At 40.2% G+C, this 56,597-nt stretch overlaps 2 protein-coding genes across 4 annotated transcripts; one reads left to right on the top strand and one right to left on the bottom strand.

The window, feature by feature from the left end:
* Nucleotides 1–1,784: 1,784 nt before the first annotated feature.
* LOC148360318 (regulator of G protein signaling 14-like) lies at nt 1,785–24,225 on the bottom strand. Of its 3 annotated transcripts, none has more exons than XM_088343897.1 (15): nt 24,085–24,225; nt 16,805–16,826; nt 16,535–16,686; nt 16,352–16,444; nt 15,003–15,146; nt 12,738–12,914; nt 12,548–12,623; nt 12,366–12,463; nt 10,202–10,450; nt 8,021–8,094; nt 7,698–7,824; nt 6,344–6,425; nt 5,691–5,743; nt 2,766–2,856; nt 1,785–2,592 (listed from the first exon to the last, which is right to left on the bottom strand). In XM_088343897.1, exons 1-15 carry the CDS (start codon nt 24,202–24,204, stop codon nt 2,345–2,347), a joined length of 1,806 nt encoding a protein of 601 aa, XP_088200023.1. In that variant the 5' UTR covers nt 24,205–24,225; the 3' UTR covers nt 1,785–2,344. The 3 variants fall into 3 exon arrangements, with proteins under 3 accessions (XP_088200023.1, XP_088200024.1, XP_088200025.1); XM_088343898.1 differs by having other exon boundaries at nt 2,787–2,856; XM_088343899.1 differs by having other exon boundaries at nt 10,232–10,450.
* Nucleotides 24,226–35,231: 11,006 nt separating this feature from the next.
* On the top strand, nt 35,232–54,191 carry arl3l1 (ADP ribosylation factor like GTPase 3, like 1). The gene is made up of 6 exons (XM_088343896.1): nt 35,232–35,725; nt 45,326–45,469; nt 47,324–47,440; nt 48,407–48,457; nt 51,626–51,811; nt 53,896–54,191. Exons 1-6 carry the CDS (start codon nt 35,684–35,686, stop codon nt 53,941–53,943), a joined length of 588 nt encoding a protein of 195 aa, XP_088200022.1. The 5' UTR covers nt 35,232–35,683; the 3' UTR covers nt 53,944–54,191.
* Nucleotides 54,192–56,597: the final 2,406 nt, after the last annotated feature.

The raw sequence follows: 56,597 nt of genomic DNA, 5'->3' as shown, positions 1-56,597 counted from the left end.
AGTTCAAATGAATGACAATAAGGTTTATTAAGTAAGCAAAGAAAACACAATTCCAATGCTTTCCATTTCAGGGCATCCCAATTGCATGGGTGGAGAAGCACCTTTTCTGTTACTGGCTCCATCTAGTGTTAAAACTGAGAAGTGCAACAGAGTTGAGCTAAAGCACCATGTCAAGTCAAGTCATTTTTATTTGTATAGCCCTTAATGACAAAGAGTCTCAAAGGGCTGCACAGGTTATTACATAGACTATTTTTCCAGACTATTATTAATTCATCCCCTGATCTGGAACCAACATGAGGGCAAGGAAAAACTCAAAAACCTCAACATGAGGAAAATGAAGAAACCTTGAGAAGGGACCGCACATGTGGCATCCCCCTTTCAGGATCACCAGACAGCAAAGGATGTTGCAATCACAAATAATACAGAGATATTGTCCACGAAAAGTATAGGTTGTGCGGGCCATATTCAACTATATTTTCAGAATTTGCTGCGGGCCAATAAAAACTGACCCGTAGGTTGGACACAGCACAGTGACATTCAGTTTTTCGATGCACTAACACTCTTGATTTTGTAAAAAGGCGAGTTAAGGACTAAACATTTGTCCTCGTCTCAAAACGCGAGGCTGCAGCAAGTCGCGAAGATGGATTGGCAAAAACAGCTCCGTTACTCACTCAGCGTAGTTAGCAATGCAAAATTATCAAGAAAAATTAAGCGCTTACTTGCTTTTTGTCCTCTTCGCGGTGCAAACGTCCAGCCTAGGAGATGCTTCCGGTGATACTGCTGCTACGGAGTGTGTGAGAATGCACACATCTCTCGCTGTGCCCATTCAGAGCTCCACCGACGCACCATTCAGGCATGGAATGATGGATTGGATGGAGACGCACACAGAAGGGGGGGGAAGAGAGAAAATGCCAAACACCTGCTATGCCAAACAAGATCCTGTCTGCTAATGTGTGCATCTTGGCAAAAGGAAAGCAGATACAAAGTAGATTAATGGAATCCTTTCTTTGAAATTGATTGGTAAAAGCTGGAGGCTGCAGTCGGTCTAATGAGAAGGGCAATAGGGTGCTTCCAAGCAATGTATGTAGGTTTTCGTAATTGTCGTTTCGTTAATGGATTGTGTATTATACAGTCGCTTATAGGATGTGGCTGCACTGCTATGAAACAGTAACTCTATGTTTGAATATCTAGAAAAGACGTAACTGCTGAAGGATTTTATACATTTGACTATAAAGGATATTATAAAACGAAAGAACATATACTCAGTTTGATGCAGTAGAGAGATTCACTGACTGTTTTTCTTCAAGGTACATTGGAAGGTTAGGCTGTCTGGAATGCATCAGACGTATTTTGATAACAGAATTCCTGCGAGTGCTGACGGGAGAAGGCCAGACGCACAAGGACAAACATCGTGACGCCTTTCGGCGAGGTGATGAAGCTGGCACCTGGCGCGCCCATGGGAGGAGTCGGCACGCCAGCTTGTGAAAAGATCAAAGTAGATCGAGGGAGAACAAGAGACTAATTCGATGGAGTTCACTTAGTTAAAGTATTTAAGAAACTAAATCTGCCCCCGTGTGGAAATGCCAGTCTCTTGACCGACTTTTCACAAAAAGAAACAAGCATGCATTGTTAGGTGAACGAAGGTTATGTTTGGTAAATGGAGTCAGATAACTAATTCGAAAAATTTGGTAAACGATACATTTGTAATATTTCCCAACACTGCATATTAACCAACAGCTTTAAATCGAGAAGGTATGTCATAAGCATAAGTAAATCAAGGTAGGGAAGGGTTTATATGACAAGATTTAATTGTTTGGATATTACCACTGAGCTGTTTATCCTTCTTAATGGACTCCTTGAATGATGATAATCCTGAGATTTACACGTGAGAGGTGGCAGCATAACAGGGCTTTTCAAAGTGACATCACAGCAAACAAATACTCTAAGAAAAATGGCAAACATTAGCAAAACAAGCACAAAAGTCACTTCAAATTAAAAAAAAAAAAAGCATCCTCTTAAATCCAAACAGCATGCTCTTTATAAACTGCAGTCCTGCCTCGCATGAGTTCAGCATTGATCACTCATATAAATACATGTCATGCAAAGTAAAATCTCATTCAAACTGCAATACTTTTTTTTGCAAAACTAAAATAAAACACTATCCTTATGAAGTGTAGTGTTAGTTCATTTCATACTCGTGTTTTTTTACAGCCCTAAAACGTCATGCTTTAGAAGCCAAAGCACAATGCTGCCTAAAAGCTCATTTTTCCCAACATTGACTAAAAAGTGCAACACAAAGTGTTAAAAAAAGTTCTCATATTTTGTTCCACTATCCCAAAGTCTTTCAGACGGATGTTTCCCGCAAATCTTTGTGTTTCGGTTCAGCTGAACTGGTTTGTGAGGAGTTCTCTGTCACCTTGCCTGTATGTTTAGTAGAACAAGTAGAAGGGTCCAAATCTTCGGATTGCGGCTCCTTCTTGTCGTCTTGAGGCAGCTGCAGGAACAGAGGAAGTTCTAGCTGTTCCTTGGTGAGAAGGCCTCGCTGGTCCTCAACTCTGCAGCACTGGGCTCTCGACAGCATGTCCAGGAGCCCTGATGTTAAGATCACGCATAACTTGGAATTCACTCTAACAGTAGCTGCAGCAACGACATTATCTAGGGTAAATTCAACTCATCAGAGCACTACACTAAAAAGTAGCAGATCTTACTACGAAACACTCAAAACAGGGGCACACCATGCCCTTCCTACTTCTATGGACTCCTACCATCCATGTCGGGGTTCTTACTGGGCTTTGGTGAAGTCTTTGCTTTGTCCGTCTCTGAAGACAACCGAGGATCCGAACCACCTGGTCCTGCCTAGACCCAGGAGAGAGGATAACAGGTTGTTTAACTAGAAAAATAAACTATATCAGTTTTTGTAGCAAGAAGTACGGGTACTCAACTCCGACAAAAGTGAATATAATTGTGATTTATTTTCTTCCTGTCTTAAAATTTATCTATCTACCTTGGTAATATCCCTCAAGAGGGGTGACCAACAGCAAGACAAACACATATAATAACAAAGAAAATAAAAAAGGGAAAAAAATAGCAAAAACCACCCACATTTTTGGACCATGGCCAACCCAAATGCCCAAACACCCAAACAAGTTAGGCACCTAAGTCGGTCATGCTTTCGTCCCTCCAGATGAAACGGGACACCAGAAAGCGGCCATGTCAGGGTGACACAACACACTCTTCTGTTCAACAGCAGGGCCCAACAGCTTTTGCTGGTTTACCCCTGCCGATCTTCGGGGTGCCCAGCCCATCCCCTTCTAAACATCCCACTATCCTTTCACAACACCTCTCCACTCCTTTCTATCACCAACAAGAGCTCTAGCTTCCGTTATATTTAGACCTCTTTCCTGCAGTGCACTCATAACACCATCCATCCACGTCAATCGCGGCCTTCCTCTTGGTCTCCTTCCCTTTATTTCTGCTCTGTAGATCCTCTTCAACATTCGCTCCTCATCCATCCTGTCCATGTGTCCAAACCAACAGAGTACTTGTATCCACACACTTGCTCAGTTCCACGACTATTCCAGTTCTGTCTCTCACAATTTCATTTCTCAATCTATCCAATCGTGTCACTCCCAACATACTCCTCAAACACTTCATCTCAAAAACATTTAATTTTCATCCGTATTCAGGCTCCAAGTCTCTGCACCATGCAACACAGTCGGCACAATCACATTCTCATACAGCCCCCTCTTAACATCCATACTCATAATCTTCTTGCTCATCACTCTCCTCAGAGAACCCAAAACCTTGCTTCCTTGATTCACTCTGTGCAATACCTCGCACTCCATTCCACCAACTGCAGGCACATCACAACCAAAGTACCTAAAGCTTTCAACTTCTTCCAGCACCGTTCCATGCAACCTTATTTCAATTAGTATTGCAAATAAAGATAATGATGGCAGAAACCATCCTTGTGTACAGTGATAAGAATTTCTACCCTGAAGTGATGCCACAAAACTAGGTGGCATGGTGATGCAACTTTACCACATGTACGTTCTGTGTAGCTAAAATAAAAATTGCTAAAAAAATATATGAATACAAATATTTTCAAATAATAGTGGAATGTCACTGCCGAATAATCATAACAGTTTATAGGGTTGGTGGATATAGCAAGAAACGAACCCTGTCCCGCAGGGTCATTTTGGTGATTACGGAAAAGCGCCTTTCAGAACACCTGACGTATCAAACAACAATAAAATAAGCAAGTAATAATAGCAAATAAAACAAAGTAAAGAGGAAAAGGCAGTAATATTTTGAATGCCCTTGAAAATCAAATTTAAGACCAAGTCAACAAAAAACAAAAACCCACAACTGAAACCAAAACAAACACCACATGAATTAAACACAATTTTAAACAAATGTTTTTCTTATTTGATTCTTTAAATATGATTTTAGTCCAGTTGAAGACGTACCATTAGATATCCAAAACAATACTTAAAAAGGAGGTTTGAAGTTCTTCATGAAACCGGCAGACTACTACTAATACCAAAGAACTCTTCTGCTACATTCATAAAGTGTTTTTATCATGATGCGTCTTTATTGTTATTAATATCAACATTGTTAACCTATACTTTATGTTTATAATATGTGTATTATTTGCCCTCATGTGGGTTTTAGATGAGGGGATGGTGTCATAATAGCCTGTAGTTTGCAATAGTCTGGGGTCTGTGCAGCCCTTTGAGACTATTTGTGATTAAGGGCGTCACAAATAAACATAACTTGACTTGCGTGAAAAATGACTTTTTGGTTCAGTGTAAAACACAGCTATAATCACTACCATTTTTTTCAGTGTATCATAAAAAAAATCCTTTAAAAAAAAACATACTTCCTGGATGTGGACAATTGATAAATATGTGCTCACAAGAGTTTAAAAAATTTGATTTAAGATAGCACGGTAGCGCAGTGGTTAGCGTGTATGCGGCACAGTTCTGAGGTAATGAGATCGAACCTCCTGTGTGGAGTTTGCATGTTCTCCCCGGGCTTGCTTAGGTTTCCGCCGGACACTCCGGTTTCCTCCCGCATGTCAGGTTAATTGGCCGGTCCAAATGGTCCCTAAGTGTGAATGAGCGAATGAATTTTGTCCCTGTGTGCCCTGCAACTGGCTGGCAACCAATTCAGGGTGTCCCCTGCCCACTGCCCAAAGATGGCTGGGATGGGCTCCAGCACCCCCGCAACCCTACTGAGGATAAGCGGTGCAGATAATGGATGGATGGATCAGGATTTTTGCTTAATATTCATGTCAATGTTTTTTTACTGAATGAAAGGTTTCTGTACCACTAGAAGGCACTAAACATTACACTGTCCCTTTAACATTAAAATAAACTCTGGACTTTATCAATTAATTTAAACCTTACGAGTAAAATGGTTTGAATATGTGTCAAAACACTTTCCATCTTTCGTTGCAACTTAAGTATTTGAGCTGTCTCTTAAACTGAAAAATCCAGCTGATCTTATTTCTAAATCTACTGTACTTGAAAGCTAACACGATTTAAGATATTTTAAAGCCAATTAAGGTCATATTTTGAGATTCATGAATCCAATGCCTCGTGGTGTATCCATCAGCAATTAGAAACCATTTAGTGGTGGCATTTTGAGTCAATTCCCTGTAAATGTTGCAAATCAGCTCGTCTCACCTGCGTGGCAGCAGCGGTTCCACACACTCTAACCATGTTGCTTTGGTCTTCTCCTGCTCAAACAGAAAATACAAGTCATTTTTCTGCTGGAATACAATAGAAGGATCACTTAATCACAAGGCAAAACAGGTCCAGTGGTTGAGGACACTAATTTGGAATGCTTTGAAAGCAATGTGTGAACACTGTTGTAAATTTGAGTAGTGGAGATCGGAATAAATGCTCATAAAGGTCCCTTAATGCCTCCTCTTGCGCTACTGCCATATTCAGTCTACTCTTTCTAGAGCCCGTGTGAGAAGATGAGACGAAGGCCACTGATCAGAAGTGAAGTCGGGTCTGGTGCATCGGCAGGGGGTCGAGTGAGGGTGTGAACTTGACATGACATAGTCAACACACCAAATGAATTTTGACATTGTGGAGAAAAGCATGGAGAGATGCACGGATCAAGAATACCGGTCTAAGAGAACAATGACTCGTCTGATTTCCATACAGGAAAAAAAAAAGTAGGACAGTGAAGTACATAGTGAGAAGACTCAAGAAGCCATTACATTCAATGAACTGAAGGCAGAGGGGAAAATGATGCATATATTTATCAATAGCATTCGATAGTGTTAGGAAAAGTTCCATTAGTACAGTACACAAGTTGGCATTTATACCTTTAGCTCGGTCAAGCCTTAGCATCTTGTTGGCCAGTTTGAACACAGATGTGTTCATGCTTACGGTCTCACCACTGCCAACCTAAAAAATAAAAAAAAAACAAGTCCAATGCATACATTTTCTGGATGAAAATAACAATTACTGTATCAAAAAAGGCTGTAAAATGCAACAAACGCGCACATGCACACCGCTAATTCTAATTTAACCTCAAAGTTCCTGTAAAATTGCCTAAAATCCCAGTCCAAGACGGAGTCAAAGTCAATTGAATGCTGTTCTTTGACAAGTATGGACAGTTTTGGTCTCTTGTAAGGTAAGACTGAAGTTTGAACCTAAACTGAAATCACTGCAAGTGCTACGAAGATTGAGTAATGGAAAATGGGAACACACAGGATGAGAGTTTATATTCTCAGCAGTTTTTTTTTTTAATGCAATCAGATACCTGCAGAAGTGTGTAGCATAGGCATTTTAGCTGGAAAAAAAGCTGGGACACTAGCATGAAGCCTGGTCCTGGGTCAAATTTGATGAATCTGAACAACTAAACATTGCATTTAACACATTATTCTTAAGGTATGTCAAGGCATTTCCAAAAATGGCCATTTTGAGACAACCAATTTATAGCCCAAAAACCTTTGCAACCTTGTATTTCACTTTGGCCAATTTTTAGACATTGTGAAGGAGTTGTAAATGTTAGACTTCTTTCCAGAAATCAATCCATGATTGTACACACTTGCATGTAATAAACACGTGTGGGCTGAATTTACGCATGTTTATTTTCGGCTCTGATTTTAATCCATCCCCTAAATTTGCACAAAATTACGTTGGGAATTTCATTGGCTGACCAATGTGTCAGTCACTATTCGCCAAAGATTTTTGAAGCCAAATACAGGTTCTTAAAAATTGTCACAGACTAAGGAGCGTGAAAAAAATCTTAGCATGGGAGTGGTGTCAGTCAAAATGATAGAGGCCAACAGCCATATTGGAAATCATCTGATGAGTGCGTTGATTTTTAATGGGGAATTATGGAGCAAAACTGATTACAACAAGGATCGTCAAACGAAGGAGGAATGCTTTTAGGCGGACTTTTCTGTAGGCATTATTGTGTGTAAATTTACACGGTTGGATTTACTGGACTCTCTTGAATGTAACCAGACCATGTTTGTGTATAAATGTTTAATGAGTGGAATGTCACAGCACTTTTGGATGCCTCTGCTTTATAGTTTACGGTATTTTGTTTCGGATGGGAATATAATATATCCCGAGAGTTTAAGCTTTTTTCAGTGACTGGTGACATTGTAAAGATACAACTGCTCATCAACCGTCATTAAGAGGATTAATATTCATAGGAATACTTACAACTGTAATTTGAGCCTCTTGAGGATTTAGATTATGTTTCTGTAAGAGTGTGGACAAGGCATCCTGCAGTGTTTTACTTGACTTTGCAATAATCCCGCCAGTCTTTCCAGTAAATGCATTTTCCAATCTGAAACATTATAAAGTGACATTTTAGACAATAAAATTAGCCAGTTAGCCAAATAATCCGCCATAAACTACAGAAATCCCAAATTCAAGTTTGCTGCAAATCAAAATAGAAATTGTAACCAAGTGTCGATATGGACTTTCCCCTCCAAAATGGGACAAACATTACACACAGAAATCAGTCGAGAACATTCACTCACATAAATGTCACCCGGAGCTCAAGAAAAACCTGCTGATCTCTCAGTACCGCACAGTCCTGGTCCAGTGATAACGGCTTTGAGGGAACAGAGACCAGTAAGACTTCGTATGAAACAGTACTGAAGCAAAGGTAAAGGGAATAAGGACAGAAAATGGTTGGTTCTTTCAGCAGGGTTTGTACACATTTTTTCATGGTCAAATCCAAACACTTTCAAGTCCTATTTTTCAGTACCTTCAAAGGAAGAAATCTAGCGCCCATCAAAATAACTTTTTGCTGGCTTTGCTAAAATTGAAAAAATATCTGGCTGCTAACCCATACTTTGTGCCTGAAGGATTTTATACAGTTGACTATAAAGGATTTTGTACGATCAAATACAAATGACATTTAAATGCAAAAGATATTCACTGGCTGAGCTGTGGGGCGAGGTCAATGCAACCTCGTTGAGAATGATGTTTACAGGAATAGCGGTGAACTGGGACAAAGGGCTGATAAGATAATCAGCACTTTGATACAGAAACGCTCGGGGATGTTTTGACCATTTCAGACATCGAGGCGAGGAGGCTTTCCTGGCACGCACATGGGAGGAACCGACACACCAGCTTGCGGAAAAAAAAACGTGGGCCGGGAAAAAAAAAAAGGAAGATCGAGAGAGAAGGCATGACAGAGACTCGAGCGATACCAATTTGGCTAATATTCAATGGAATTCACTTAACTAAATTGTTTAAAGAATTAAATCTGCCCCAGTGTGGAAATGCCGATCTTTTGACCATCTTTTCCCATCAAGAAACGAGTGCGCATTGTTAGTAGAATGCAGGTTGTCTTTGGTTAATGGAGTCAGATAACTCATTCGAACTATTTGGTAAACGGTACATTTTAATATTTAATTCCTAAAATGCTATTTTGAGCTGTTCCTAGCTATTATCTACTGTATTTTTGTGTCAATGGGCTGCTATAAACTGACATGAATTCTGCCATTCTGCCTCAACAATGCAGGTGCAGCAAGGCTACGTCACACTTGTTTACGAACACGGAAAAGGCTATTTAGGTGTTAGGTAATAATGCACTTCAATACGGAGGACAAAATAAGAAAAAGTACTGTATTTATAAAACACAAAAACAGGCCAAATTTGGCCTCAATTTAATGATTATTAATTGCTCCAAAGCTGAGTGCATTCAATCTTCATCTGCAGATGTTTTGTTTGCTTTTAGTTTGCTGATTTTAATTATACATTTTGTGTGTTTTTCAGAGAACAGTGTCTAAATTTATATTCTCTAGCTTATGAATGACCTATTTTCCTGTTGACAATATCTGTGTCTTATTTGTGACTTCAACATCCATTCCAGCCTGGTCATCCTGGAAGGGGGATGACCTCATTTGCGGTCCCTTCTCAAGGTTTATTCATTTACCTCACGTTGAGGTTTTGAGTTTTTCCTTGCCCTCATATAGGTTTTAGATCAGGGGATGGTGTCATAAATAGTCTGGTTTGGAATAATATGTGATTAAGGGCCAAACAAATAAACAGGACTTGACTATTAAATTGGTGAAAAGAGAATTGTAAATAGTTGTTTTGCATTTGATCATGTATTTATAACACTGAAGAGTGAACATTTTACATTTTTTTTGTTATTGTTTTGCGTTGTTCTTCGACTTTAAATCTGTTCAGTGTGTACGAAGCTAAAATTGATTAGCATCTAACAATTTTTTTGTAGATGTCGTGAATATTTAAATTTATATTTCATGTTTTTAGGCCCCCTGCAAAACAAATGAAATTACTTATTACAAAATAACCATATATATATATATATATATATATATATACCATTAAAAAACATCTAAGGAGCCGTTTGGGACCCGAAAGAGCTCAAGAAGCTCGGCTCTTCTCAGTGAGCTGAGCCGAACGAGCCCGTTTTCTAATAGAGCTGTCCTCTTTGGTGCAACCAGTAGGGGGTGATGACGCTTCACATGTCAATGACAAGCCACCCGAGCAGCCACGTAAGCATCATTTTCATGCACTTTTTTATTTTTCTTAATTAATTGCGTGGTCTATAGTCAGACTGCCAAGAAACATAGTAATGGCAACAATGTCAAGTATTTTAAAGCACTTCACCCAAAATGCAAGCACTTTGAAAGGGGAACATTATAATTCAAGCATTTTCAAGGATTTCAAGCTCCCGTACGAACCCCGTCTGAATGACTTCCTCTGAGCCGCACCTTGTCCTTGCCTTGAAGGTAGATAATGACGTCTTTTAGCAAGAATCCTCTCCTCTCACATAAACCAGTTAGCATGTCTCTGATGGGCAGGCCGTGAGGGGTCGGAGCCAAGGACGCGCTACCGTCAGGCAGGTAGACGCAGCAGTAGCCGCCCTCCATCCCGGGACGTCCTCCTGGGACACCGGCTTGATCCGGAGAGGTAGGACACGATTGGCAGTTCTGAGGACAGTTAATTTTTAGTAGGCAATCAAAATAAGGAGAGAAGGCATCAAAGGATTTTGAACTTACAAAGAGACCAGGGAAAGAATGGTAAATGGTCTGCATTTATATAGCGCTTTTCAAGTCAATGACCTCCCAAAGCGCTTTACAATGTGCTTCACACTTACCCATTTGCACACACACTTACGCACCAATAGCTGCCATGCAAGGCACCGACCTGCTTATTTGGGCATTAGGGAAAGAAGCCTTCAGGTAAGAGAATTCCATTCCCGGTTGTGAAACCATCCCCTAATCTCCCTCCGTTATTAAATCTTTAAAGGGACTGTGTTTAATATTTGACCTATAGTTGTCGATGTATTGTGTAGTGTAACAAAAAACGAGTGCTAAGAAGCACGAGACAAAAAAAAAAAAAACACGAGACTCAAAGTGACGAAAATGCAGTTTTTCCTTCTTTCTTTTGCCCAGCCTTTCGTGAGTGATTTATAAATAAAAGCTATAGAAAAAGAAAAACAAAAGCAAAAAGAGGAAAAAGAGAAAGAAAAGAGGAAATGTAAGAAAAAAAAAGAACAAAATACAAAATTAAACAAAAGACTAAAACAGCAAAAAGAAAACATTTCCCTAACATTTATCTCTGGTAAAGTGAATAAAAAGTGTCATAGTGGGATAAAATATATTAGGTGTTTAACGGATAAATACAGTACTCCTCTTTGCACAAATACTGGTTTTAATTCAAACGCACTACCTCAAATGCCCAATTAATTCTGGGAAATGTGACAATAACCCTTTCCCCACCCAAAACATCTCCTTCACTGATCTATACTATTCACGTAGGTCACCCTTTTTAACTTCAAAACGGTAAACTAAAAGACTTTCATGCCTGGAAATGGTCAATTTGAAGAAATCCTTAGATCAATATTACACATCAGGTAAAACTGGATTTAAATCAGGCAGCATTTTACAATTATTGGAATGGATCATCTCAATCAAATGAGTCTACAGAAGGTAGCTACGTTCTATTTTTAGCTTCAGTATTTGCGATTTTAGAAAAGAAAATGAAGGTTCTTTTAATGAGTATTTAAAAACATGTGCTAAAAATGTCTGTCTGGTCAAATACTTTTTTATGCGTGTACAAATTAGAGATTGACCAATTATCGGCACTGATATTTGGGAATTCGACGGATATGGGTATCGGCATTTTTATTTGTTCGACAGGCTGATTATTTAGGAACAGATGCAGCAGAGCCTCTCTCCCCCCTCTTACCTCCCTCTGTTTAGGACGCTACCCACCCCGCGACTTCTGACTGGATAACTGACTGGGAGCGTAGACACTGAAGCGTGAAGAATAATGTTAGAGTGAAGTTAACAGTGCGGCTCTGCTAACTCCTGAGTCACTATATGCCTGTGAATCAGGACAGCTGATATTGAGATCTTTAAAAGTCTGGGATTAAGATCGCGTAAAAGTGCAGCTAACTTGTTTTAGGGATAGGTGGATATGGATTAATTCGTCAATCAAGCGTGTGTTTGTGATTGAGAGCATAAAAGGCGTGCTAAAGGTGGAAGGCTGAGTTATTAGCTCTTACCATAACACGAGTTCATAAAACTCTCTAAAACTGGAGTGCTTACACTTTTCGCGAGCTGTGTTGAAATTTTTATGCACTTTTTATGTTTAAGTTATTTTAAGACATGTTGGTTGCATTCACATTTCTATTTATTGTAAAAATAATCAGGTGGCTATTGAAGTTTTTACGTACCTTTATACAAGTTGCTGCCAAGCTTAATTTGAGTTTTTGGTTTCAGTAAAAGATTAGTCATGTTAGTTGTGAGGAAATTCAAAGTTATTTACTGTAAAAAGGGGAATTTATTTAACTAATCCCACCTGATTCAACCAATCCAGTGATGAAAAAGCTTAACTTACTTCCATTGACCTGTAGAGGGAGTAAAGCTCCACATTACTGGAGGACTTGACAGCTTTATGCTCTCTGTGATAAAGTGAAACAGTGCTGTGGGATGAGTCTAAGATCAGAAGAGAATATAGTGAGATAGAGCGGAACGATTCTCATTTAAGTCTAATTATGAGCAAAAAGTAAAAGACGCCACCTCCCCAGGATCCTCTTTTCTGCCGCTGTTTGTTGCTCTTGGCCGCAGGGAAAGCCATTTCGTTTGGCTTCTTGCTCTGTTTGAGATAATAATGACCTCATTACAAGGCCATTACGACCTAGATTCCGGATCGGTTCTGCAAAGCAACCCACTGACTTTTGATTAATGTTCCTTCCCTGCCCGGCGCTACCTTTTTCTCGCTTAGGTTCGGGCTTCGATTGGCCACGTCCTCCCAGGACATTGTCCGAAACGGTTCCGAGGAAAGCTGTGGTAAACGTTTGCCTTCGACGCTGGCCAAAGTGCAGCTTTGGTAGAGGGGAGAGCGCACAAAGCGTCTGTAGCTGTCCATCTTCATCAACTTAAATATCTGCCAAACAATGTGGAAAAAATATATGATTAGTAATATTTCAGGTCTGAAAAACTTGTGCAGTAGAACCTTGGGATAGGACAATATGTTCTGAGGTGGGATTGACATATAGGGCTGGTAGGAACCACAACTGAGCGAGAGTAGTGAGGGATTTTATATTTTATACATTTTACTATAAAGGATTTTATACAAGTTACATTTATTGAATGCAATGAAGATTTTTCACAGAGAAGGCTTAAGTTCGATGACAGGTCGCGCAGTTCCAAGTGCGGAGTGTTTTGGATGGGGAATTTTGATAACAGGGCGCTTACGAAGGACGTAGGCCTTGTTTTGATAAACGCTTGGTGTTGTTTTGAGTTTCTTCAGACATCGAGGCGACGAGGTGGAGTCCACGTGGGGAGTCTCTGGCCTGCCCATGGGAGGAGTCGGCACACCCATGGGAGGAAAAAGGCGTGGTCCGGGAGAACTTCAAAAAAATCGTTCGCGAGGGACAATAGAGAAAGGAGGCTCGAAGAAGCCTTGAACGACACCAATTCGACACTAAATACTTTAAGAAAATAAATCTTCCCAGGTGTGAAATCGTTGGCTATTCTTGTTCATTCTTCCATAAAGAAACGAACATGCATTGTTGGGCGATAAGTTGTGTTTGGTTGATGGAGTCAGATAACTAATTCGAACAATTTGGTAAACGATACATTTTTTAATAGTTTAATTCCTAACAGTAGCAATTCCTGTACTTTCTTCATATTTGTCAGCAATTGCAAGTTTTGTTCCCATGGTTGTCTGGAACCCATAGCGAATAAACATAGTACCAAAAAAAAAAAAAAAAAAAAAAAAAAATCAATTTTCTGATACTGACTTAGTTTTCATTAAACAAGAGATTCTTAGTATGAAAAATGCATTGTGGGAGGTAGTTTCGCCAATAGCTTATCAGCATTTTCATGGCGCAAAGTAACAGACAAGCATCTTGTGTGATGTCGAGCAATACTAGACAAGCATCTTAGAGACGTAACTTTAGAGTAATTTGATCATTTTGGGTCATGTAAAATTATTTGTAGTTGATGTCGTAAAGACAGGGCAAAAAGATATCTAATTCCACACCTCTAAGTTCAAACATCGCAAGGCGGGGTTGCCATAACTCTTAGTTCAACCAGTGTGGCTGGGAAACTATAATGCCGTGAGACCTCGTCTAGTGTGCCGCAGGGAATTGCCTCATTTCATCATTACAAAAACAACCACACCTTTATTCGTTATCTTTGCTTCCTTTAATTGGTCAGGCGACTGTAATAGTCATCCATATCAGTAGGTGGCAGCACTTTTAAAAAAATTTTTATAGACTAATTATCTGCACGTAACTATGTATCTACCCTGGTCATATCCCTCGAGAGGGGTGACGGACAGCAAGACAAACACATACAAAAATAAATAATATAAAATAGATCAAATAAATTAAAATAAAATGCATGTAACTAAGCCAGTATATTTAATATCTTATTTTGTTTAACAAAGCTGTTTAAGAGTCCACTGGAAAAAGTAACAAATTGAACAGAGTAAAGCACATGATTTCTCTTATTTTAGGTATTCAATTATATACATTAATTATTTGCTAATGAGGTAGTACAGTAAAATATTTTTCAAAACCCTTTTGTTTGATGAAGCTGTTAAAGATTGCTCTGAAACAATGTGTCACAGTAAAAATATTGCACACAATTTTGCTGATTACAATGATTTTCTTAGTTCCTCCCACAACAAAAAAAGATTGTTTCACTGACTGATTAATTTCGCAAAATTTTAGGTATTTGAGTTTTTCTAAAGAAAAACGAGATAAAACTACCGTGAAACAGGTTAAAAAAATACAGTAAAACGGAATGACCTGTATGATTTCCTGAACCAGAGTGACCACAGATAATTAAAAAAAACGTACTGTCAATTTAAGCAACACGATAATTTAAGCAATACAAAACATGAAACTGAGAATTCAATTTCAAACATTTTCGATGGACAGTGTGATTTTGTGATGAATAAAAGTGTGCCTTGACTTAAAAAAGATTGAAAAACACTAGTCTACTGGTTATCTTTTTGACCGACCTGCGATTGAGCTTTGTTAAAGATATCAGGAGTGGGTTGCTCCAAATCCTTTTGACTTTTTCTGGCTGTATCATCGATGTTGATGGAGTAAGGAGCATTTTCTGACAAGTACGTTTCATAGATGGAGACAGCGCTCGTCTTCAGCTACAAACAACAGATCCAGAAACAAATACATCAAGAAAACCAGGATTTTTACTTTGGTTTAATCTGTGTGTCATAGAACAGGGTTCATACACTCGTGGCAAAATTTAAGCACTTATCGAAAAAAATTCCAATACCGCCACAGGAAGAAATCCAGCACGATCGAGAAAGTTTTTGTTGTTGATTTTGACGACTAAAATAAAGTGGGTACCTTGCTGCTACCACATACTTTGTGCTATTTTGAGCTGTCCCTTTCCATCACCGCCGATCATTTTCTGTCAATTGGTTGCTATAAACTGACATGAATTCTGCCATTATGCATCAACAATGCATGCGCAGCTTCAATCTGTCACATATGTTTACAAACACGGAGAGGCTTCTATAGGTGCTGGGTGATAATGAAGCATAATAAAGACAAAAAAAAAAAGTTCTGTGTGAACAAAAAGCAGAAAAGAGGCAAATTCGGACTCATTTTAATATGGATTGCTCCAAAGCAAAGTGCATTCAAACAACTGCTGAGGCTTTGCTTTTTGTTTTACTTATTTATGTTTTTGCGTGTTATTCAGACGATTTGTGTCTAAATTGGTTAAACTAGAATTATAAATATTTATTTTGTTTTTGCATTTAATCATTTATTTTATCGTTTTGCATTTTTCAGGGATTTTGTGTTTGGCTTTAAATCTGTTGACTGTGGAAAAATATATAATTGTCTTGTGTTTTACAATTTTATTTTGTAGATCTGTGAATATATTAATCTATTTTACATTATTTCAGTGATCCCTGCAAAAAATGAACTTACACATTACTAAATAATTTGGTGCAAAATGTTTTAGCATTAATATGTCAAAAAAAAAATATCTGAGGAACCATTTGGGAGCCAAGAGACCCACCTCTTCTCAGTGAGCCAAGCCAAAAGAGCCACTTCTAGAAAGAGACGTAATTCCTGTGACTAGTCTGATAAACCTGCCCTCTTGGAGGCAGTAACGCTTCACATGACTTCTCTATAACAAGGGCTGGAGCCACCATTGGCGTCATTTTTACACCCTTTTTCATTTTTTAAATTTAAAAGTGCAGTCTATCAATTCAGACTGGCAGAAAACAAGACAGTGAAAATAATTAAGCATTTTCCTGACCTTGAAAACACATTACAATTCAAGCATTACAGTCACCCGTGTGAACCCAGATAAAGGGAGGGAGAGTAGTCATACCTCATCCAATGATGTGGCAGGGATCTTCTTGAACTGTTCACACGCTTGCCAGAACAATATATTCTCCGCACTTACCTCAGATTTCAAAAAAGCCTTTAAGAAAAATGCCAGGGACAATTTAGAACACCAGTACACCTACCTTGTAAGGAAAAAAACAACATGTGCTTATATGTTTCATCTCACTGTAAAGTAGTTGATGCCGGCGGGGTCTTCAAGCAACTTCTCAAAGGAGACCGCCCAGCTTAGCACGTTGTCAGGGAGGCAGGCCTCTCTGCCGGGGGTCCCGGGTAGGCTGAAGTTGCTGCCTGTACTCATCCGTGCAGACATATTCAGCTCTGCACACACCCATTTGCAAGACCAGAGAAGCGCAACAGAAAAATGAGGTTGAATCGGATTTGTTGCGTCGTGCATCGACTTGTTCCGCTCTGCGATCGGCAGGTACTTTATGCTCACCTCCGTCTGACACGGCAAGGCTCTATTAAGAGAAAGTGAAAAGATAATTTAGGTCGGAATCAAGCTGGTTAGGAAAACAAGAAGGGGGACATTGAACGTTGACGATGCAGTTTTAGAAAACAAAATAGATATTGGAGGATGTCTTTGTTACCCTGCATTACAGCTTTTTATTTGACTTTCATGTGAGATTCTACTCTAAAGAAATATCATGAAGGATTTTTTATTTTATTTATTTGACTATAAGGGGATTTAATAGAATACAAATTACATTTGTTGAATGCAGTGGGGATTTTTCACAGGGAAGGCTTGGGGTCAGTGTGGCCTAGACAAGATTGATTTTTACAGAAAAACAACAAGAACGGGGACATGGGCTGACGCGGGAAAATGAGACAAGTGTTCTGATGAGCTTTGTTGGTGTGAGTCCTTTAGACATGGCGGCGCCTTTCGGCGAGGAGGAGGTGAAGCTGGCACCTGGCCCGCCCATGGGGGAGGAGCAATGCCAAAGCGTGTGAAAAAGACGGAAGACAGAAGACAGAAAAAGAGAGAGAGCAGAGATGGGAGAGCAGATCGGAGAATGAGAGCGAGGCTCGACGAAGACTACACTAATTCGACTAAATTCAATGGAATTCACTTAAAATGCTTTAAGAAAATAAATCTGCCCCCGTGTGAAAATGACGGCTATCTTTGTTCATTTTCCCATTAAGAAACGAGCATGCATTGTTAGAATAAAGTTTGTGTTTGGTTAATGGAGTCAGATAACTAATTCGAATAATTTGGTAAATGCTACATTTGTAATAGTTTTTTCCCCTAACAATCATAATAATGTGCGTTTACATGCTGGCAGTAATTCGATTGGGAATTGAAACATGCCACTTTCACGATGATGTAAAGCCATGCAAACGCACGCAATCATCTGATTAAGGTAGGGCTCAGAGTTTTCCGATTCCGAAGGTATGGTTAGCCCTTTCATTTTCAGATTACATGCCAATGTTTACAAATTCCAGTAATCCCAGTGCTTGTGCAGACTCGCAGTTTCCCCCATCTGGGATATTTTTATGCCACAAGGCACTGTGTGATTTGGTGTAAAGAATAATGTACACACAAACTCTGGTTTACTTGCTAAAAAGCCCGACGTGTATTGGTTGATTTCTCTGGGACATTTCCTTTTTTTTCTCTCTCCATGGCAAAAATGAAACAGTTGTATCCATCCATATATCGTGTCAATGTTTTTGGCAAGCCATGTTTGAGCACATCTTGCAAATTAAAGTGCAAAAAATGGAGCTCGCTTCTACAGCAGGGAGGTAACGAAGACAGTACTTTGTTGGATTTGGCAAGTAGCATCAATAAAATTTTAATGTAAAAAGTTAAAGGCGGAAACGACGCTCATTTACGGAATGGCGCGGCTCCCTCTTTGACATTGTGATCGAAATACGCAACCATTTTTGGAAGTCGATGTTTCATTTGAGTTATTAAGCATTAGACGGGACATTTTGGGAAGAAAAAAATGTAAAATATATATCACAAAAGTATGTTTTTTTAAATTGTTGTGTCATTTTATTGCAAAACTATACAACTCCAAAATTTTAGGTGTAAAAAAACACATGCTATGCTAAATTGGTGTTTAACTATTAATACTATAACTGCCTTTGAGTGAAACATTTTAACTGACAACAGAGCAAATGGAAGGGATAATGCTAGATAATTTTAGTTAGCCTTCTAAATGTTTCAGTGTTTCCCCATATCATTTTGTGAAACCCTGTTGGGTGGACAGTCTATGGGGATATCCGGGGCATACTGCCCTGGAAATGTTTTTGGTGCACTTTTAAAGCAAAATCAAGAAGCTGGATCGAAGATGATTGAATCAATAACACTAGTTATGGAAGGCAAAAACACAGCTTAACAAGTCACACCCAAAGTAAGGTAAATGAAACAACAGTATTATGAAAAAAACCTGCTTGTCATCCAATTACCCTAAAAATAACTGGTGTTTTACCAATACTATACTATTTTAAGATCAAGTATCAGACCTAATCAAGAGTTTTACGTTTAATTAAATGTAAGACTCATATCGGTGATTTGGTAAATTACAGTATTAAATATAAGTAAAGCTGCTTTTTTGATTGCTGCTATGACAGGATGCTGGTTCCTCTTCAATGGTTTACAGGATGTTATTGCATACTCATCAACCTCAGCACAATTGCTCCCCTTATGATTGCAATTCCCTTTTTAATTGATAATAAACCTTACAAACGCAACAAGTCACCAATTGACTCACAGCAAGACAGACTATGTAGCAAAATAATACATATATTTTTTTTTTACACAAAGTACTGCATACGTCATTTGAAATTTTCAAAAAAACATGGGGAAAATGTAAAGTTGACAGGTATCTTACTGTAATGCGCAACTTATTAGAGATGAGAATTCCAGTATTTTTTACAAAAACTCGCTACATCTCCGCTATTTAGACTCTTCAGATTTTTTGGTTGCTTTAAAAGACATATTGCCAATAATAATGTAACCATTTGCATGAAATGAATAAAAAGTGTATTATAATAGCCTTGATATACATTATTAATAAACATTATAAAAAGGAGAAAACTATTTAATAGGTCCAGTGAATTCAAAATGCAGAATTAGCACATGAGACTAAGTTTAGAAGTGCAAAACCAAGATTAGTGTTACAGGAGCAACAATGGAGCTGTGCAGGAAGTGGTTGAGACACTAATGGTTGGCTCTCATTCAGCTTTTGGAGCCAAAGACGCCTTCATGCTGTGTGAACAAACCCAACATTACTTGCTTCACAGCGGCGGCTTCATTAAGTGGTGAAAACGGATAATGAAACCGACTGAAAATATCAGTTTCCAATAGATTGATTTTAAATAAAGCAATAAAATGTCATCGGCGTACACGAGAAACAAAAAAACGGAAGAAATAAAATACTGAACCCTTTTGAGTGTTTTCTATTATAAATTTACCAGCAGGCTTGATCACACACAGCCTACACATTACAGATTGGCAAGTAGACAAGTGTGATTTCTCGCTGTCCATTTTTAGCAGCAATACACTTTTAAACAATGCATTCACAGTTCACATACACACATTTTGAATTTCCCTACGGGGATGAATAAAGTAGCTATCTATTTTGTCAGTTGAATAATATCCAGACTTGAGGTATACAGATTATTGGGGAATTTGACAGATATCTGTATTTTTATTTATTCAATGGGAGGATTATTCAGGTTCAGATGCAGCCAAGCCTCTCTCGCCCTCTCTTCAACACGCCCCCACCCCGTATCCGACCCTGCCCACCACGCGCCTTCTGATTCGATAAGCGACTGGGGTCAGAGCCACTGAACCAGGAAGAATAACGTTGGAGCAGAGTAAAACTACTACTTAATCCCAAGTCTTGACATACCTGTGAATAAAATCTGCTGACTTTAAAAAGTCTGTGGTAGAAAAGCGTGTATGTAATTAAGGGATAGTGTAAAAACTGTAGTTAACTTGTTTTAGGGAAACAGACACTGATACATTAGTTATTATAATAACAATAGTTCTTCAGTCAAGCGTGTGCGTTTGTGATTGAGAGCATAATTAGCGCGCTTAGGTGAGAGGCTGAGTGATTAGCTGTTACCATAACATTAGTTTGTCACCAACTCTAAAATAGGAGTGTCAACACTTTTTAATTTGCTAGAGTTGTTTGAATTTCGATTTACTTTTGGTTTTAAGTGAATTCAGGTCATGTTTGTTGTATTGTGGTTATATTTTTATTGTGAAAAAATAAATAGGGAGCCATTTAAATTTGTATGTAGCTTCCCAGCCCAATTTTATTTCCTGCACAGTTAGCTTTTGGTTTAAGTGAAAGATTTCTCAAGTTACTTGTGCTGAAATCTTAATCCATTTACTGTAAAAATTTTCAGAGAGCCTTTAAAGTTGAATCTATAACTAATTCTTTGTTTCTTTTGCATTATTGAAAATTTCTTACGCCAATATTTAAGCTTTTACAGCAAATGTATACCGGCTCCAAATATCTTATCAAATTCCTCCTGACACTCATAATAAATAAAATAAATAAAACTCATATCGGTCGATCCTTGACCCAAACCAATCTACGAAGAAACCAAGTTTTTACTGCGACACGATCAACCGACTAAAACGATCTGTTCAGTAATATCACAAACTTACCATGTGGCCAGCAGGAAGCCCTCGAGAGTTACAATTTTTTGCCATGATAACCAAGACCCCAAGTCATATACGAAGGTCGCCCTACTGAGAGAGACACTGATGGTCTCCACTGAAACACCAAAAACCTTTTCACTTGGGTTCCTCTAGCCACTTCCTGAATGGAAGTCTTACCATAGCAACATGCCACAAAAGAGGAAGGAAGATTACTATGATCACATCACACTGTTCTCAAGCAAACTCTTGAGAAACAAAGAAAAATCAAAATGGTGGACCCTTATAATGCAAAATTTAAAAACAAAAAAAAAACACTAGGAATCGTACAAGACGTGTACTTTTGAATACCTTGCAGCGCATTATAGTTTGCATTTTCTTTCCTGAAATTAAATATACCATAAACCCTTGCTGTAACGCAGTTCACTTTTCACAGTCTCGCTATTTTAAGGATTTGCATCTAGTATCGTTTTCTGCATTCTGATTGGCTTAACAGTTTTCTCTGCTTCCGTTTGAATTGATGTTTAAACATTATTTGAAACTACAGTAGTTTGTTTCAAAACAAACTTTATACAGTACTATACCAGTCAACCTCCACGGCTCCATGCCCTTACAAAATGTTGTATTTTCCCTTGCAAAATACAAAATAATCTTACAACATATTTTTTACAAATGTGTTTATGTAGTTTAACATCTTATATTGTACATGTGTTCCGCTATATCATATATATTGTTCATTAACATTTTGTTGTGAGATACCGAGTTGCTCGACATGAATGAGGTTTATCATAAAAAAAAGTTCAAAAATGAAGTCGCTTGGACTTTTACCGTTGAATGAAAAAATACATGCAAATCGAATTAAGCAGAATTTTCTTATTCAAATTATGAATTTATTTTCTGCATTCAATTATTGTTGATAATATACTGATTAAAGGGATAACCACAAACCTGTCTTTTGTAAAACTGGAGTGTCATGCCCAATTTCGTTGTCACAATATGTTAACCCATTTTGTAACAATGACAATAAAAGGTATATTCTATCTATTCTATCTATCTTCTATCTTTTCATTTTCTCCTTTTACACTCCTTTTCTTAACTTCTTTATACAAAATAATAAGTCGTAAGATAATGCATCAAAGCAAATGAGCCGTCGGAGAGCCGGCTCTCGAATGAGTGGAGCCGAAAAAGCCGCTTCTCTCAAAAGAGACTGACTTCTTTTAAAAGAGACTGACTTCTTTTCACTACACAATTACCACGGAATGATGCATGATGGGAAATCCCCAGGCAGCAGACGCATGCGCACAGTAGCATCAAACCGCTCGCAAGGTTTGCAGGGAAAAAAACGATACCGAGATAGAGGCTACCGCGGCGAACTGGTTTGACGTTTTGTGATAGTCAGTGTATATCGGATGGTACCCATAATTGACAAATTGGCGTTTTTCCTTACAGATTTTCTTGTACGTCGTACACGTCTTAAAAAGCATCATAAATGTACTTTGTACAGCAAAAACGTGCAGCTTGAGAGGTATGCAGTACTGTTATTTGTTAAACAAGTGCTTGAGCCTGTAAAGGTTCTGTTCTCGTTTTAATGGATAATGACATATATAATTCTATAATATTTTTAAATAAAATAAGATCTTTTAAACTTTAGTAGACAATCAAAATAAGGAGAGAAGGATCAAAGGATTTTCAACTTGCAAAGGCTTTATTGTAAAACAAGTTGCTGAATTCAATTTAATTGCTAGCTTGAAATGGTTTGAACGTTTATCATTTTTCTCTATACATTTTTTTTTTTTATGCAAAAGCCAAATACCGTTTTGGTGACATTTAAATTGATTGATAGGGTTTTTTCTATATCTATAATATATAAAAAAAAAAAAATCAAAAACGAAACCCAAGGCATTAAAGCAATAAAACTGATTGTAAATGGATTGCAATGTATGCTTTAACCTTTTCTCATTTGAACGACGTCATCATTTTTTGCTGGCACAATAGTTGTGATGGATGACAATTACTGCTAAAATTAGCTATATTTGAGGTTGCTTACGTGAAAAAAAGATCTTTAACATCAAACATTGTTAAATAACTACTATATTGTACTGTACCCCTCATTTATCACAGGGATTGCGTTCCTAAAACTATCCATAATAGGCGTAATTCATGAAGTAAAAGTTTTTTTTTTTTTTTAATTATCATGCAATTAATGTATACAATTGGACATTAAAACCAAAGCGAAAAGCCTTTTCACAGGCAAGGGCATATATTAGAATAGAATATTCCTTCTTATCTTATTGTTACAAAATGGGTTGAACATATTGTGACAACGACATTGCAAGTGGCACTCCAGCTACACATTTAACTGTAAGGAAAAAAAAAAATAATAATTTACACAAGAAAGTGTGGGCATGTAGAGGCAGAAGATAGAGATCGGGTGTTTACTTACAGTTTGGGGTCGTAATAGTGCAAAATAGGCAACATTGAGCAAAGTCAGCATAGGCATGAATACGATTTTACATTTCTATGAGGTAGTATGTTTGCAGTGGTATTCCTCTTTAAAGAGCATTATTAAGTAGGTATAAAGGTTTTTTAACAACTACTGTACTGCCAAATAATCATTTTCAGCATAAACAGAAAGCAAAACACAAAGCACGATGCAAATCCGTGAAATGGCAAGACCGTAAAGACTGAACCGCACTATAGCGAGGGTTCACTGAATAAATGTATCTACACAGTCCTCGGTAGAAGGATATTGTAAATCATTTATATATTTATCTAGCTTATAACTTTTATATTAGAAACAAAAAAATAAAGGATAGAGAATTATTAAGAACCACATAATTACGAGTCATAGTTTTTAATGAATCGAATGCTAAAATACTGTAGAGGAGTCGGGACGGTTTCTAGATAATTTCGTTGATTTATTTTTTTGCCAATTAATTGACATTTTGAAAAACATTCATTAGAATAATATTCGACCAAAACCCCAATTTATAAAAGTGACAAACGTTTTTCGCGTGGATATCAAATTTACATAAACCGAAACGGTGACATTTTCCACTTTCACCCGGGAGCTCCACACCTCACTGAAACAATAGTTTTCTCACCTTTTCACTGTCCTTTCCTGGATCTTCAGCTCGCCACTTGTCATATTTTCCTATCTGCTTGTTCGCCATAACTTTGGCCAGATGAGAAAAACGACGATAAACGCACTTAAATGCAACCATTTTCTCGTATTGAAGGAAAAAAACGAGAATGTGTAAGCAGGAAGTAATAGATGGAATGGACACTTCTGATTGGCGGAAATCACTTTGGACATGCGCCCTAGGGTGTTTCAGCAGGTGAGCGGGATAGTTTAATTAGCTAGCTAAACACCGGCTAATTGATAGCTAATCGCTAGCTAACTGCTAGATTTAGCACTATCATACTTTAAAGTGTTGTTATTACGTTTTCTGAAGTCTAAAATATTATACAAGGATATTGTTTTCTCTTGATTCTCGATGCTCTTTTTTTCCAGTTAGTTAGTAAGTATTCTAGCATTGTGTTGGCTACTTTCTTGTTTTGTTCTGTTGGCGTAAGTGTCCCAGCATGTCCTGCATCGTCCTCTTTTTGTGTTATTTTCAGTTAGAGCTAGTTAGATTCCCAACATGTTTTGCTTTGTCTTGTTTTTGTTCATGTAGATTGGTTTAATATCCTTATGCCGTCTTCCTTTCATGTTGTGTTTAGTTAGAGCTAGTTGGTGTCCCAACTTGTTTTGCATCTTCTTGCTTTTTCTGGTTTTGTTCAGTTAGAGTCGGTTAGTGTTAAACATACTCTCATTTCTTTCATGCTTTAGTTCTGTTAGACCTGATTAGTGCTGGAACATTATGTTTTTTTTATCCTCGTGTGAGTATGTTGTTGTGTATTTGTTCTTTCATGTTTTGTTCTGTCAGAACCAGTTAGTATTCCAACGTATTCTGCGTCTTCTTCCTTTCATGTTTGGTTTGTTTTAACTAGTGTTTCACCATTATGTAGCATGTGTGATTATGTTCCATGTGTTCTTTTCAGGTTATGTTTGGTTAGAACTAGTTGGTATCCCAACAAGTTTTGCATCTTCTTGCGTTTTTTGGTTTTGTTCAGTTAGAGTTGGTTACTGTTCAACATACCTCTTATTTAGTTCATGTTTTAGTTCTGTTAGACCTGATTGGTGTTGGAATATTATAGTTTTTGTTATCCACGCGTGAGTCTGTTACTAAATCTTTGTCCTTTCGTGTTTTGTTCAGTTAGAACCAGCTGGTACTCCATCATATCGTCCATCTCCATTTTTTGTGTGTGTTCTGTTCATTTGTTCAACATCATGTTGCATGTGTGAGTATGTTTCCCGCACCTTTTCTTGTCTTGTTCAGTTAGAACCATTTGGTATTCCAATATATCCTGTGTCTTCTCATTTTATGTTTTGTTCATTTAGATCCAGTGTTTTTGCATTATTTGGGGTGTGTGAGTAGGTTCTCTGCATCTACTTCCTCTAATGTTTTGTCAGGTTGAACCAGTCGGTATTCCAACATATATTGCAGTTTTCTTTAATGTTTGGTTTGTATGTTCCCTGTGTCCTTCCTTTCATGTGTTGTTAGGGTGGAACTAGTTAATAATCCAACATACTGTGTGTCTATATGAGTGCCACTTTAAAATGTCCTTGTAAATCAGTGTCCCACGCCAAGATTAATGACTCGCACAACATTTATTTTATATCCGACAGAGCTGCCATTTTACCCCAGTCCGAATATACAACATGGATATACATTGAAATTGTATAACTGACCAATTTATCTTCCACTATTCTTGTTCATCAACAAACTAAAAAAATGACTGTGAGCAACATGTGGAAAAGCCTGTCGAGACATCCATGACTTCAACTATTCTTCATCAACAATAAACTACCATCAAAATCAAGTGATATGAACAGCTACCGTACCATTCATCAATAAAATCTTATTTTAGAAACTATCAAAACTTGAAACACACACACACCTTTAATATATTCGCCATCAGTAAATAGTTTTCCATGCTTTGCCATGAAGTGAGCAATGTGATAGCTTGCTTCAGTGGTGGCGTTTGTAGCAGTGACAAATGTTTTCAGGGTCTGTGTTTGTTTGCCTTACCTGGACACAACGCGTTTTAATGTCTCCGCCTTTCCAGACTCGTCCTTGAATTCATGTTCATGTTTAGACTCGTAATGACGCTTAACACTTGACGTGCGGGGTACAACGCTCTCGAGGCATCATGCACAAACAGCACGGTCATTTTTTTGCACAAAGCCTCAGTCATCTGTCCACGCTGGCTGAAACGAACGAGATTTTTTTTCGCTGGAGGAGCTGTTGTAATTCTTTTATTTAATGCGCGCCGGTGTTTCTGTGGCTGGGTTAAAACACAGATCTTTACTCATCTGCGAGGCGCGGAGCAGACACGATCACACACGGAGCAGAGGAGGAGGTGTCATGATTGCCCATTCAGAGCACCTGTGACTGCTCAATTGGCGCCAAGAGCCCTGGGAGCTGATTGGCTGATGAACTCCTTTTAAACCCCCGGCTTTCAAGGGATCCCTGTCAGATCGTTATGCGAACCGTTGCTCCCAGCTTGGCAAGCTCTCACGTTCAGACTCTGTTCCTGCCCTGTTTTCTCTGCCTGATCCTCGTTGCCAACCTGTTTCCGGACCTGACTCAACCCCGTTCTGCCTTCCCGTTATTCGATTTGTTTTGCCCCGCTACCTGCCTGACTCCCGTTGCCGACCTCGTTTCCAAACTTGACACCGCCCTTGCTCTCCAGTCCCGGCTAACGACTTGTATTTCCTGCCGATCTTTGACCATCCTCGCTCGACACGGAAGTGCCACTTCCGTGTTTCCAACCACCTGCTACCCTTTTCTGTCGATCATCGGAGCGTGGACGCAAGCATTGCTCTCTCTCTTTATTAATAAAACGAACGCGACTGGGTCCTGTCTCCGTTTCTGGTACGTGACAGGAGGGGCGCTATCGTAAAGCCTTTAAATAACATAGCGCACAACTGAAAATGTCTGAATTTCACCTAAAAATGCGCATGGAAATTTTTTTTTTTTGCCGTGCACTCACGTGCCACTGCTGGCATGCGTGCCATAGGTTGCCGACCCCTGGTCTATATGTGTTCATGTTCTGTTAATTTATATTTATTAAGTGTTTCGACGTTACGTAGCTGGGATGCATAGCCAATTCCATACCTGTCAAGCTGTACGTTTTTGCCGTACAAAGTATGTTTATGATGCATTTTAATACTAGTACGACGTACAAGAAAATCTGTACGGAAATTTGTCAATAATGGGTACCATCCGGTATACACTGACTATCACCAAATCAATCAAGTAAAATGAGTTCGCCGCGGTAGCCTCTATCTCGATATCGTTTATTTTTCCTTGCAAACGAAGCGAGCGGTTTTGATGTAGTGAAAGGAAGTCCGTCTCTTTTTAGAGAACTGGCTTTTTCGGCTCGACTCATTAAAGAGAGCCATTAAAGAGCTCTCAAACGGCTCATTTTCTTTGATGCATTACATTACGAATGATGATGTTGTATAAAGAAGTGAAGAAAAAAAGGAAGTATAAAAATAAGAAAATGAAAAAAGACAGGTTTGTGGTTATCCCTTGAATCAGTATATTACCAACAATAATTGAATGCAGAAAATGAATGTATAATTTGAATTAGAAAATGTATTATTCTACTTCATTCTATTTGCATGTATTTTTTCAGACATGTAACTTTGTCGTTTTGTCTCTGAACATTATCCAATACTCATTCCTTTTCTAAACTATTATCTTGTGTTTACATCTATGGGATCCGCTTCTCCGGCCATGGAGGATCATGACACTTTGTGAATGTCTTTCAGATTAACAGGCCTTTTTTTCCCAGTGTTTTTTTCATCGGCTCAAGCGAAGAAAGCAAAGCACTACAGTGCATCAGCCGCCTCACCTTTCCAACATAGGTAATCTATTATTAAATCGTTTGTGTCTGTGCATGCTGAGAGGAAGTCACGGGGATAGTCAATATATCATTAAAAATAATGTTATTCAATAACAATGCATGGTGGACATGTATTCTGGCATTTGTGGGCCACTTGGTGTCACTGTTTCAGCGTTTATTTTACTTGTGAAAAGTGATGGGTGGACTCGCATGCTCAAAAACCTATGGGTCCCAACAGAGATCTATGGCTCCCCAAAATTTGGTCTTATCCAGGTTGAAATTGTAAATCGGAAAATAATATATAATGTAAATCTATATATTCATTCAGTTTTAATCATCACAGTTTATTGGTAATACAAATCAGTTATCACTTCAAGATTTTTCAGTTCGCCACAATATTGTACATTATACAAAATATTATTGCTGAAATCATTATATTAATCTATATTTTCATTCAGTTTTAATCATCATAGTTAATTGCTAATACAAATCAAGTTATCACTTCAGATTTTTCTGTTCATATATTTTCCGTGGTTCGCTGTCCCGCCACAGTTGTAATGCTTTCTCAGGGTCCAATCCATTATCATCCTCCTCGTAGCGTCACCAGGAATTTAATTGAGTCCATTTTGGCAGAAAAGTCCTTTACTTGCTAGTTTTCTTTTGTTTATTTTCTTTTGTCGAATCGTTGGCTTCAACACACGTGTTTTCCTTGCCTTCGCGATCTTCCGAAGAATTTCTCCGCCGTTTTTTCGTGCCCAAATTATTGCCATTGTTATCACTTTCGGCATTAAGTTTTGACTTATTACTGACACTGAAGAAATGACCAATTTTGTGTTGATTTTCACCTAATACTAACGGAGGCATACTTAATCTTCGCTCAATGACAAGCACCACAACAATGATGTCATCTCGAAGCAACGAGATCTCGTTTGCCGAGATCGGCGTGCGGACGAAAACTCGAACCGCCAGCCCAAAACAAAAATGGCGGATCTGCCTGACGAAAAGCGGGTAATAATGACAATTTTGTGTCAAAAAAGTTGCGTCCCGGGGACGGACGTTGATTTTTAGACTATGCGTCCCCGGCAAAAATCATGCGTCTAGGACGGAGGGACGCCGGCAAACCAGAACACTGCTGTTAGCAGCGATTTAAGAAATAGCTGGCTTTACCTTGGAAGAGTAAAAATGAATAAATCAAGAAAGAAAAACCTTCGGACCGAAAGCTATATACAGTACAGTACATCATTATATCAACGCCTACGTGCTCCAAGGAGATTTGAAATCAAGGTTAACGTAAAGCTATAAAGAAACAATTCAAGTCATATCATTCCATGTGATTATGTCTTTTTTTGGCAGATAAATCTGCTCCTTTTAATTATTTCCTTTTTCTTATTCTGAGATTTATTTTAAATAAATCTAATTAAATTAATTAATTCAATCTAAATAAATAAAAATATATAATATAGATAAGTGGGCAGCACGGCGGCACAGTTCATGTCTTGGGAACCTCCTGCGTGGTTTCAAATCCAGCTCCAGACTTCCTGTGCGGAGTTTGTATGTTCTCCCCGTGCTTGCGAGGGTTTCCTCCCACATTCCAAAAACATGCATTTCAGGTGAATTGGCCGGTCCAAATTGTCCCTAGGTGTGACTGAGCGAGCAAGTTGTCTGTCCCCGTGTGCCCTGCGATTGGCTGGCAACCAGTTCAGGGTGTCCCCTGCCCACTGCCCGGAGATGGCTGGAATGGGCTCCAGCACGCCTGCGACCCTACTGAGGATAAGCGGTGCAGCTAATGAGATGAGATGAATATAGATCAGTATTCATCATCTACTAGAGAAGTTTAAAATGAATGACAGCTCAAATGTCATTACATTTAAGAAAAATTGGCGTGAAAAATCATTGAGAGTGATCAGTGTCTTTAATGACATGATCATTTTTCTCAAGACAATTTTTAAAACTTGCTTATAGTGCAGCGTTTAGTACATTCACCTAACACGCGAAAGGTTCCGGGTTTGAGACCAGAAACTGTTGTGTCCCGCTCATTTTGCGCCAACCGCCGCTGGTTCTGATTGGCTCCCTGTCACTACTTGAACCCAGTCCTGTCTGTCCCCTGTTGTCAGTCCGTCTGCGAACCTCAGTGTATACTAGGCAAGCCTTTTTCGACCCCGACTCCCACCTGTCTCGTTTTTGCTCCCGCCTCTCTCCGGCTACGACTTGTTTTGCTCCTGACCACGTCTGCTCTCCCGTCCCGGCTTACGACCTCTTTTTGTCCCCGACTACGTTTACTCTCCCGTTCTGGCTTACGACTTGTTTCCGACCCCGACCACGCCTTGCTCTCCAAGTCCCGGCTACCGACCCGTCTTTCCGTCCCTGACACCGCCATCGCTCGCTACGGAAGATCCACTTTCGTGTCCGGCTCACAATCCTAGTACGGGAGCGACTTGCTTCCCGCATCCCGCGAACACGGGATCGTGGGCGCAGCCCTTTCTCTTTTTTTCAATAAAACTTGTGGTAAACGTCACGCAATTGGGTCCTGTTTCCGTTCTAGTCCTGAGAGAAACATTTGTTGACCTGGAGAGGGATGGGCGCCACCAGGCTGTACTTGCCAAAGACACACCACAGGATATGGTGTGCCTATAACCATGATTTAAAGATGTAAATCAGTCAGTGCATTGTACATACAAATGTTTCAGTGGTTGAGTCTACTTCTAATCATTAAAAACCTGGTAATACCACAATGTTTACATGGTAATAACATGCTTATTAAACATACATCATGGGTGCCATCGCTAGCTGCAGCCTTTCCAGCAGCTCAGTGTTATTTCAATCTTTTTGTGATTTATTGTTTTATTGTTTGCTTCTATCTTCGGTGTTTTCGTCCCGTTTGACAACTACACTTTGGATGACTTTCTATCCTATGGTTATGGGTTTTAACGCACAAAAATGCGTTTATTCGAGGAATCAACTCCTTGCCCTGAAGAATTTGAGGTGAGGGGCCCCTATTGTGGCTGCAGAGCCGGAGTTAAGGGTAAGTGGCTAGCGGCATTATAAGTCCTCGGTACCGTCCGTAATCATGGAAAATGTGAACTCTCTACCAAATAAGACCGAGGAACTGGCTGTGCTGATAAAAAACATCAAAGCGTACGGGGAGTGCAGTTTGCTGAGTTTTTCGGAAACGTGGCTCACGTCTAGCATCCCGGACACTAACGTGGAGCTACCCGGCTTCGGCGCTATTGGGACAGGCGGAGACACAAAAGCCTGCGGGAAGCGGAGAGGAGGCGGACTCGCTATCTACGTGGACACAAGGCGGTGTAACCCTGGGCACAAAGATTTCCAACTGCTGCAGGGACGTCCAACTTTTGGCCTAGCGTGTGACGTCATCCACTCCGCTGTTGCTAAACTACAACACAGCACCCCGAGGCCATCCTGTTAATCTCCGGGGACTTCAATCACGTGACTCTGGATACAACACCGCCTGCTTGCTTTATTATTTTATTTTTCAACACAAGGATAGTGAAGTGTGAATTTCCCTACAGGGATGAATAGAGTATCTATCTATCCATCTATCTATCTAGACCACAGGTGTCAAACAGGCGGCCCATGGGCCAGATCAGGCCCGCTAAGGGATTGAATCCGGCCCCTGAGACAACACTCAGAGAAGCGCAAGAGAAAAACAAGCTGCAGCTTGAAATGTGTCCACTTGATGTTGCCAAAGCCAGGTGCCTCCAACAAAGACACTGTACTTGTATTTCTTTTTCTCTCTCTCTCTTTCTTTTCCACCCTTTTTCTCCCACTCTCTTCTTTCACTCTCTGTCTCTCTTTTTCTCTCCCTTTGTTGCTCCTTGTTTATTTCTCTCAGTGTCTTTTTAACTTCTTTTGCTCTCACTTCCTTTTTTTCCTTTTCTCTCTTTTCTCTTTTCTTTCCTTCTGTCTTTCTATTTCTCTTTGGATTTCTTTCTTCCTCTCCCTTTCTTTTCCCCCTCTCTCACCACTTTTTATCTTTTGTTTTTCACGTTCTCTCCCTCTCTCTCTTTTTCTTTCTTTGTCCCGCCCTATCTCCTTTTCCCTCCCTCTTTCTCTTATTTCTTTATCTCTCTTTTTCTTTAATCCACTAGTTTGGCCCCCGACAGAATGTTTGTTCTATCGTGTGGCCCCCCGAGTTCAAATGAGTTTGACACCCCTGATCTATTTATCTATCTATCTATCTATCTAAACCAGTGTCAAAAATAAGTAGCTCTCAGCTTCAAAATGTTCCGTGACTCCTGATATAATTTATTTAAAAAGTAAAGAATTCCCTTTTTGTATCTCGGTAAAATCCATTGTAGGTTACAAAATGAGGAAAATCAATGTTGGTTACGGGCATGCTGCCATCTGTCTCCTTTGTGTAAAGCAAATCTCGCCAGCATCTGGCTTCCAATTGATAATTGAGCTAACATGGACACAGAGACGACTAATCACGTTAAGTAAATGTGACCCTCGTCTGGCAAAGGCTAAGCAAACAATGAAAGCTAGCGACCAAGCTAGTTCCTCCCCTTTTTTGGGATGAGGTGCTATTCATCGAGAAGAGCGTGTCATGATTACCGAAGGCACACAAGTCTGCTCCGTTAGTGCTAACTGCCTCGTACGCTGATTGGCTGCTCATCTCTTTTTAAACCCCAGTCTTCCTGTTACCTGTTGTCAGTCCGTCTGCAAACCTCAGCTACGCTAGGCAAGCCTTCCGACCCTGACTCTCTCCTGTTCTGATTCCTGTTGGATTCCAGGCTCTGACCCATTTTCTGAACTCGACTAGGTTTTTGCCCCCTGTCTCGGCCACTGATCTGTTTTTCCCCGCTCTCGACACTGCCATCGCTTGCCACGAAAATACCACTTGAGCAACCTACTCCCCGCGACCAGCGATCTCCGGATCGTGTATACTATTCTTTCCCTCCTTCTTAATAAAACTAAGAGAAACGCACCCAAGTGGGTCCTGTCTTTGTTCTGGTCCCGACGGAGCAAATATTTATTTATTTATTTTATTTTTAATATAGAATAACAAAAGTAATACTTGCAACTTTTTAAACAAGACCCAGCCATTTTTTCCAATTGACTACAATTAGCGGCAGTAGCTCAGGAGGTAGAGCGCTCATCTTGGGATCAAGGGATCCCAGTTCGAATCCCGGCTCGTCCGTGTTACATGTGGAAGTGTCCTTGGGTAAGACACTGAACCCCCAATAAGCAGGTTAGCGCCTTACATGGCTGCACAGATCACGGCCGCTATTGGGAAATGTGAAGCACAATGTAAAGCGCTTTGGGAAGTCGTTGACTTGAAATGCAGATCGATTCATTTTTATTTTAGGGCGGCAGTAGCTCAGGAGGTAGAGCGCTCGTCTTGGGATCGAGGGATCCCAGTTCGAATCCCGGCTTGTCCGTGTTATATGTGGAAGTGTCCTTGGGTAAGACACTGAACCCCTAATACCCCCAATAAGCAGGTTAGCGCCTTATATGGCTGCAAGGCCGCTATTGGGGAAATGTGGAGCACATTGTAAAGCGCTTTGGGAAGTCATTGACTTGAAAAGCGCTAGAGAAATGCAGATCATTTCATTTCATTTCATTTACAATTTTGAAATATCAGCTATATTGAAAAATTTGTATCATTTTATTAAAAAAAACATTTTGAATCTTGTCTTTTAAATGTTGCTTCACACGGTGGCTGGGTGGTAAGTCCAGCTACCTTAGCCTCTGTCAGGACCAGAACGGAAACAGGACCCAATTGCGTGACGTTTCTCACAAGTTTTTTCAAAGGAAAGAGGAAGGGCTGCTCCCACCATCCGGTGTTCGCAGGGCGCGGGAGGGAAGTCGCTGTCGAACTCGGATTGTGATCTAAACACGGAAGTGGATCTTCCGTAGTGAGCGATGTCGGTGTCATGGACAGAAAAACAGGTCGAAAAGCTTTTATTTTACGGGAAATGGGGCAGTCCTGCACGTTTACACAAAACGCCAGTGATTCGGTGATCGCTGGGCGAAAGAGGAAAGACGTCTGGCGTGGAACAACAGAAAGCAAGAGACCAACGAGATCGATACCAATTACACAAACTGATACTGGACAGATGATGTTGATACCGGACAGAATTGAAAGGATTGATACTGGAGACAAATATCAGACGACAAGAATGACAGCCACGATACCAGACACTGGAGACCGGAGACTGTAATCAAAACTGGACCCTAACCCTAACGAGTTACAAATTAACTTGCTATGAAATTAACCTGTTTTTCATTTTGTTTCTGTCGCATTTGATATTTGTTTTGCCGGAGATCTCAAAGAGATCAAAGCCAGGAGAGAAAGCTTACCACGTGTTGTGAGTCATCATTTGATTCCTATTGAGTTTCTTTTGTCTTTTATGAGCATATTTGGCATTGGAGTCATCCAAAAGTAATTGAAAGTAATCCAATTAAAGTAACCCTACCCAACCCTGTATGTAATGTAATGCGCATGCGTAACTTTTCAATAAATGCAGCTACTAAAACCGGAAGTGGTTAAGAGGGATTCGGTCGAGCTAGAGATCGGATCGCTCTGCCTACTGTAGTAGCTTCTTTAAACTTCAATTCCTGCCTCTGCCTGAATTCTTTGGTCAGCCGTGGGTTTATTTCTTTTAAACTATGACACATTAAACTCAATAAATGTAACTTGTATTCAATCATATAAAATCCTTTATAGTCAAATGTATAAAATCCTTCACTATCTAAATATCTCGAGCTAGCGTGCCCCCACACTGTCTCAATAACTAGCTAGCTTTGTTGTTACTGAATGTTTGGAGTGGCAGCACGGCGATGCAGTGGTTGGCGCGTGTGTGGCACAGTTCTGAGGCTGTGAGATCAAACCCCCCGTGTGGAGTTTGCATGTTCTCCCGTGCTTGCGTGGGTGTCCTCCCACATTCCAAAAACATGCTTGTCAGGTGAATTGGCCGGTCTAAATTGTCCCTGGGAATGAATGAGTTGTCTGTCCCTGTGTGCCCTGCAATTGGCTGGTAACCAGTTCAGGATGTCCCCTGCCCACTGCCCGATGATTGCTGGGATGGTCTCCGGCACCCCCGCGACCCTACTGACGATAAGCGGTGCAGCTAATGAGATGAGATGTTTGGAGTACCTTTTTGTAAGGCATCACAGGCCACGCCCGCAGAGCATCATTGAGCAAAAGAGCCTCAAAGTGTTTTAATCCAAACTGACTAATCCTGCAGCCCAACAGCCTCAGTTTTAAAGAGGCAGCGTGGAAAAAAATACACGAAATGACGGATGCCTGAATAGGGGACATCAATTCCGTGACATAATCTAAAGTGTTTGTGTGCGTCAATCCTCATCTTTGCTTTTTCTGCATTAGCAACATTCGCCATATGGTTAGCGCGCTAACGTGCCTGTTTACGCGCTCGCTCTTGTAGCAGGTGGCTAAGGAGATAATCCAGGTAAAGCCACTGGCAGCCAAGTGGAGAGACGGATTGAGATACAGGGCGGGGCTCTCCGGGCCCCGTGGCCTTTTGTAAGGACTCCCGCGGCTAATTCCGTCTTCCTAATCCCGCTGCCGTTAGCCCTTCCCCGTTTCCTGCTACTTTGCCGCGATCCAGGTAAAGTCACGCATTGGCAACTTCTATTTCCACCGCTTCTTCGAGTCGGATAAAAAGGAGAAAATCGAGGCTAGCGTCGCGGCTAGCTCACCTGTGAGCTTCTTTGGAGAATGTAGCATCGGTTAGTCGAGCTAGCTAAAGGATACGTGCCGCTATGGGAGAAGCTCAGAAGGTTAGTGGAGCGGTCCAGCCACAGGTAAGCTAACTTTTTTATTACCTTATTAATTCATGTATAATGTGCAGGCCATGTTTCTTTAAAAAAGAATCACTACTTTTTTGAACTTTTGGCCTAGCGTGTGACGTCATACACTCCGCTATTGCTAAACTACAACACAGCACCCCGAGGCCATCCTGTTAATAAACAACAAAAGGATACTGCTGGAAGTTTGAATTTCCCTACGGGGATGAATAAAGTATCTATCTATCTATCTAACTATCTATCCAGACATCTATTTATCCATCCATCCACCTAGACATCTATCTATCTATCTATCTAGACACCTATCTAGACATATATCTATCGATCTAGACATCTATCTAGACACATCTATCTATCTATCTATCTAGACATAACTCATCCATCTATCTATCTGGACATCTATCTATCTGTCTAGACAACTATCTATCTATCTATCGATCTAGACATCTATCTATCTATCCATCTATCTAGACATCCATCTATCTAGACATTTATCTATCGATCTAGACATCTATCTAGACACCTATCTATCTATCCATCTATCTAGACATCTATCTAGACACCTATCTATCTATCTGTCTAGACACCTATCTATCTATCTATCGATCTAGACATCTATCTAGACACCTATCTATCTATCCATCTATCTAGACATCCATCTATCTAGACATTTATCTATCGATCTAGACATCTATCTAGACACCTATCTATCTATCCATCTATCTAGACATCCATCTATCTAGACATTTATCTATCGATCTAGACATCTATCTAGACACCTATCTATCCATCCATCTATCTAGACATCTATCTATCTAGACACCTATCTATCTATCTATCTATCTATCTATCTATCTATCTAGACACCTATCCATCTACCTATCTATCTATCTAGACACCTATCTATCTATCTAGACACATATCTATCTATCTAGACACCTATCTATCTATCTATCTATCTATCTAGACACCTATCTATCTATCTATCTATCTATCTATCGATCGATCTAGACATCTATCTAGACACCTATCTAGCTATCTATCCATCTATCTAGACATCCATCTATCTAGACATCTATCTATTCATCTATCTAGACATCTATCTAGACACCTATCTATCTATCTGTCTAGACACCTATCTATCTATCTATCGATCTAGACATCTATCTAGACACCTATCTATCTATCCATCTATCTAGACATCCATCTATCTAGACATTTATCTATCGATCTAGACATCTATCTAGACACCTATCTATCTATCCATCTATCTAGACATCCATCTATCTAGACATTTATCTATCGATCTAGACATCTATCTAGACACCTATCTATCTATCCATCTATCTAGACATCCATCTATCTAGACATTTATCTATCGATCTAGACATCTATCTAGACACCTATCTATCCATCCATCTATCTAGACATCTATCTATCTAGACACCTATCTATCTATCTATCTATCTATCTATCTAGACACCTATCCATCTATCTATCTATCTATCTATCTAGACACCTATCTATCTATCTAGACACCTATCTATCTATCTATCTAGACACCTATCTATCTATCTAGACACCTATCTATCTATCTATCTATCTATCTAGACACCTATCTATCTATCTATCTATCTATCGATCGATCTAGACATCTATCTAGACACCTATCTATCTATCTATCCATCTATCTAGACATCCATCTATCTAGACATCTATCTATTCATCTATCTAGACATCCATCTATCTAGACATTTATCTATCGATCTAGACATCTATCTAGACACCTATCTATCTATCCATCTATCTAGACACTCATCTATCTAGACATCTACCTATCTAGACATCTATCTATCTAGACATCTATCTACTTCTATCCAAAAATGGAAGATAGCTTTGGCTAGACTGCACAGGGGCAGGAATTGGATAATTTCTGACGGCACAGTAGGAAAATTCATTCAAGTGCCGCAGCACAATAGTGTGCCGTGTCGAAAAATACTGTCCTAGAGGGCAGTGTTGAGTTTGCGTAACGCGGTGAATTGGTTCAGGTGTAAAACTGCATTCACTCCACTGTTATGATGGACACATTCAAAGCCATACATGAAAATTTTTTCGTATGTTATCTATCGCACCGGTGGAGTAAGTGGTTACGATTCGGCGCTCTGACCACTGGGTTCGATTCCCGTTGCAGCCATTGTTTTGCGATTGTGGTGAGGACGAGTGAGACAGATCATTGCACAAATTTGGTAATATACTAAAACATTGAGTTCTGTTTTAAAATGCATGTTATGCACGAATAAAATTGAAATATTTTTTCAATTTTTTTTAGTTTTTTACAATTTTAAGCAGGGGTTTCAAATTGAGCTAGGGTTCGGGTGAGGTTGGGTCCAATGGGGTTTTCCACAAAAAAATTCCGCTGTTTTGAAAGGGACAGTGTTTTATACTTGTCCACTAGATGTCACTGTCACGTGTAGCGCAAGGAAGACTACAAATTACGGAGGCTGAAAAGTGAGCAAAAAGCAGCCTTTTTATCAATTTTAGCCGGACACAAAGAAGGAAAAACTGTTTTTTTAAAGGAATAAAAAAAAATGGAAGAAAATAAAAAAGGAGTAAAAAGGAGGATGGGAATTAAAAAGAAATGTAGTGGAAAAGAAAAAAAAGAAAGGAAAATAGAGAAAGAGAAAATAGGACAGAAAGAAAGAAAGGCATTAAAGAAAAAAAGACAAAACAAAAAACTGCAAACTTCTCTTTTTTTCTTTTCATTTTTTCAGTTTTCTTTCCCCTGATTTCTAAAGTTTTACACCTTGTTTTATTTCTTTTTTTTAAATTGTTCTCTTTTCTATTTTCTCTTTTGTCCTCTTTTCTTTTATTTCTTTTTTTCTTTTTAATTGTTAATGGATTTCTCTTTCCAAAGCAATAAGGTGCGTTTTGGTCACCTTGAGTCTCCGTAGTTTGTCTTCTTCTGTTGTGCTTTTAGCACTCATTTTCACTGGCACGACAGAATACAGCGACAGCTTGCGGGCAAATAATACACACGGTCCCTTTAACTTTCATATTGAGGCAGAAGCCTCAAACTACCAACCGGGGGCTGCAATCGGCCCAGAGTTTGAGACCCCTGATTTAACGGGACATCTCCTTTGATCTACACCAGAGGTGTCAAACTCATTTTAACTCTGGGGCCACACGATGAACCAGTAGATTAAGGAGAAAGAAAAAGAGGGATAAAGAAATAAGAGAAAGAGGGAGGGGAAGGAGAGAGGGCAGGACAAAGAAAGAAAAATAGAGAGAGGGAGAGAGCGTGAGAAACAAAAGAGAAATCCAAAGAGAAATAGAAAGACAGAAGGAGAGAAAAGAAACTGCGAAGGGTCGGAAGAGAGAAAGAGAAAAGAGAGAAAAGGAAAAAAGGAAGTTAGAACAAAAGAGGTTAAAACGCACAGAGAGAGAAAGAGACAAAGAGCAACAAAGGAAGAGAAAAAGAGAGATACAGAGAGTGAAACAGACAGAGACAGAGTGGGAGAAAAGGGGTGGAAAAGAAAGAGAGAGAGATAAATAAATACAAGTACAGTGTCTTTGTTGGAGGCACCTGGCTGTGGGAACATCAAGTGGACATATTTTAACCTGCAGCTTGTTTTTCTCTTGCACTTTTTTGAGTGTTGTCTCGCGGGCCGGATTCAATCCCTTAGCGGGCCTGATTTGGCCCCCTGGCCGCCTCTTTGACACCTGTGATGTAGGCTAATGAGGTTACATGGCGCACGATTACATGAATGGAGACGCGATTCTAAATAAAGACTCAGATTATGTCTTACAAAACAGGGCTCAGATGATGGGTAAGATCTTTGTGTCATGTCAGGGGAGCTTTAAAGGGACAGTGTGTAATTTTTACGGAACAACATAGTTTGTCCCCATTTATCCAGGATCCAGTATTTGTATTTTCACACAAATGCCTTTTGCCCGTCATTGCCGTCATCTGGCTCATCTGAGAGAGGGGGATAACGCTGCACACTGAAAAAACAAAACAAAACGGTGACCAGATGATGAAGGTGCTGTATATGAGTCAGATGCAGGAAGCTTCTCCTGCTAACCATGGAAACAAGTAGGATATATTTTATATGGGGGAGCAAACCCTGAAACAAAAACAAACAGCCTCAAGAGGGATGAGTGCTGCCAGGATGTACTTGCCCAAGACACACCACAGGAATTAAAACTTAATTCATCAAAAAAAAAACTATTGATTGAAATAATAACACATTAACTAAATAACTCGGTTTGGTAAATGGTAAAATGTTTGCATTTTTAAAAAATTTAATTTCACGCATTTATCTTCAGCTAGATTAGGGGTCTCAAACTTGATTTACCTGGGGGCTGCCAGAGCTAGGGTCTGGATGAGATGGGGCCAAATTTAGGTAGTCATTTTCCACTGTTAAATTGTTTTTTTTATTACATACACGCAAAAAAATCTAACATTTAAAAAAAACATACAAAAAGTACATCCATCTATCCATTATCTGCACCGCTTATCCCCAGTAGGGCCGCGGGGGTGCTGGAGCCCATCCCAGCTATCTTCGGGCAGTGGGCAGGGGACACAGGGACAGACAATTCACTCGCTCATTCACAGCTAGGGACAATTTGGACCGGCTGATTAACCTGACTTTCATATTTTTGGAATGCTGGAGGAAACCCATGCAAGCACAGAGAGAACATGCAAACTCCACACAAGCGGTTCGATCTCGTGACCTCAAAACTGCGTCGCACACGCGCTAACCACTGCGCCACTGTATGTTTAATTTTAAGTGAACATCCTGATGTCTTGAAAATAGACTTGGTTTTTTTTTCTCTATCCTTCATTTCTTCTTCTCTTTTTTTCCCTTCTTTTCTTCCTTTTTTTTCTTTCTGAAATGCCAAAAAAAAGAGATTTTTTTTTACTTCATGGTCACTTTGAGTCTCCATAGTTTGCTTGTGTTTTGTAGCCCTCTTTTTTGTTTGCACGACAGAATAAATAAATAAATGAAAATAGAGAGGGACAGAGAGACAAAGAGAGGGAGAGAAAAAGAAAGACAAAAGGGAGGAAGAGAGATAATACACACTGTCCCTTTAACTATTATATTATTAAGACAAAGTGATCTTATTTATCTGATGATTATCTGCCAATTATGCGAATGATAATAAATCATTTTAAGATTTGCAAAAATAAATACTTTAATGAGAAAAACAATTCACACCGTTCCGAAATATCTAACGTTTTTACACCACTAGGGGTCGCTATAATTACTGAAAACGACACATAGAAATAGGTACCTATACATATTAAAAAAAGAATGTATTTTCTAAATCAATATTTTTTGAACAAATAAATGATTTTAAACAACTAGGGGTCGCTATATAATACGTACTGAATATGAGCTTTAAATAAAGGGACAGTGTGTATGATTTGGTGTGTTCTAGTGATAGGAAAATGTAATATTTTAATTAAATTAATATTGTTTAAAATAATAAGCGCAATACATGAATTATCATTTAAATATTTTTTTTTTAACATCCCTACGTAGAAAAATTCGCATTTATTTTGAAAAACCTGAGCCTCACCTTACAGACACGATTATCAGCCAACTTGTTGCTACGGGTACCAAAAACCGTAAAAAGGCTGGGGGGGAAATGAGTAAAATGTACGTCTTGGTCACTAGTAGTTTGTATTCTTCTTTTTTAGCATTCGTTTTTGGTTACGCGAGAGATACACAGACATTATTTGGTCATTCGTTTATACGTATTGTCCCTTTAAATAAAACTCACGACTGGTGGTATTTGACCCCAAAATCGGGCCTGTGATAGTTACGTCAATGAGTAGTTTGTATTTTTCCTTGTGATTTTTAGCAGTCGTTTTCAGTTGTACTAAACAAAATACAGTGACATCTGGTGGTCAAATAATACACACTGTCCCTTTAATTAAAACTCACGACTTGTGGTATTTGATCCCAAAATCGGGCCTGTGATAGTTACGTCAATGAGTAGTTTGTATTTTTCCTTGTGATTTTTAGCAGTCGTTTTCAGTTGTACTAAACAAAATACAGTGACATCTGGTGGTCAAATAATACACACTGTCCCTTTAATTAAAACTCACGACTTGTGGTATTTGATCCCAAAATCGGGCCTGTGATAGTTACGTCAATGAGTAGTTTGTATTTTTCCTTGTGATTTTTAGCAGTCGTTTTCAGTTGTACTAAACAAAATACAGTGACATCTGGTGGTCAAATAATACACACTGTCCCTTTAATTAAAACTCACGACTTGTGGTATTTGATCCCAAAATCGGGCCTGTGATAGTTACGTCAATGAGTAGTTTGTATTTTTCCTTGTGATTTTTAGCAGTCGTTTTCAGTCGAACTAAACAAAATACAGTGACATCTGGTGGTCAAATAATACACACTGTCCCTTTAATTAATACTCACGTCTGGTGGTATTTGATCCCAAAATCGGGCCTGTGATAGTTACGTCAATGAGTAGTTTGTATTTTTCCTTGTGATTTTTAGCAGTCGTTTTCAGTCGTACTAAACAAAATACAGTGACATCTAGTGGTCAAATAATACACACTGTCCCTTTAATTAATACTCATATCTGGTGGTATTTGATCCCAAAATCGGGTCTGTGATAGTTACGTCAATGAGTAGTTTGTATTCTTCCTTGGGATTTTTAGCAGTCGTACTAAACAGAATACAGTGACATCTAGTGGTTAAATCATACACACTGTCCCTTTAACTTAACAATTCAGGTGAGAAAAGTCCAAAATTGGACATGCATATAAATATGTAATGCTTGTGTATCGAAGATATCATTCAGGGGTCGGGAACCTACGGCTCGCGGGCCAGATATGGCTCTTTTCATGAGTACATCTGGCTCCAAGATAAAACCGGGGCCACAATAATATTCGATGACTTTTTAAATGCCAAGGGTCTCCAAGGTGTTGCCCGTTGGAGCAGATTGCTCGGAACGCGGAAGTGGTCAAAATCAAACAGATGGGGGCGAGAACAAAACAGGAGCAAAAACACGGGCAAAAACACAGGCAAAAACGGAGATTCTCAGGGCTAGACGTGTCAAAACAGAGTTTTGCAGACGCTCGGACAAAAGGTGACTCACAGGACAGCGTTTAAGTAGTCTCAGAGAGCAATCTGTCAAAGAGTCTTAGCTGGTGTCCATGGGCGGGGCCAATTGGGCGCCATGGCAACCGTGACACTTGTCATTGTCACAGACCAGAAACGGACACAGGACCCAATAGCGCGCGTTTTCTCAGTTTTAATTGAATAAGAGGGAGAGTAAGGCTTGCTTCCCCGATCCAATGGCTGACGGACAAAAGGAGCGAGCGGTGCGGAAGTGGCACTTCCGTGTCTGGCGAAGAGGCGGGAATAGCAAGTCGTTGGCCGGGACTGGAGATCAAAGGCGGTGACGAGTTCGCAAGCGAGGTCGGTAACAGGAGGTAGGCAGGTAACAGGGCAAAACAGGTAGGCAGAACGGGGCGTAGTCAGGTTCGGAAACAGGTTGGCAACAAAGATCAGGCAAAAAAAAAGTAGGGCAGGAACGGAGTGGGACGATAAGGCTTACTGAGCTGAAGGCAACAGTTCGCATAACGATCTGACGGCTTCCAAGAGGAAGCTGGGGGTTTGAAAAGAGAGTGACAGCCAATCAGCTGTCCGGGCTGTTGGCGCTGCGCTCAATCGGCAATAATGACAGTTATCTCTTTTAGCGTGTATATAATACATCATAAAAACAACGAATACATGAATAATTAATTAAATCAATTACTTGGATTGTGTGCCCAAAAATTATTGGCTATGCGCACCTATTTTTATTGTCGACTCACGCAGTGTACTGTATACAAAGCACTGTTGGCATACAGGCTACACCCAGTTAGCTGAAGCTAAGAAAACAAGATATTTTTCCGATTTAATAAGTAATATTGACTCAATAGCAAAAATCAAAAGTGTTTAATTACTCTTAGCTAAAATGAAGCGCTCGCTGCAAACCCTAGCATTTTTGATGAGTGCCTCGGTCCAATCTTTTCGCTTTAATGCACAACTCTCTTCTTTTTCATTGATGAGCAGTGTCAGCTGAGATCCTGTAAACATCAATTGTCAAACCAGAACAGGATCAGGACCCAAACGCATGACGTTTCTTACACAAGCCTTTCATTTTACGGGAAATGGGGAGTCTTGCACGTTAGGCAGCAGTCTGGTGAGAAATAATAGGAAGCCAGAGGCTGACGAGATCGATAATAAATTGCCCGAGTAGATATCGGATGGATGGGGTCGATATCGAACAGGACGGGACAGACAGGAATGATAATGAAACAGGATATCGAAATAAAACAGGACAAACTAGACGGTAACGAAAACTGGAGAGAATAATCAACAGGACAGAAATAGACGGGAACGAAACTGGAAACTGATATGAAACAGGACGAAAATAAACGGGAACAATACCAGACAGGAAATGCTAACAGGCAACAGAAGACCGATATCAGACAGGTCGAGATAGACGGTGACAATACCGGACAGGATACACAAGCAGGGTACCGGACAGAGTCAAAACCCACGTCTTGCGGGGCAGAGGTTCGTTGACGGACCGACAGACGAGTGAGAGCACTAAGCTTAAATAGACAGAAAGCCAATCTGTCAATGAACTGCAACTGGCGTCACATGGGCGGGGCCAGTCGGGCGCCATGGCAACCGTGACACAATTTACTATCACTAAGGTTTTTTTCTCCGACAAACACACAGCGTGACGACAGCTAGCAGCAAGACAGCTTTCTTTTCATTTTTGGACTATAGGTTAAGCCCTGCCCACTGAATACGCCACAATGAAAGGGTCTACAAATAACCTGATAATATCATAGTAATAATATGATAAATGGTTATTTTTAGAAATGCATATCAAACTGGGCGCCCTTTGTGCTAGCTAGTAACAAAAAGTAGCTCGAAAAGGTTGGGGACCCCTGGTATATGTAGTCCAAAATATTTTAAGTACAGTGTTACACCTACAAAACCCGTTTTTGGTTGTACAGCTCCAAGGAATCTTTTCTAAGGAAGCTCATAGAAAATCTATGTTCCCTTTTCAGGGATGAAAACCTAAAGAACAAACTGCAAACACCTGAAAACGCCAAGCACCCTGTGCAATTTAATTAGTTGAGCGGTAGGGTAAACGAAGTAAATCCGTATCCTTCTTGCTTAGCAGAATTTTGTGACATTTTACGGGAAATGGGGAAAGTTTGAAGTACAGTTTATACTCAGGGTGTTACACCTATAGAACCCGTTTTGGTTGTACATCTCCAACGAATCTTTTCTAAGGAATCTCATAGAAAAATCCATTTTCACTGTGCGGAGATGAAAACCTAAAGAACAAACTGTAAACACCTGAAAACGCCAAGCACCCTGTGCAATTTTATAGGTGAGCAGTAGGGTAACCTAAACAAATCTGTATCCTTCTTGCTTAGCAGTATTTTGTGACATTTTTACCAAAGAACTTTGCTCGCACTTTTTTTTGAAATAATGATTTACCTAAAAAATGACGGTCTTAGTGAGCCACAGCCTACCTGTTCTTTCCCTCATGCAGGGCTTACTCTCCGTCATCGAGAAACTGAAAGGAGCCAGCGAGCAGGAAGTGCGAATCGTTCTTCTGGGCTTGGACAACGCCGGGAAAACCACCTTGCTCAAGAGCCTGGCCTCTGAAGATGTCAACACCATCACACCTACGCAGGTACTGTAGAGCCTCGGGATACCACATTCATCCGTCCTGAGCTGGAGGAGGGATAGAAGCATATGGTAATTTGCTAAGTCCTTCTAAAACCTAGGTATCCTCAGCAAAAACAAGAAAATAACAAAATGGTCAAGACCAGAACGGAGACAGGACCCACTTGTGAAAAAACGGGTCAGTAGCCGGGACAGGAGAGCATAAAAACGTGGTCGGGATCGGAAACAATTCGAAAGCCAGGAGAGGAGAGTAGACGAGGTCAGGATCAAAAAACGTGTCGAAGCCGGGAAACAGACCGAAGCAAAAGCAGGTGGGAGTCAGGGTCGAAAAAGTTTGCCTAGAGTACACTGAGGTTTGCAGACGGACTGACAACAGGGGGCAGAAAGGAGTGGGTATAAATAGGGACAGGCAGCCAATCACAGTCCGAGGCAGTTGCCACCAAAAAAGCGGGCACAGGTGATTCACATCAGTAATCATGACAAAAATGGTATATAGTTAGTACTAATTTAGTCTACTACAAGTGCATGAAAAAGAAAAATGATGATGTGATTCAACCTGGTCAAGTCAGGTAGCGGGTGGATGCAAGGGGGGGTGACGTGAAAATTTATGACCATGTAAGGGGTAGCAAGTGTAGCGATATGTCTGCAGTCTCTGTATTTCTTTTTCAACGCAAGCTTTGTTTCAATGGTTATCTTGCTTTTCCCTTTAGCATCATTGCAACACTCTGGGTCCATCGCAAATAAAGGCAGTACCAATATGGTATTGTAAAACGACTCGTAAAGTCGAGATTGAGACTCTAAACCGAAATAAGAAAGAGAAAGGCATGGTGGGTGGAAGTTCAGCCAGTAGTATATCAGCCACTTCATGAAGCTGTGACACAAACCATATGACCCTATTTTTATGACAGTGTGTATTTTCTGTAGGACTATTTAAATACACTATAGCAAAACGTTATATTGGGTGTTTTTGTATTCTATATCTTTTATTTCATTATTTCATTTTTCAACACGAGAATACTACTGGAAGAGTGAATTTGCCTATGGGGATGAATAAAGTATCTATCCATCTATATAACTATCTAGACATCTGTCTAGCCATCTATCCATCTAGACATCGATCTATCCATCTACCTAGACATCAATCTAGACATCTATCTATCTAGACATCTATCTATCTAGACATCTATCCAGACATCTATCTATCTAGACATCTATCTAGACATCTATCCAGACATCTATCTATCCAGACATCTATCTATCCAGACATCTATCTATCCAGACATCGATCTAGACATCTATCCAGACATCGATCCAGACATCTATCCAGACATCTATCCAGACATCGATCCAGACATCTATCCAGACATCTATCTAGACATCAATCCAGACATCTATCCAGACATCGATCTAGATATCTATCCAGACATCTATCCAGACATCGATCCAGACATCTATCCAGACATCTATCCAGACATCGATCTAGACATCTATCCAGACATCTATCCAGACATCGATCCAGACATCTATCTAGACATCTATCTAGATATCTATCCAGACATCTATCCAGACATCGATCCAGACATCCAGGCATCTAGACATCGATCTAGACATCTATCTATCTAGACATGTATCTATCTATCTAGACATCTATCTATCTAGACATCTATCTATCTAGACATCTATCGATCTGGACATCTATCCAGACATCGATCGAACTATCTAGACATCGATCTAGACATCGATCTATCTATCTATCTATATAATCTGGGTGCATAACAAATTAGTCTTCTAAAGTAAACTCAATACACTTATGTTATCTAATATGAAAATATCCTTTCTCCCTCATTGTGTTTCTCGACAGGGTTTCAACATCAAGAGCGTGGCCTCTCATGGCATGAAACTCAACGTTTGGGATATCGGAGGGCAGAGGAAAATTAGACCTTTCTGGAAAAAGTATCTAGAAAACACGGATTTGTTGGTAAGTTCATGTCAAAAACAGAGTACAAGTAGCTTAGGGCTGCTCGATGACAAGAACAGGGAAGTAGATATCAGGGACAGTCATTAAGTAAAGCAGGTAAGACCAGAAGCGAGAGAGGACCCACTTGTGTAACGTTTCTCACAAGTTTTATTAGAAGAAAGGGAGAGGGTTGCGCCCACGATCCGGGGATTGCTGGACACTGGAAGCAGGTCGCTCTGAATGCGGAAGTGGGACTTCCGTGGCGAGCGATGGCGGGTACGGAAAAAACAGGTCAGTAGCCAGGATAGAAGAGCAAAAACGCGGTCGGGATCGGAAACAAGTCGAAAGCCAGGATTGGAGAGTACACAAGGTCAGGATCAAAAAACGGGTCGGGAAACAGGTGGGAGTCAGGGTCAAAAAAGCTTCCCTAGAATACACTGAGGTTCGCAGACGGACTGACAACAGGTGACAGAAAGGAGTTGGTTTAGATAGAGACAGGGAGCCGGGAAAAACGGGTCAGTAGCTGGGATAGAAGAGCAAAAACGTGGTCGGGATCGGAAACAAGACGAAAGCCAGGAGAGGAGAGTGGACGTGGTCGAGATCAAAAACAGGTCGTATTTCAGGACGGTAGAGCAGATGTGGTCAAGATCAAAACAGATCATAGCGGGAGACAAATAGGAGCAAAAAACGGGACAGGCGAAAAAGGGCTTGTCGTGTAAGAACAGAGATTCGCAGACAGACCGACAAAAGAGGACTGACGGGACGGGGTTAAAATACTGACAGGGAGCCAATCTGTCAACGAGCCGCAGTTGGCGCCACACGGGCGGGGCCAATTGGGCGCCATGGCAACCGTGACACAAGGTGTGTGCAGCAATTAGGAGCAGGTGTGAGCAGTGCAGCCACTCCCCCCAGTTGGCGCCCTTTTGGAGATGGTGACTTGCCAGATTTGAACAATTTTACCAAAATATCTTCTTTTTTTCCCTCTAGATTTATGTTATCGACAGCGCAGACAAAAAGCGATTTGAAGAAACTGGACTGGTGAGTTTGAAACTCAAATATATATATATATTTTTTTTTCACATCTCACTTTGAACTAGATTAGCATCGGGACCCAAATGCGTGACGTTTTTCACACAAGCTTTAATTTTACGGGAGTCATGCACGTTAGGCAGCGGTCGGGCATGGAAAGACAGGAAGCCAGAGACAGACGAAATCGATACCAATTGCCCGAGCAGATATCGGACAGATGGGGTCGATACCGGACAGGACGGGACAGACAGGATTGATATTGAAACAGGATATCGAAATTAAACAGGAAAAAGTAGACGGGAACAAAAACTGGAGAGAATGATAAACGGGACAAAAATTGACGGGAACGAGACTGGAAACCGATAATAAACAGGACAACTTAAACGGAAACAATATCGGACAGGAAATGCCAATAGGAAACAGGACTCAGAGCTCACATCTTGTGGGGCAGAGGTTCGGTGACGGACCGACAAACGAAGAGTGAGAGCACTGAGATTAAATAGACGGAAAGCCAATCTGTCAATGAGCCGCAGCTGCACCACACAGGCGGGGCCAATTTGGCGCCATGGCAACCATGACAATATTTTTCATTGTTCTTTTCACATGAACTAGTACAGGGAATACTATTTATTAACTTATTTTATTTTATGTAGCTGTTTAAAATGTGATAATACCGGTACATTAATACTATTAAAAACCTTGAAATTAATTTCTGATTGAAATCATTTTCTGTGTGATTTTAATTATTACTTTTTTGTAAAACAAGATAAAAGTGGGGCAGTACGGCAGCGGAGTGGTTAGCGCTTGTGCGGCACAGTTCATGTCATGGGAACCTGTCGTGGGTTCAAATCCAGCTCCAGACTTCCTGCGCGGAGTTTGTATGTTCTCCCCGTGCTTGCGTGGGTTTCCTCCGGTCACTCCCACATTCCAAAAACATGCATTTCAGGTGAATTGGCCGGTCCAAATTGTCCCTAGGTGTGAATGAGCGAATGAGTTGTCTGTCCCTGTGTACCCTGCGATTGGCTGGCAACCAGTTCAGGGTGTCCCCTGCCCACTGCCTGTAGATGGGCTCCAGCCCCCCCGCGACCCTAATGAGGATAAGCGGTGTAGCTGATGAGATGAGATGAGATAAAACAGGTTAAAAATATATTAAAAAAAATTGAGCAACCTGTATTACCTCCTGAGACAGTGAACACAAAAGATGGGAAAAACTTTATTTAAGAAACATGCTAATTTAAGAACAAAACATTCAACTGAGAATTTATTTTCAAACATTTTTGATGGACGGTGTGCCTCGAAATGTTTTTCATGAGTAAAAGTGTCCCTTGGCTCAAAAACGATTGAAAAACACAGTAAATGCAGTTCACAATGATAATAAAGACGATTTATTTCTATTCAATTTTATTATACTTGTCACTTCTGGCCTGAAGGCATAACTGCATCTCCTGTAATGGTGCAAAAAATGGATTCAAATCCAGGACCTACCGTAATAATAATAATTACGATTATGTGAAGTCTATAAGTGACCATTGACGTGTGGAAAGCTAGAAACATTGGCTAACGATAGAAAATGCACCAGGCAAAGACTTTTTAGCCAGTTGCAACCGGGGAGATGACTTCTTTCCATACTCTCTCGCTCAATCTCGCTCATCCCCCGTCTGCCTCTGTGTTTTATTGAGATCACAAGACGTGGAAAAGTATTGGTATGTAGAGACAAAAGACCAAAGACCACCCCCCTGGAAAAGTACCAACACCTTCAAACAAAGACAGGAAGACTAAGAGACGACATCAAACTGATTAGAAATACACACCTTGAGTAAATACGTTGTTAGGAAATAAATATTAAAATTTACCGTTTACCAAATTGTTCGAATGAGTTAACTGACCCCATTAACCAAACACAACATTCATTCACCTAACAATGCGTGCTCGTTTCTTGATGAGAAAAGATGGACAAGAGACCGGCATTTCCACACGGGGGTAGATTTAATTTCTTAAATAATTTAACTAAGTGAACTGCACCGAATTAGCTGAATTAGTGTCGCTCGGGTCTCTGTCAAGCCTACTCTCTCGATCTTCCTCGAGCTTCTCTCGGCACACGTTTTTTTCTGCAAGCTGGCGTGCCGGCTCTTCCCATGGGTGCGCCAGGAAAGCCCCCTCGCCTCGATGTCTGAAGAAACTCAAAACAACACCAAGCGTTTATCAAAACGATACCTGACGTCCTTCGTCAGAGCCCTGTTATCAAAATTCCCCAGCCAAAACATTCCGAATTTGGATCAGCGTGACCCGTCATTGAACTTCAGCCTACCCGGTGAAAATCTTCATTGCACTCGATAAATGTAACTTGTATTCAATCGTATAAAATTCTCCACAGTAAAATGCACAAAATCCTTCAACGTTTAAGCCTACTTTACATATTACTGGAATAATTGGAAAAAAACTGTCGAACACAACTGGACATTGAGGACGCTGAAGAAGTTGACCTGCTGTTCTTCATGCTCATCGGAGGAATTTCTGAGTTTGTGAACACAGCTGTGGAAAATGTCTGACCAACTGCTTAGAGATCAGACCGGCGCAACTGAGGTCTATTTGATAATATGACAAGAGTCATTTGAAAGGTGTCTTGGTTGTCAAGGGGACAGGACCAAGATAAGTTCAGAATTTTTTCTGTCTGCTTGTCCATTTTTGTCATTCTGTTAGGTCTAAAGAGACCACTGATGTGTGGGAGAGCAATGAAAATTGGCTAACTCTAGAAGGAAATTCAGGCAAAGACTTGTTTTGTTTTTTAACAACTGCAGCTGGAGAAGAAGCTCTTGTCTCACTAGTCACGCTACTTCTAGCTTTTCCCCAGTCTACCTTTGTGTTTTATTGAAATAAGAAGACATGGAAAAGACCAACCCCCATGGAAAAGTACCAACACCTTCAAACAAAGACAGGAAGACTAAGAGACGCCAAAAGGGAAGATCAAACTGATTAGAAATACACACCTTGAGCAAATACGTTTAAGCCTACTTTACACATTCGTTAATCAAAGCAGTTTAAATTTGGTGACTGGTTCTAGCTCTCTTGGCGTGTAACACAAGACCGCATATGATGACCAGTGAGGAGAAATGTCAACAACAAAAAACGAAGACATAACACCCACACCTCATCTTGTTATTTCATTTTTCCCCGCAGGAGCTCTCGGAACTGATAGACGAGGAGAACCTGAAGGGCGTCCCGGTGCTGATTTTCGCCAACAAGCAAGATTTGGCCACATCATCGCCAGCCAGCGAAATCGCAGAAGGACTTAACCTTCACACGTACCGAGATCGCCAGTGGCAGATTCAGGCCTGCTCGGCTGTTTCTGGGGAAGGGGTCCAGGTCAGATATGTGTCATTTGGCTCATTCCTGTTATTCGGTCCCATAAAATGCGCTTACACATATTTTGAAAGGATTTTCTCGTATGCTATCTGCCCTCTACCGTAGGACACAGTTATATGTATGCATGACAAATTGAACAATAGTTTGAAGCCTTACCTAGTCTGTTGTCAAATTTGATTACATTCTGAAAAACTAAACAATGTATTTTAGAAATCTAGGTAGGTCTAGGCGTTTTCAAAAGTGGCCAGTTCATAGCCCTTAAAACATTGTATTTGTGGATTCTACTTTGGCCAATTTTCTAGACATAGTGAAAGAGTTGTAAATGTTTGACTTCAACCAATGAAGTGTTGTGGATTATTGGAGTCGAGCTTGACATAAGGAGAAACCATTAGTTTAAAACGTGAAATTCCCGGCTTGTTTCTCCCGAGTGTAAATGTCAGTGGATGTTATTGTTAATTGCCTTGGGCTGCCAAGGAATAACATTCTTTTTTGCCAAGTAATAACATTCTTCTTGGCCAAGTAATAACATTCTTCTTGGCAGTGTACATGCGGTCAAGCCGACCTCAACAGTTTTTGGAAATGGGAAAATTGTGAAAATCGAAAGAGGACAAAACATTCTGTCTGGTAGCGTGCATTCTGAGATAAACACGTGCGTCATCGTGAGGGGGACGGGTTAAAGTAATATGAGATGTTGTCTTAGGATATAAAAAGCCAATTGTCTCTGAAGACGAATGAGACCTCAGAAGTCAATCAATGATTGTACACACTTGAATCACAATTGGCTCTGCGCACGTTTACTTTTGGCTCTAATTTGAATACACACCTTAAATGTGTCCATATTTACGTTGAGATTTTTATTTGTTAACCGATGTGTCAATCTACATTTGAATCAATCACTATTGGCGAAAGACTTTAAACCCTAATTGGTCACGACAGTTTTTTTTTCTTCCCAAAAACAGGCCTTCATACGTTGTCACAGTTTTATGTTTGCAATTGGCCAAGAGTTGTGTCAGTCAAAATGTCAGCGGCTAACGGAAGTGCTGAAATTAATCCGACGAGTCTGTATGACTATTAAGGGGAGTTATGGAGCAAAACAGACAGATTACAACAAGGATCGTCAAACGATGCAGAAATGTTTTTAGGCTGATTTTTTTTTTTTTTTTTAAATCTTTATAGGCATTATCTCTGTTAGATTCTCTGGATTTTCATAAATGTAACCACACCATACTTGCTGGGAATCGTATCATGTGTAGAACAGCTCAAAAAGGGAATATCAAACTGATTAGAAATACACACTTTGAGCAAATATGTTTAAGCCTACTTTACACAGTTGTTAATCAAAGCAAACGATGCACAAATGCTTTCAAGCGGATTTTTTTTTAATCTGTCTGCATAATCGTGTGCTTTGCAGTAAACATTTTACTCGGTCGGATTCCCTGGACTTTCGTAAATGTAACCACACTATACTTGCTGGGAATCATATCATGAGTAGAACAGCTCAAAAAGGGAAAATCAAACGGATTAGAAATACACACCTCGAGCAAATACGTTTAAGCCTACTTTACACATTCGTTAATCAAAGCAAACGATGCAGAAATGCTTTTAGGCAGATTTTTTTTTAATCTGTCGGCATTTTCGTGTGCTTTGGAGTAAATATTTTACCCGGTTGCGATCCCGTTTTTATAGTTTTCAGGTATCTTGTTTCAGACTGATGGCGCTGTTTCTGTGACGAGGATATTTTGAATTCCAAGAGTTGAAGTTATAAAATGATACGAGAAATAAATTCACATTTGACCTACGCCATGTGAGAAGTGAAATGCTGAAAACATGAAATAGAATAGAATAGAATCTACCTTTATTGTCATCGTTACAACATGGGTTGAATATATTGTGACAAGGAAATTGGACGTGGCACCCCAGTTCCACATTTTACAGTGAGGACAAAGAGATAAAATAAATATAATTACTTGACGAGTGAAGTTTACCATGGTGTAATGGCACCCAATAGGAAGAATGACCCATTTCTTCTCTTCAGGATTTTTTTTTAAGAACGCTTATCAATATTTGTTTTTGTTTCCCAACAGGACGGCATGAACTGGATTTGCAACAACATCATAAACAAGAAGAAGTGAACCCGTGCTAGCTGGAACCGACACCTAGCATGTCAAAAATGTAGGAATCAATTATTTTGAGAGTCTGTCTTGGTACTAGCATCTAGCTTATGATATTGTAAATTAGTTCATCCCAATGCTTGTTTGGTGATATTTTATGCAAACTATGTTGTTAGGATGGTTGCCATTGGCAACACTCAGACTGTAGTACAGTGTGGATGTGTGGTGTATTTCGGAGATTTTTGACAATAAAATGTTCGGTCATCTTCGTTTGCTGTCATTTATTAATAGTCTTGAAACATCCATCCAGCCATTATCTGCACTGCTTATCCCCAGTAGGGTCGCGGGGTGCTGGAGCCCATCCCAGCTATCTTCAGGTAGTGGGCAGGGTGACACCCTGAACTGGTTGCCACCCAGTCACAGGGCACACAGAGACAATTCACTCGCTCATCCACACCTCAAGACAATTTGGACCGGCCAATTAACCTAACATGCATGTGGAAGGGAATGTGGGAGGAAACCGGGTAGAACATGCAAACTTCACACAGGAGGTTCGAACTCATGACCTCAGGACTGTGCCGCACCCGCGCTAACCACTGCGCCGCCGTGCTGCTAGCCTTGAAACATCCATCCATTATCTGCACCGCCTATCCACAGTAGGGTCGCGGGGGGTGCTGGAGCCAATTCCAGCTATCTTCAGGTAGTGGGCAGGGGACACCCTGAACTGGTTGCCAGCCAGCCTCAGGGCACACAGAGACAATTCACTCGCTCATCCACACCTCGGGACAATTTGGACCGGCCAATTAACCTAACATGCATGTGGAATGGAATGTGGGAGGAAACCGGGTAGAACATGCAAACTTCACACAGGAGGTTCGAACTCATGACCTCAGAACTGTGCCATGGGCGGGGCCAACTGGGCGCCATGGCAACCGCGCAAGACATAACACCCACTGCATTCAACAAATGTAATTTGAATTACATTCAATCCCTTATAGTCAGGGGTGTCAAACTCATTTTAACTCGGGGGCCGCACGATAGAACAATCATTCTCTCGGGGGCCAGACTAGTAGATGAGAAAGAAAAAAAGAAATAAGAGAAAAAGAGGGAGAGAGAAGTAGAGAGGGTCTGACAAAGAAAAAGAGAAAGGGAGGGAGAGAAAGAGAAGAGAGAGAGAAACAAAAGATATGAAATGAGAAATAGAGAAGGAGGAAAAAGAGAGAAAGTACGAAATCCAAAGAGAAATACAAAGAGAGAAAGAGAAGGAGGAAAAAGAGAAAGAGAGAGGGAGAAAGCAAGTGAGAGAGGGAGAGAGAGAGAGAGAGAGAGAGAGAGAGAGAGAGAGAGAGAGAGAGAGAGAGAGAGAGAAAAAAAAAGAAAAAATAAAGGAAGAGAGCAAAAGAAGGTAAAAAGACAGAGAGAAAGAGGAACAAAGAAAGAAAAATCCAAGTACAGCGTTTGTGAGAGGCACCTGGCTTTGGCAACATCAAGTGGATAGATTTCAACCTGCGGCTCGTTTTTCTCTTGCGCTTCTCTGAGCGTTGTCTCGCAGGCGGGATTCAATCCCTTAGCGGGCCTGATCCGGCCCGAGGGCCGCCTGTTTGACACCCGTGCTTATAGTCAAATAGAATAAAAAATCCTTCAATGTAAAGTGAATTGTAGTGGGAAAAATGCCTTAAAGGGGGGTCAAAATACATCGTAGTCTACGGAGTGAAGTGAAAATGTTGTAAGGCGGGGATATTTTAACCCTGACATTTGCTGAAACTTCCCTTTTTCATGCCTATCATACATAATTAGCACTTCAGACTTTGTGGCAAGCTGCTTTCTCGGGGTCTCGATAACCGAAAGGGATGAAGGGGGGCCTTTTGTTACACGCGCTGTCGCAATGATGGCTGAATGGGGGGGATGTCTCCATGGCAACACAAAGTAGAAGTAATCCTCCAACATTCCGTGGGCGTCTTTATCTGTTGAAGGAGCTCGGCGTGGAGGGAATCCATTCATTTGGAGCCAATTAGTGGTGCCGCTTTAAAGCGACAGGTGGCGCTGTAAGAGAATTGACTACATTAGACTCCATGATACGGTGTCCTACACCTTATGACTTTTTCACTTCACAGTGTGAGGTGAGATGTTTTTATGGCATTTCCCCCACTATACGACGCCAATTATCGTATTTTCTGCACTATAAGGCGCACCTAAAAGCCTTTCTTTTTTTCCAAAAGCTGACCATGCGCCTTATAATACAGTGCGCCTTATATGTGGATCAATATTAAGTCGCAAAGTCTTGCAACTAACTTGCAGCCGCCGACTCGATTTTCCCCCGAACGCGGTGTATGCTGGGATTTATATACCGGCGTTCCATTGGCTAACCAATGTGTCAATCATCATTTGAATCCATCACTATTGGCTAAAGTTATTCGGAGGTCAAGGGGCGGATCCTTTTTATCATTTACAGGCTGGCATTAGCTGAAGCGGCAAAACAAAGCCTGCAATTGGCCGAAAAAGATGAATGCGTATAGCACGTGGTTTGACGGCATACAGAAAGCATTTTTTTACTATTCTGTATTTGTAAATATTTTATTCTCCTGGATTTACTAAACTCACGGATATAAGAGGACCATGGCTGCACATTATTATTGAACACAAAGAGTTCGGTGAGCTACTCCGGCTATATACTT

The sequence above is a fragment of the Urocampus carinirostris genome, chromosome 9 (genome assembly GCF_059441175.1).
Source record: "Urocampus carinirostris isolate Australia breed hairy pipefish chromosome 9, RoL_Ucar_1.0, whole genome shotgun sequence".
NCBI lineage: Eukaryota > Metazoa > Chordata > Actinopteri > Syngnathiformes > Syngnathidae > Urocampus > Urocampus carinirostris.
The sequence above is the reverse complement of the archived record's forward strand: the minus strand, read 5'-3'. Positions and strand labels throughout refer to the sequence as shown.

Excerpts from the sequence above, each read along its gene's own strand:
- LOC148360318 (XM_088343897.1), bottom strand. The coding sequence starts at position 24,204 with ATGGTTGCATTTAAGTGCGTTTATCGTCGTTTTTCTCATCTGGCCAAA. Across the intron at positions 16,445-16,534 it reads CCGGCATCAACTACTTTACA|GCTTTTTTGAAATCTGAGGT; the intron begins GTGAGATGAAAC and ends TTTTTCTTAAAG. Across the intron at positions 12,624-12,737 it reads CGAACCTAAGCGAGAAAAAG|AGCAAGAAGCCAAACGAAAT; the intron begins GTAGCGCCGGGC and ends TATCTCAAACAG.
- arl3l1 (XM_088343896.1), top strand. The coding sequence starts at position 35,684 with ATGGGAGAAGCTCAGAAGGTTAGTGGAGCGGTCCAGCCACAG. Across the intron at positions 45,470-47,323 it reads ACACCATCACACCTACGCAG|GGTTTCAACATCAAGAGCGT; the intron begins GTACTGTAGAGC and ends GTTTCTCGACAG. Across the intron at positions 48,458-51,625 it reads GATTTGAAGAAACTGGACTG|GAGCTCTCGGAACTGATAGA; the intron begins GTGAGTTTGAAA and ends TTTTCCCCGCAG.